General features: G+C 43.0%; 1 protein-coding gene across 2 annotated transcripts; it reads left to right on the plus strand.

Moving 5' to 3' along the window:
• The first annotated feature begins 19,953 nt into the window (after positions 1-19,953).
• mzt2b (mitotic spindle organizing protein 2B) lies at positions 19,954-53,156 on the plus strand. 2 transcript variants are annotated; one of them, XM_041201977.1, is made up of 5 exons: positions 19,954-20,055; positions 22,221-22,429; positions 24,743-24,891; positions 39,684-39,866; positions 51,991-53,156. In XM_041201977.1, exons 2-5 carry the CDS (start codon positions 22,248-22,250, stop codon positions 52,170-52,172), a joined length of 696 nt encoding a protein of 231 aa, XP_041057911.1. In that variant the 5' UTR covers positions 19,954-20,055; positions 22,221-22,247; the 3' UTR covers positions 52,173-53,156. The 2 variants fall into 2 exon arrangements, with proteins under 2 accessions (XP_041057911.1, XP_041057912.1); XM_041201978.1 differs by lacking the exon at positions 39,684-39,866.
• The last annotated feature ends 18,933 nt before the right edge of the window (positions 53,157-72,089 follow it).

The following is a 72,089-nucleotide window of genomic DNA, read 5'->3' on the forward strand; positions in this document are numbered from 1 at the left end:
TAAACACTTCAATCAAATCACCCATAATCTGTACTGTTATAATAAAACAGATCAACTTTTTGCAAGTAACTTTTTGCATATGTATTTCCTCATTCCATACAACATTACAGCTGTGATCCACTGGAAGGCCCACCTGGAAACATTGAACGATGTTTCTGGAGGACAACACCATAAGCCAGGGCAAGTCTTGTCGAACATCAAATGTTAAATTTCCTATTTTTAAAAAAAAGTTTGCCTTGACAAAATACAACATTTCACTCAGCCGAGTATAACTCATTACCTTTTCAAAAGTTTTGGCCCCTCTGGCGAACAACCAGCCAGTCTGCTGATTCCATAAGCAGATCCTTTTTCCTTACTTATCACAAAATTTCTCAATATCACACAAGCGCCACCTTGATTTTTTTTTAATTCATTCATGGGACATGGTGGTCATTGGCTAGGCCAGCATTTTTATTGCCCATCCCCAATTGCCCTGGAGAGGGTGGTGGTGAGCTGCCTTCTTGAACCACCGCAGTCCATGCAGTGTAGGTACACCCCCAGTGCCATTAGGTAGGGAGTTCCAGGATTTTGACCCAGCGACAGTGAACGATATATTTCCAGGTCAGGATGGTGAGTGGCTTGGAGGGGAACTTCCATGTGGTGGTGGTGTTCCCACGTATCTGCTGACCTTGTCCATCTAGTTAGTAGTAGTTGTAGGTTTGGAACGTGCTCCCTAAGGAGCCTTTGTGAGCTGCATTCAACCCAAAGATGGTGGCTCCATTACAAAAACCTCTCACTATTGTAGAAGAGCCACAGGTTCACACAAGGTCCTGAGTGCTCCAAAACTCTCTGGTCAATGGCCACAATCCAAGCATTATCCAAAAACACAAATTCAGGCTGAATGTGACTACTGACAACACCAAGCTCTATATCACCACCATTTCTCTCAACCCCTTCCTCACTTAAGAATCACTTTTACCATTTAATGATGGGACACAGGTCTAGGAATAATGAGTCTCTGATTCTAATCTTTGCACCATGGGCAGTTACCAAGGGTGGTCAGGAAATTCACCACAGGGACAGAAAAAGATTATATATCCAATGACTCTATTTTAATAGACCCTTTTCACTTTTAGTAACAATGCAATATTTAAAACCAATGTGCCACATAATTCATGCCATTATTTTTTAAATTTTAAATCTGAAAGGCAAAGCAATATCATAAAACCCAGATAATAGGAACAGTATCAGACATTCTTTAAGGCTGTTATGTCACCAAGAGATTAATCACCAGAAGTCTGCACCCAAACACATGTTCAGATTAATGTTGGGCATACTCCTGATGACACATGGAAAACAATGTCAACTAGCCAGCCATAAACCAGAATTAAAGGATATGGGGAGAGCAGAGAGAAAACAAAGTTATTAGGTTAACGGGCTTTTATCATCAACACATTAAATCTAGCTCTCTATCCACAGGTGCTACCTGACATGATGTGCATTTAGCACATAGCTTTTATTTTACATTTTCAGCACCTGCAGTACTTTTATTTTTGTTTTAAAATTTAGAATATTTAGAAGGTTGCAGCACAGAATGAAAAACAAGCTCTGTCAAGTCTGCACCAGCTCTTCACTTCAGCAATCCAAATTTATTTCAATTCTCTTCAGTCGGTGCAAGAATGAAGATGACAATATCTTATCCATTAAACAGTTTTGATAGACTGGCTTCACTACAATAATTTATTTTTTCCAAAAATGATTTGGGGAGAGTGCCTGGAGCATAAACATCCTCAACCCATATCCCACAGCAACAAAGTTAGCAATACTCATTCTTCCGCCAGCTCAAACCTGTAGAATCAAACCTCTGGAATACAGCATACCAATACACCCAAATTCTAACCTCTTCAGGAAATTAAATGACAAAATCTTTTCCGGTATAAATCTACCTCAGCAGGATATAATATCGCAGCTGGTTTGCTACAACCTATATGAAAATACTGCCGTTTAACTTCACATCATTTATTCCTTATATTTTTTTAAATTATGAGTTGAATTATGTAGTATTGGTTTTGAGAGTCTGCTTCACATAACTATTCTTCCGTGGGGATTAAAAAAAAATTTCCAATCTCGGGTCTCAGACCTTAAGAATTGTATGTACGCGCCCTCTGGTTTAAGCTTAGCCTGCTTAATTGCACATTACTTATGTGCCCAACATTTTAAAGACACAGATCGTGTATCCCCTCAACATTTTCTCCAAAATGTAAATTCAGATTCTTATGAATACTATCAGTCTGTCACAAAATCTGGTTAGTGCTCTTTGGAACCAAAAGTACCCTGCTCGAGATTTTTACCGTCTTTCAACTTTCTAACTACTCTCAAGGAGATTGGCTTGTGAAGTACAGACCCAGGCATGGCTCGACATTCTTCCCTCAACTTCCCCAAGTGGTTATTCTTCAGCTATTTGCCTGAATACAGTGTCAGTAGTGAACAAGCAGAGCCCAATGCTGAATTCATCAGACCGTCACATAAATGCATTGCAGATGGTGAAACTGGATAAGTAAACAGGAACAGGAATCCCTGTTGACTTTCTCCCCATCTCTATTTCAGCAACACTGCACCCAGTTGCATCAAAGAGTAGCATTTGGCTGAAATCAACTAACTCAAGCAGGGATCCCTAATCTATGTGCTACAAGTGTAAAGCAATGGTGAAATTCAAAAGTGACCCATTTTGACATGTTCCAGCACTTTGACATGTTCTGAAGATGTGATAAGGCACTATATACAGGTGCACATTCTTTGGTTCCCTGAAATTATTTATCAACTGAATCCATCTGATGAAGTAAACAGACAGAGTTTGCCTATAAGATAAATAACAGGAGTTCTCTACAACATTCCACTGGTCCTTACTTTCTTTTCCCCAATCATATTTACAGACCAGCTGGTCGATTTGCTATCAATCCCATAAACTCCAATTATCTTCGAAACCCAGAGGTGCAAAACCTTACTAAACACTTTCTCAAATTCCAAATAAAATATATCTACTGAGAATTATTTCAACACCTCCTCAAAGAGCTCCAGTAGAAGCATAAGGCATGACTTGAGGACAAGAGATCGTGTATTTAGGTTTGTGAAGGACAAGTTTACAGCTGAGACCAGGAAGGACAGGACAGTGCTGGTACTTCTATTAATTAGACTTCAGAGATTTTTTTTTTCATGCCTTTGGTGTCACTATCAATTAGTCAGCAACTCATTCAGTGCAGCTGGCTGCGAAGCTTCAAATGGAGCTTTTGTTCATTTAAAATCCCTGCTGCAAGCATCAGCTGACATGCTGGCTCAGGACCAACAGATCTGGCTACCTGAGAGAAGGCTACATACCCTTTGATTAAGATTAGTCCCAGTTTTCTTTGCCAAGGATCTTGGTTGAGCTGACTGGAGCACTAAAAGTGAGCAGATACTGCTTTTATTGCTCTGTAGCTGGGCACGGGTTGGGTGGGAAGAGTAAAGGAAGCTATGGTAATCCTAACCCAGACAAACTTCAACTCAAATAGCTTATGCAGATCAAGTAATCTTGTGAAATATTTAATGTTAGTCAGTGGGCAGGTCAGTTAGTGGAGGGAATGCTGAACAGTTGAGCAGTGAGGCCAATATTGGCAATGTGTCACCTGATACTATGTTTTATCCATATTTAATACAAATGCATCACTAAATGGATTTCAATATTTCTTGACACAGTGAATGATCACTAGTGGAACAGGTTCCCAGGAAGCTTGGCTGAATCTAGAACTCTGCACATGTCTAAGAAATAGTCAGATGGCAAGACACTACATTTGATATTCTGGATTGATGAGATCTAATGGGTTGAGAAGGTCTTATTCGTCCAAAGCTATTTTGTGATCTTATAAAAGGATAACTTTTTAATCCATGCAGACTACTTTAATATTGTCCCTGCACTCTTAAAAATAAATACAGAAAGCATACTGTAAAATGTTCCCAAGCAATTGCCCCACTACTAATACTGGACTATTTCAGCATTACATTCGATACCCTTAAATCTTCAGATGCAATCCAGGGCTTTATGCATCTTCAAAATATTAACCATATTTATTTCCTTAAATATTTCCTTATTTATTTCAACCAAATATTCAAGGGTGCATCACATGTGGTCTGGGCCACACACTTTACAAGTAGTAACAGCAGGAATCTAATGTCATTTTGACCTTTAAGTAGTAACAGAAAGTAGCTACAGCCAGTTGGATTTGCAATAAGCATTGACACCAGCTATCTATTTCAGGCTGGCTAATGTAAAGACCAACATTGGGCAGCCTGTAAACTCAGCAGCTACATTGTCCAGTGGGAATATTTGCACAGAATTTAGCTGGAGTTCAAGGTCATCCCTTCCACATCCTTTTAAAAAAAGTGTTTCTTGGGATATGGGGTTTGTTGGCAAGGCCAGCTTTAATTGCCCACTCCAAGGTGCTCTTGAGAAGGCAGTGGTGGTTTTTTTCTGGAGTTGCTGCAATCCATGTGCTGATTGCACTGAATTCTACACTGAAGTCCACTCCACTTGTCAATCATTAAATGTAGAGTACCTGATAGCAGTGTTAAACAAGCCTTTTACTAATTCCAACTTATGTCCCTTTGTCCTAATGTTGCAGTTAATTTGAAGAAATGCTCCTGTTCTTTTTTTTTTAATTAATCATTTATGATGGCTATAAAATCACCTTTTATTCATCTCTTTTCATTTTGTTCAAATTTTCCTTCATCAGATGTTATGGATCAGTTCTGAGGTTTTTCTCTAGAACATCTTCCTTGTGACTCCATGCTCAGAAATGAGCACAGTGCTAAAGGCAGGGTCTAAGCAGAGCAATATTGTTGAGCACAGGTCCCTCCAACTTGTTCTCTTCCTTTCTGACTATATAGTTCAGCACTCTGGTTTCTTGATGGTTATATTAACTGAACATCTTGATTATTAAGTAAATTAAAACTCCTAGATTTCCGTTAACTTAGGTACTTCAAAAACCTTCAGAGTGTATACATCATCCTTTTCTTTCCCACATACAGCAGTTTATATGATCTTACAATATATTCTGTGACCAACATTCATGTTTTGTCCAATTATTTCTGAAAATTCTAAGCTACAAAATTCAACTGGAACTTCTCGTTTCATACTTTCTGAAAATTCAGCTCATTTGCATTCAACTCGTTTCCAAATCATTAATGTAAGTTAGAAACAAAAAATGTTCACAACACGGAACTCTGGGGGCACCCCACATAAGTCCCAAACGAGCATCTGATCCTTCAACCCATGAACTAGTATCTTACGAATTCCAGATTGTATTCAAATCCTCAGTGCTACTTGCAAAGTTACAATGTACAACTCCTAACTGCAGCTAGGTCTGGGTGTCTGGGGTGTAGTCTCTGGGTGCCAGGCTAGGCGTCTTGTCTGTGGTTGCAGCACTAAGCTCTGCTTACCTATTTATGGATGCAACATCTGGGTGTCTGTGGATGCAGCGACAGAATCTCGGCGCCTCTGTGGATGCAGCATCTGGGGGATTGCTAGGCTGGGTGTCTATGGTTGCAATGTCTAGGTGATGACTGTATGTGGATGCAGCACCTGTCTCTGGGTATCCCGTCTGTGGTTGCAGCATCTGGGTGCCTAGTGCGGGCGCAGCGCCTGGGCTCCGGCTCCCAGCGGCTTACCTGTAGTAGGAGAGGAGTCCGTTACTCAGCACGAACCAGCGGCGCTGGTAACCCTTCAGGTAGTTGGTCCATTTGTGGAGCCAGCCTTTGTGAGTGTCAGTGCTAACGGGCGGCAGCGCCGGGCTGGAGGCCTCTATGGGCGGTTCACTCATCGTGTCGGAGGCCGGAGCTGGCACTTGCCCGTCTCGACACCACAGCGGACTATGGCAGGGCAGCAGCCCGCATGATGGGGAGGGTGGGGGGAGTCGAGAGCAGCCGCTTTCCTCATGGAGGAGGCGGGAGCTGGAGGCGGGGAGTTTGCAGGTCCTTCAGCTTAAAGAAAAATATCCTCGTTACCGACCACAAGCTTCAGCCTCACAAAGGACTGACTAGAACAGAAAAACTATGCATTATTTGACATTCAGTTGCCCATCCTCAATGTTAGCTTCCGCCGATCAGTAATCTACTATACGTTATAAATATCTATACATCTTTTAGGACAACTGAGCCGCGATTCTTAAAGCGTGATGTCATTATGCCAATTTAGTTTGTACAACAATTATTACACAAACGAAGCAAAGAGGCAGCTGTTGACAGGAAAAGGCGCGTTTCGATTAGGGATGGTAAACAGCAATTATTCTGCAGGTCGCGCACTTTAGTGGGTGCATGACTTTTATTCCCCACACAGAAGGAAGAAAATCGCAAACAAGGCCAAGTCCCTTTAAAGGTGTGCAAGCCTTGTCGTTCCCGCTGCTCGAAGCTCCACTGGCCCCATGTGTCTTTTTATTTGGTGAAAATTGGGCGCGACTCCCGCCTGTCTCCGCTACCTTGTCTGTTCCTTGGTGATCCTGCCGAATGAGCAAGCGGCGTCCCCAAGTAATTTTGAGGTGTTCCGCCAAAACTGTGGACTCTGCGGAGCTGGAGTGCATGGTGGATAATGGTGATGCCATTATTATTTACTTTTCGTGTGTTTCCTTTGGTGTTGCGGTTAATTATTTTATTAATAACACCACTTTGGTTTTCGATTGATAACACTAGGGCAATCCAGTGTTACCCAATCCATCTGGGTTATTTTTGAAAACAATACCAAAACCCACTAGACCCTTTCTTCACCAAGAGAGATGCCTTTTTAAAAAATGCCAACAAAGATGACACTGGGTTGCTGTAGTGTCACCAATGAAAAAGCAGCTCCACACGCGTCCCTGAAGGAGATTTAAGCATTAAATCTAATTCATGAAATAAATGTATTATTCTAAATTATCTTATTTATGTCACTTGGACTCTAGATGCTCACTGTTCACAGAAAGGATGAAGGGTACCATCAGACACCGATGTGTTCCCTCTGCAGGGCCACCCAAGCACAAACAAAAGGGCAGAAGAGAGGCAGGCAACCTGAGCAATCCCGCCCACACCATTCGTGACGCCTCAGATACTGAAGCAATTCATGTCCAAAGACCTGGACAATATTCAGGCTTGGGCTGATAAGTGGCAAGTACCATTTGCACTACTCAAGCACCAGGCAATGGCCATTTCCAAGAGAGAATCTAACCATCATGTTATGACATTCAATGACATTACTATTGTTGAATCTCTATCAACATCCAGGGGGTTTATCATTGACCAGAAACTGAACTGGACTAACCATATAAAATTGTGGCTACAAGAGCAGGTCAGAGGCTAGGAATCCTCAGGTGATTAACTCATCTCCTGACTCCCTAAAGCATGTCTGCCATCTACAAGGCACAAATCAGGAGTGTGACAGAATACTCTCCACTTGCCTGGATGAGTGCAGCTCCAGCAACACTCAAGAAACTTGATACCATCTAAGACAAAGCAGCCCACTTGATTGGCACCCCTCCCACAAATACTCACTCCCTCCACCACTAATGCGCAGTGACAGCAATTTGTATCTACAAAATGCACTGCAGGAACCCACCAAGGCTCCTTAGTACCTTCCAAACCCATGACCATGACCACCTAGAAGGACAAGGACAGCAGACAAATGGGAACACCACCACCTGCAAGTTCACCTCCAAACCACACACCATCTTGATTTGGAAATATATTGCTGTTCCTTCACTGTCACTGGGTCAAAATCCTGGAACTCCCTCCCCAACAGCACTGTGGGTGTACTTACACCACAGGGACTGCAGCAGTTCAAGAGGGTGGCTCACCTCCACCTTCTCAAGAGTAATTAGGGATGGGCAATAAATGCTGGCCTCGCCAGCAACGCCCACATCCCGTGAATGAACTTAAAAAAGATTAAAGCCATTGTCTTCAATCCCTTCTGCATTCCCTGGCCACTGACTCCATCCTCCCTGGTAACTGTTTGAGACTGACTCCATCCTCTCTGGTAACTGTTTGAGACTGACTCCATCCTCTCTGGTAACTGTTTGAGACCTTGACCTTGTGATCACATATTTATGTCATCACGAAGACCGCCTGTTTCTACCTCCATAACTCCTCCCCTACCTCAGTGCATCTGCTACTGAAATCCTCAGCCACGCCTTTGTTACCTCATGGCTTGACAATTCCAAGGCATTCCTGGTGAACCTCTCATTTTATGAGCTCTGTAAACTTGAGGCCATCTAAAACTCCACTGTCATGAATTCACTCACGCAAATCTAGTTCACCCATCACCCCTGTGCTCACTAACTTACAATGGCTCCCAGGTAAGCAACACCTTGATTTTAAAATTCTCATCCTTGTTTACAAATCCCTCCCTGACCTCACCCCTCCCTATCTCTATCATCTTCTCCAGCTCTACAACCCTGAGATACCTGTGCTCCTCCAATTCTGGCCTCTACAGCAAACCCAGCTTTCATTGTTCCACTATTGGTGGCCATGCCCTCAGCTGCGAAGACCCTAATCACTAGGACACCCTCCCTAAACTTCTCCACTTCTCCTCCTCCTTTAAGGCAGTCCTTAAAACCTACCTCTTTGTCCAAGATTTTGGTAATTTTGCTCATTGTCAAATTTTGCTTGATAATGCTTCGGTGAAGTGTCTTAGGATGTTTATTTTAGTTAAATAATACATTTAACGTAAGTTGTTGCTGTTTTTACAGAATTGGTTCTGGACTGAACCAGAGGCATTTCCCTATTCAACACCATAAATACTTCACCACCTCATTGTCATGTCCCTCTTCTCGCCATTCTGATATAGTGGAATGCTATTTTTTATGTGTGCACCCAATATTTTTGTCCTAGCTAATAATCTGTTTTAATTTAAATCCAAGTAATAATTCCAATTTTTTTCTTCCCTCAAATCCAATCTTCAAAATAATGATGAAGATCTGGCTTCTTACAATGATTGCTACATCACCTTGAAGCTTAATTATATGTTTGTCTCAAAGATTGTAGGTAAGCTAGTTACACATTTGCAGCTTGTCCAATAGCTTGCAGAATTCATTATTACCATTTTGTTGGCAAAGAAAAAATTCAACACCCTTTGAATTGAATTCTATTCATATCCACTGCTACATCGGTAGGATCTATCCTCTACAGCTCAAAATCATGAGGCGGCTGAACAGAGTAGTTAGGGAGAAGTGTTTTGCAAAAGAAGCAAGTGTGACATGAGAAAAAACTTTTTCACAAAACGAGTGGTTCGGGTCTGGAATGCGCTGCCTGGAAGTGTGGTGGAGGCAGGTTCAATCGAGGCATTCAAGAGGGCATTAGATGATTATTTGAATAGAAACAATGTGTGGGGTAGGGGAAAAAGGCAGGGCAATGTCGCTAGGTCATAATGCTCATTTGGAGAGCTGGTGCAGACATGATGGGCTGAATGGCTTCCTCCTGTGCTGTTAAGATTCTGTGATACAGTGATTTTCATCAATGTTAATAGCTATGTAACAATACTTTCAGTTTGGAGGCATTAGCTGTGGCTCAGTTTGAGCTCTAAGTCACAAGGTTCTGGGTTCAAGTCTCACTCCAGAAACTTGGGCACAAAATCTAGGCTGACACTTCAATGCAGTACTGAAGGAGTACTGCATGGTTGGCGGCATTGTCTTTCAGAAGCAATATTAAACCAAGGCCCTTTGTTTTGTAAGACATATATAAAAGATCCCATTGCAATATTTTGAAGATCGGGGAAGTTATCCCTAGTGTCCTTCACAGAATCACAGAATTTTAACTGCACAGGAGGAGGCCATTTAGCCCATCGTGTCTGCACCAGCTCTCCAAATGAGCATTATGAACTAGTGCCATTGCCCTGCCTTTTCCATTTGTTAACATTTATCCCTTAACTGCCATCTCAAAAACAGATTGTCTGATCATTATCACATTGCTGTATGTGGGATCTTGCTGTGTGCAAAGTGGCTGCCATGTCTGCTACATTACAACAGTGATTGCACTTCAAAAGTACTTTGTTGTGATTTGCAGCCATCAGGATGTCCTGAGGCACTATAAAAATGCAAATCTTTGTTTTACTTTTATACATTCCCTTCAGTTAGCCTGTGCTGAAAATGAGGAAAGTCAATTCCTGAGCAAGGACTTCTCTTTTCCTAGTCCAGTATGGCTTGGTATTGTGTGGAGGATAATCATCTGACTCACAGCTGGTAACGTTGTTTTAAGTGGGTTGTTCTGTGTTCTAAAATAATTAGACCAAACAGCAAAAAGGTGTGTGTCCTCCAAGCCACAGCAGCAATTAACAGGTCCAGGCAAAATGTAGTCACTGGAGGTGTTCACTCCGGTTACCTGTTATGCCCACGTGTCCCTGCAAAGGGACCATGCAATGTCCACTGGTATACTGGAAGCTTTCTATGCCCAGTGGACACTAGAGGGACTGCATTGCATGTTTGATACAGGCAACAAAATTATAATTTGCAACTTTTTTTATTTTAGTATTATTATAATTTGGAACTCATTGTTTTTGCCCTATTAAAATCTGGCAATTATGGCTTAAGTGGTTTAGATGGATGACTTAATCATCTTAATTGATAGGGAAAAAATGCATTGTGTAATATGGTTTTAGTGAGGTCAGCATCCCCTTAGGAATAACATGGTTATGCTGTTTTTCTTCGTCTTCCTGACTTTTTCACATGATCCATCACAACACTTCCATTCTGTCAACATTTGAACTTTGGCACTCATAAATTCAAAACTTAAAAAGAAAAAATCCATGCTTCTTAGATTAAGAAAATTGTTGCAATTACTATGTTCCAACTCGTGATGTCCTCCGATCACTGACCATCTTTGTGCTTTGTTAAAGCTGCTGCCTCCTTGCTTGTTGTACAACATAATGAATTAAATAAACTGTGTAGAATAACAAGATATAGAGATCAGCAATCAGTTGAAGCTTGTTCAAACTTGTATAAAGCTAAAATTTTATTATGTTATATTTTTAAATTCTTGTTTCTCTGCTGCACTCTGTTTACAACACTGCACTTTATTTTATTTTGTTAATTTTTTTTGAAAGCCTTGAAATATTTTAAAGCTTTAGGAATGTTATTTTCCCATTTACTGCCTTAAACTAATATTTTGTTGCTGCCTGAATTCAGCCAAATTAAATTAAACACTATTGTTTCCTATACCAATAGGCCAGCATTTTTTTTTTGCTCTGCTGGTGGACAGAACAGCTGCTCCACTGATCTTTGTCAATGCTGCCATTTCCAAGCAATCATGATCCACTATGTTACAAATGCTCTAAATGTATTTGCATGGATGCTGATTAAATCAAATCCTGCATTGCCTCACTGAGTGAAGCAACGCTCTATGCTGTGTGACATGCTAGTATTGATGAGCAGAGTGCCCATGAGTAGAAAACTGTATAGGGCAACTGGGAACTTTGTGATACCAGGAACATAGCTGATTCATGCTCCAGGTTTTGCTGCAAGAGCTGCCTACATTTACTGTGGAGTTGAAACATCAACGCAGTTCCCTTAGCCAAGAATGTGGAACTAAGCTGGCAGTAAACTGTGACACAAAGTTAGAAAAGAAGATACATAGAGTTAGACCCAACAAAGTCAAGTATGGGGGACACTGTAGGGGATGCAACGCCTATTTATGATTTACTCTTAAATTAATAAGTTAAACTTTGAACTTAGGTTTTTTAAGGATATAATACATGCGATAGTACCTACACACTTAAAAGGTCAATTTAAAATTGCACCTAATAATTTGGTTGGCAGTTCGAGTGTTTCACAGTTCTGAGCTCAGTATTTTAGGACTTTACAAACCTAAGTACTCATTACAAGCAGCCAGTTTTATATATTTCTTTCATTCCCTCTGTGTAGGTTATATTGTGTAAATACATGAAAATTAAAATACAAAGAATATTTAATTATTTTATCCTCTATCAATAACTTCAGGTTTCCTTACTTAACAAGCAGTTTTACTATTAGGTTAACGTTACAAACAGGAGGGGTGTCTGTTCAAACAGCACTAATTTTTCCCCTCACCACCTGTCTGTGAACATAAAGATATGTTGATGGCATTTTTCCCAACTTCTCAGTTTGTGTGTGATCCAATCCCAGTAATAACCCCACAGCAAAGTCGAGGTAGGATGAACTAAAAAAGTTGGTATATTACACACATACAAAAACCACAAAAAGGAGGGTCCACAACATCCCCCTCGGCACTCATTCAGTAAAAAGAGGGATAGAGAAAAGGTTTTACAGGACAGAGACAATAGAGAAAATAACTATTGGTTCATGTGAGTTCAAGAGTCCAGAATCTAAATCCAAAGTGTTAGAGAAATTCCCAAACCTGGTTGTGAAAATGAGACTGGGATGCTTTTGGTGGAGGCTGTTTATTGCAGATCTTATTTCTCCATTCTAACACCCCAACTGAAAATTGGTGTTGTAAAATTTACTTTTCTGATGGCGTTGGCTTCCGAAAATGAAATGGGCACCAGAGTTGAATGAATTTTTGTGGGCAATGGTGCAGAACTCCCAGCAGAGTCAGGGTGGATGGGATCAAGTATCCAACCGGGCCAGAGCTCCTTCTGGGTGGCCTGTTAGTCAGATGTTGAAGCAGTAGACTGACCTGCAGCTCAGGAAGACAAGTTCAACAAGCCAGAGTCTTAGGTCATGTGACTTTACCTCTCCTCAAGGTCTTCAACAAAGATGTTTATCCAGTGTCTGGAATTCAGCTTGGTCTTCAGGACTGCTAACATCCTCACCATTATGGATTAAACAGAATGTTTGAGAGGCGATTGTCTTAGTATACTCTCTGTCTCCGCTGGCAAGCATGGGTTATCAAATATAAATGGCCTTCGTGTAGCTCCCTTTGAAGTTGGGCTATGTAGTCCCCATGTGGTCTGTTAGTAGCTCCTCAGAAATAATGAGATCCAACATTTCCAATGTGCGACGTGGCTTCTTTTGTTCCAGTGACTCACAGACAATAACTCAGACAGAGGGTCAGCCATCTTAACAGTCATTGTTAGCCTAAAGGTCCAGTTTAAAATTAAGAAATAGCCATAAGGATATATTTTTATAAAAATATACAGTGTGAGGTTCTGTTCCATCACAGTTAACAAGTATAGTTCCTTTACTTCATTATCTTTCATTCTTATTCTATGTATTTACTAATTTATAACGTGAACCTTTAATTATAAACCTGTCTTTTTTTCTGTATCATCAGCTTGGGCTGATCATTGGCAAGAAACATTCACGCCACCCAAGTGGTAAGTAATGACCATCTCCAAAAGGAGAGAATCTTGCCATCTCCCCTTGACATTCAACGGCATTACCAGTGCTGATTCACCTACTATCAACAAATGGGGGTTACCATTGACCAGAAACTGGACTGGACCAACCGTATAAATACTGTGGCTACAAGAGCAGGGCAGAGACTGGGAATTCTGTAACTCATCTCACGACTCCCCAAAGTCTATCCATCTACCAGGCAAAGTCAGGAGTGTGATATATAATATATATAATATATAATACTCTCCACTTGCCTGGATGAGTGCAGCTCCAACAACACTCAAAAAGCTCAGTACCATCCAGAACAAAGCAGCCTGCTTGATTGGCACCCCATCCACCACCTTCAACATCCACTTCCTCCACTACTGACACACAGTGACAGCAATGTGTACCATCTACAAGATGTATTGCAACAACTCACCAAGCCTCCTTAGACAGCACCTCCAAAACCCATGACTTCTACCACCTAGAAGGACAAAGGCAGCAAATGCATGGGAACACCACCACCTGCATGTTCTCCTCCAAGCCACACACCATCCTGACTTGGAAATATATCACCATTCTTTCACAGTTGCTGGGTCAAAATCCTGTAACTCCCTTCCTAACAGCACTGTGAGTATTACATACACCACATCAACTGCAGCAGTTCACCACATCAACAGCAGTTCAAGAAGACGGCTAACAACTACCTTATCAAGGTCAATGAGGGATGGGCAATAAAAATGCTGGTCTCCCGTGCAATGTCCATGTCCCGTGAAAGAATTTTTAAAAATGTATTAATTAAAAGGAATGGCATGTGCTCAAATAATTTCCTTTGCAGGTTAACTGTTTTCCAACACTGAATGATTAAAGTTCTCTGAAACTTAGGAATCATTATCCAATGGCACATATTTAACAGGATCAACCCAAAACCCAGTGATACTTTAAACTTTGTACCTCATCGCTTAATAGGCTAAGGCTGAAAGTTAATATATCTGCAACAGTAAGAGAAATCCAACTGCAGGACGACATTAGTCGACTTCAGGACAGTCACATTAACCTTTTCCTGCACCGTTTCCTCTTTCCTGAGTTTTAGGGTTGCCAATTATATTAAACATATTCCTGGAATTTTCATCCCATGACTTGCCCTAGTGGGTGAATCAGCTCTAGCCGTTAAGTGACCAACTCATCCATCCTTGTGATGCACTGCCTTCCTATGCCAATTGGAAAGCAAAAAGATTCATTAACCAATTGGATGATGCTTTAACAGCAGCCAGACAGCCTTTTATTTACCCCATTTTCAATATTTTTATACCTGGTAAAGAGAAATGTTCAAAGAAAATGACATAGAAAAGCAATCTTTTTAATGTCCTGATGATTTTTCTCCAGGGTTGCACACTGCAGTGTCCTGGAGATTGATCTTCAATCCCTGGCCAACCCTGGAGTATTAACAACCCTACAGAGTTTACAATTTCTAAAGACAACATTAAATATGAGTTAAAAATAAAAAAACTGCGGATGCTGGAAATCCAAAACAAAAACAGAATTACCTGGAAAAGCTCAGCAGGTCTAGCAGCATCGGCGGAGAAGAAAAGAGTTGACGTTTCGGGTCCTCATGACCCTTCAGCGGAACTGGGTGAATCCAAGGAGAGGGGTGAAATATAAGCTGGTTTAAGATAGGGCGGCGTTGGGGGTGGGTTGGGTGGGGGGAGAGAAGTGGAGGGGGGTGGTGTGGTTGTAGGGACAAGCAAGCAGTGATAGGAGCATACAATCAAAAGATGTCACAGACAAAAGAACACAGAGGTGTTGAAGTTGGTGATATTATCTAAACGAATGTGCTAGTTAAGAATGGATGGTAGGGCACTTAAGGTATAGCTCTAGTGGGGGTGGGGGGCATAAAAGATTTAAAAATAATGGAAATAGGTGGGAAAAGAAAAATCTATATAAATTATTGGAAAAAACAAAAGGAAGGGGGAAGAAACAGAAAGGGGGTGGGGATGGAGGAGGGAGTTCAAGATCTAAAGTTGTTGAATTCAATATTCAGTCAGGAAGGCTGTAAAGTGCCTAGTCGGAAGATGAGGTGCTGTTCCTCCAGTTTGCTTTGGGCTACTCCAGTGAAGCCCAACGCAAACTGGAGGAACAGCACCTCATCTTCCGACTAGGCACTTTACAGCCTTCCGGACTGAATATTGAATTCAACAACTTTAGATCTTGAACTCCCTCCTCCATCTCCACCCCCTTTCTGTTTCTTCCCCCTTCCTTTTGTTTTTTCCAATAATTTATATAGATTTTTCTTTTCCCACCTATTTCCATTATTTTTAAATCTTTTATGCCCCCTCCCACCCCCACTAGAGTTATACCTTGAGTGCCCTACCATCCATTCTTAATTAGCACATTCGTTTAGATAATATCACCAACTTCAACACCTCTGTGTTCTTTTGTCTGTGACATCTTTTGATTATCTGCTCCTATCACTGCTTGCTTGTCCCTACAACCACACCACCCCCCTCCACTTCTCTCCCCACACCCAACCTCCCCTCCACCCCACCACCACCACCACCACCAACCCCCCCCCCCCCCCCCCCCCACCCACCCACCACCAACTTAAACCAGCTTATATTTCACCCCTCTCCTCCTCTCCCTGGATTTACCCAGTTCTGCTGAAGGGTCATGAGGACTCGAAACGTCAACTCATTAAATATGAGTTCATCAGCATCATATATCTTTTTAAATTTATTCCATCACACATCTCTATAAACTAGTTTTACATAGTATACTAAAATATTCTCTATCTCTTAGGCAGTCCCTTGATCGAGGATGACTTGCTTGAATGCAGTTCTATGGGTTCTGTGATAGCTGATAAGTCCAATGTGCAATCTGCAAATTCTGCCACTTGCCGGGCAGGTGGTGCTGAAAGGATTGGGTAGATGAGTTGTTTGCAGGTGTGTGTGCTCTCTCCAATGTCTCAACTTCACCTCTGCATGTTCCTGATAAAGTCCCTCGATTGTTGCCTTCCTGAGCGATTTCTCCATTTTGGTTGGTCAGAGGCCAGGGACTCCCATTATTTGGTGGGGATGTTTAGTCTCTTCAGGAATGTCTTGAGGAGGTCCCTGAAGCATTTCCACTGTCCTCTCGGGAGTCTCCTGCTGCGACCGAGCTCTGATTAGAGGTATTGCTTCGGGAGTCTGATGTTAGGCATACGAATGATATATCCTGCCCAGCAGACCTAGTTTTGCATGATTAGCACCTCAATGCTAGGCACGTTGACTTGGGGGAGGACACTGCTGTTGGGCTGCCTTCCTTGCCACTGGATTTGTAAGATCTTTTGAAGGCACTACTTGAGGTACTTCTCCAGTGCTTTGAGGTGCCTGCTGTAGGTTGTTGAAGTCTCCAAAGCATATAGGAGCCCAAGGATCACTGCTACCTGGTAAAGCATGAACGTGGTCTCAGGTTTCAGATGTTGGCATTCAAATATTCTATTCCTCAGTGGGCTGAATGCTGAGCTGGCACAGTTGAGGCGATGATGAATTTTGTCATCTATGACTGCCTTCATCAAGAGGAGGCTTCCAAGATGGAAAATGGCCCACAATGTCCAGGATCTCACCGCAAGAATCCTAGAGCAGAGGTTGCCTCCTCCCAGTGTCTGAACAGTTCCTTCCAGAGTTGCAATGCAGTTTTCACCCATCAAGAGGAACCATTGACATAATCTTCACTGTGCACACCAAGAAAAATACAAAGAACAGCACCAACCACTAGATGGCTTTTTTTGACCTCACAAAAGCCTTTGACTCTGTCGGCCATGAAGGCTTGAACTTCGTCACCTTCCTCTGCCTATTCCATGATGACTTGCAAGCCTTGATCCTCACTAACAGAAGCACCACAGACTCTATCTCAGACTGGGGAAAAATGAGGCTGTATCATCAGTCCAACCCTCCTCCACCTTCCTCAGTACAATACTGCACCTCCTCCAAAAACCCAGAGGTGTAGAGATAATTTACAGAACTGATAGGAAACTGTTCAATCTATCCTGCCTTCAATCTGAAACCCAAACCACCCCCACTTCACCCAGTATGCAGATGATGCTTGTGCGCATACACTCACTCAGAAACTGAGCTCTAGGTCATTGTCAACATCTTCTCCAAAGCATGAGAGGGCTTTCACTAAATACCCAGAAAACTAAGGTCCTCTTCCAATCAGCTCCCACAGCACAACACCTCCCCCCATCAAAATATTATACCTTGGAAAGTAAACAAGGTACAAAGCTTATTTATCCCACATGTTTCCATATATCAAAAAGTAATTTTGTAGGGTGTTGTTTATCATTCGGTAGGTCCTAATGAAGTCTTCATAGTCTTATGTATTTATTAACTACAAGAACTATGTACAAATATACAGTAAAGGATTCGAGCTAGGAACTGTTTCCATGCTTGCTTGTGTACACCACTCTGTCCAAGGCCAGGCTGACTCCTGGGTGTGGGTCATGTGTTCTCTTACATCACTGTGTGGGCGATCCTGTACTCAGTCCCACATTAACTCTATATGTGTCAAAACCTTATACCACAGTAATCAGCTGAGTGGAACCTGTTTTTATATATCTGTTTATTGTATATTATTATGTTTTTTCATATTGCGTATTTTTTTAGTTTTGGGGATCACCTGAATTTGCATTTCCAATTATATGCCTTGAATGATCCTAATGTTGTGGAGTGGCCAGGCTGGAAAATACATTCTTCTCATTGTTCGGTGTGGGAAAGAACATACCCGTATCTGAGGGAAAGGTGACTGAATTGAATTTTCAGCAAACATTAGCCCCATAATTAGCCCCAAACATCTCAAGATTCAACACTGCCAAGTGGTAGGTTCAACAGGTCGCATTATAAATTCAGGCATACTTTTTTTAAAAAAGGCGTTTTTTAAAAAGTGAGATAAATTAGAAATGGAAGAGTGGACTGTGTTGTGTATCTCTCTCACTATGTTGTATATCTCTCTCATGCTGTGTTGTATATTTCTCCCACATTGTATTCTATTTCTCTCTCACGCTGTGTTGTATATCTCTCTCACGCTGTGTTGTATATCTCTCTCACGCTTTGTATATCTCTCTCACGCTGTTGTATATCTCTCATGCTGTTGTCTCTCTCCCTCACGCTGTGTTGTATATCTCTCTCACGCTGTTGTATATCTCCCTCACGATGTGTTGCATACCTCTCTTACACTGTTGTATATCTCCCATGTTGTGTTGTATATCTCCCAAACATTGTGTTGTATTTCTCTCTCTCACGCTGTGTTGTACATCTCTCTCACACTGTGTTGTATATCTCTCTCTCAAGCTGTTACATGTCTCCCTCACACTGTGTTGTATATCTCTCACGCTGTGTTGTATATCTCTCACGCTGTGTTGTACTTCTGTCTCACGCTGTGTTGCACTTCTCTCTCACGATGTGTTGCATCTCTCTCTCATGCTGTGTTGTATTTCTCTCTCTCACGCTGTGTTGTACATCTCTCTCACACTGTGTTGTATATCTCTCTCTCAAGCTGTTACATGTCTCCCTCACACTGTGTTGTATATCTCTCACGCTGTGTTGTATATCTCTCACGCTGTGTTGTACTTCTGTCTCACGCTGTGTTGCACTTCTCTCTCACGATGTGTTGCATCTCTCTCTCATGCTGTGTTGTACTTCTCTCTCATGCTGTGTTGTATATCTCTCTCATGCTGTGTTGCATATCTCCCTCGCCCTGTGTTGTATATCTCCCTGTGTTGCATATCTCCCTCGCACTGTGCTGTATATCTCGCTCACTGTGTTGCATATCTCCCTCGCCCTGTGCTGTACATCTCTCTCACTGTGTTGCATATCTCCCTCGCCCTGTGCTGTACATCTCTCTCACTGTGTTGCATATCTCCCTCGCCCTGTGCTGTATATCTCCCTCTCCCTGTGTTGCATATCTCCCTCGCCCTGTGTTGTACATTTCCCTCACTGTGTTGTATATCTTCCTCACTGTGTTGCATATCTCCCTCATCCTGTGCTGTATATCTCCCTCACGTTGTGCTGTATATCTCCCTCACGCTATGCTGTATATCTCTCTAGCCCTATGCTATATATCTCCCTCACTGTGTTGCATATCTCCCTCGCCCTGTGCTGCATATCTCCCTCGCCCTGTGCTGCATATCTCCATCACTGTGCTGCATATCTCCATCACTGTGCTGCATATCTCCATCACTGTGCTGCATATCTCCATCACTGTGCTGCATATCTCCATCACTGTGCTGCATATCTCCATCACTGCGCTGCATATTTCCCTCACACTGTGCTGTATATCTCCCTCATTGTGTTGCATATCTCCTTCACCCTGTGCCGTATATCTCCCTCGCCCTGTGCTGTATACTTCCCTCACTGTGTTGTATATCTTCCTCACTGTGTTGCATATCTCCCTCGCCCTGTACTGTATAGTTCCCTCACTGCGTTGTATATCTTCCTCACTGTGTTGCATATCTCCCTCATGCTGTGCTGTATATCTCCCTGGCCCTGTGCTGTATATCTCCCTCACTGTGTTGTATATCTCCCTCGCGCTGTGCTGTATATCTATGTATCTGCCACGCTGTGCTGTATGTCTCTGTGAAGCGCCTTGCAGACATCCTGAGGCAGAGGCGCTGTTTTCTGTGTGTTCCCCCCGCTCAGGCTGAGCTCCGCCCTCGGCCCTTTCGTGCGAGGCCGCAGTTTCCAGCCGGCGGGACCGGAGGAGGCGCAGGTCCGGCGGTTGTTAGGGAGGGAAAAAGCAGGTAAATAACCGGGAGGAAAGCTCGGATTAACGGCTGCCAGAGGGCGGGGGGATCGGAGGGGACGGCAGCTCCTCGGGTTACCCGGGGTGGGTGGTGTCCGCTTTCTGGGACGATATTTCCAGTTGAAATCGAATGCCTTTAATTATAAATGAATTCTCCCTGTTTCCATTAATGAGAGAAGCTCGGCCTCGGAGATGTCCTATGTTAGCCCGTTTTTGAAATGCCGAATTTATCTTGTCCTAAGATATTTACCCAGCTCAGATGGAAAACGAATATCAAAATCCAAAAGCAAAATACTGCGAGTGCTGGAAATCTGAAATCTCCACAGACCCGCAGAGTATTCCTGCTACTTTCCCCTTTATCAATAATTCAGTTGGTTTTAAATTCCTCCCAATGGCTGCGGGTGGGACATATCAACATGTAATTTCGAGGAGGGCAGATTCTTGCACCGAAAAGAGACAAAATCTACACCCCCTGAACTGGATTCAATCAATGGGCAAGTGGTGGAAGAATATTATCTCACTGGAGAACTCATTTGGTGATACAGGGACAGAAATTGGCTGTTCAGCCCCCCGTGCCTGTTCTGCCATTCGACTAGACCATGGCTAATCTGTATCTCAACCTCATTTACCTGCTTATAAAAACAAAAACAGAATTACCTGGAAAAACTCAGCAGGTCTGGCAGCATCGGCGGAGAAGAAAAGAGTTGTCGTTTCGAGTCCTCATGACCCTTCGACAGAACTTGAGTTCGAGACCAAGAAAGAGTTGAAATATAAGCTGGTTTAAGGTGTGTGTGTGGGGGGCGGAGAGATAGAGAGAGAGAGGGGGGGGGGGTGCGGTGTGGTTGTAGGGACAAACAAGCAGTGATAGAAGCAGATCATCAAAAGATGTCAATGACATTTACCTGCTTATGGCTCAGGTACCAAAAGTCTGTTAATCTCAGTGAATTGATGCAGCATCCTCAGCCTTTTGGGGAAGGGAGTTTCAGATTTTTCACCGCCCTTCGTGTTGGAGAAAAAGTGCGTGTTTTTAAATTTACCTCTGAATGGCCTAATTCTAATATTAAGATCGTACCTCGTTTCTGAATTCTGCCACCAGAGGAAGCAAGGAGTTCAGATGTAAATCAGCAATGACTGTTTCTGCCTTGTGGAGTCCCTTTAGCGTCTTAAATACCTCAATTAGATCACATCATCTTCTGAATTCAAGGGAACGCAGGTCAACTTTATTAAACCTGTCTTCATAATTTAATGTTTTAAGCTCTGGTATTGTCCCCAGCCTATTCCATCAGAAAGAGATGTTAATAGATGATCTTTCCTATCAAATGTCATATTCAATGTGACTACGTATAAGCAAACTTGAGTTAATTTCACGCAACATTGTCATTATGCCGAAACTGAATACTAACACAGTAATAAACATAGAGAATGCTGAAAGTATTCAGGTCAGACAGCATCTTTCAAGAAAGAATGAAAATTAATGTTTCAGGTTGATTTTTTGTTAGAACTAGTAAAATGGTAACTCTGTTTCTCTCTACAGGTGCTGCCAAACCTGCTGCGTATTTCCAGAGTTTTCTGTTTTTACTTCAGGTTTCCAGCACCTGTGATATTTTACTAATGCTGTAATGGTGTAATGAATAATGCAAAGTTAAATCTTGATTTGCTTGATTTATGTAAGCTGTTCTTTAGTAAGCTTCCTAGTAAACTACATTGCTTTTATTAATGTGGTGAAGGGTGTGTGGTGCTTCCACTTATTAGGAAAAGCCAGGGCTATTGAGGTGGTTCTTCATGGCATCTCAGTAAGAGTGTGGAAATTCTGTGAGCATACCACTGGTGCCACCTCATGGCTGTTTATGGAGGATATTGATTGCAACCTAGAAAAAGACTGTATCCTCAAACTCTGGGAGAGGTAACAGGCTTTCCATGTGAAGAATAGGATAATTGGAGACATCAAATGACTGGAGAACTTCCCTAAGTATATAAACATTAAAATAATGGGAAATAAAATGGCAGCAGGCTATGCAATGTTTAAGTTTCTGATAATTTAGCATAATACGATTGACTCACTATGTAAATGGCTTCCCTGCTTTTTTGAGGCATGGGGTAAAGATGCAGAGCATCTTTCCATATGGTGCAAGAGGTAATGCATTGTTACTTCTTGGATTTCAGTTTGAGGGACAGTTCCGGTGATAACAGATGGCTGTCCCACAGCAGACTGGGAGCTCTGGCCTGGAAGCCCAGCAGACCCTCCTGGCCACAGTCAGTGGCAATGTACAGAAATATGCAGTCAAGAAGAAGAAGATCCTCAGCGCAGAAGAGATGGAGTTGTACGAGCTCACACAAGCTGCTGGTGTTGTCATGGACCAGGAAGTGTTCAAGTAAGTCTGAAAGTAACCACAAAGGTGAGAAACAGCCCTGGACACCTGAAATTAAAATGGATAATGTTGGAATGGTTTCTTTTCTGAAGTTGATCATTTCTGGCTTTTTAAATTTGAAATGTGACCTTTCCTCCAAGGCTGAATTGTTTTTCATAATTGTAGCAAATCATGCTAGTAGCATGTGTAAAGGTAAAATATACAGTTGGTGAAAGAAATCATTTTCAGAAGTAATGTTCATCTGGACAACAATGATGCTAAGATGGTGAAATTGCGGATTTTGATCTTTACTTCCAGAACAGGCTTGTAGTAAGAATGCAGTCAGCAAAATCGTTAAGTACCCATGTCTGCTACCTATGTTTTACATTGTCAGCCTTGGCTCACTAGTACCCCTCTCATCTATGAATCAGAAGATCTTGGGTTTAAGTTCCTCTCCATAGTTTTGGCACATAACCTATGCTGACACTTCATTGTATTACTGAGGAACTGTAAGCCCTTCACGCATGCTCCACCATTCAGTTAGATCATAGCTGATATACTTTGTTTACCTGCCTTGGTTCTGGAATCCATTAATACCGTAGCTTAACAAAAAACTTATCAACCACAGTTTGACATTTTCAATTGGTCCAGAGTCAGTTGCTTTTTTGGGGAGAGAATTTCAGATTTCCATTATCATTTGAGCAAAGAAATGTTTCCTGACCTCACCCTTGAACAACTTATCTCTAATATTAAGGTTGTGCCCCTGTATTCTAGACTCTTCTCAGAGGAAATAATTTACCTCCATCTACTTTATTCTATCAACTCTTAAGATAAAAGCAAAATACTGCGGATGCTGGAAATCTGAAACAAAAACAAAAATAGCTGGACAAACTCAGCAGGTCTGACAGCATCTACAGAGAGGAACACAGTTAACATTTCGAGTCTGTATGACTCATCAGAACTCTTCTGATGAAGGGTCATACGGACACGAAATGTTAACTGTATTCCTCTCCGCAGATGCTGTCAGACCTAGTGAGTTTTTACAGCTATTTTTGTTTTTGTATTCTATCAACTCGTTTAGTTATCTTAATTAAATTCAATTAGGTCAACCCTTACTCTTCGAAGGAATATAAACCCAATTTATTCAACAGTAAGAGTGCTGTATTGCTAGAGATGCCATCTTTTGGATGAGACAATAAACTGAGGTTGGATCTGCGCTGTCACGTGGATGTAAAAGACTCCAATGAGCTGTGTGCTGGCTAACAATCATCCCTCAAACTGCGTTATTAAAACAGATCATCTGATCATTATCATATTGCTGTTTTTGGGACTTGCTGCATGCAAATTGTCCATTTAGCACTTTGAAATTACCGAAGTCATGAAAGCAGCTATAAAGATGCAAGTCCTTTTTTCTTTCCATCAGCGCTATCTTTGTACCTTCCTTAGCTGTGATTTTGCATAAAGGAGACTCATCCAACTTCACTCACAGTTTCAAAACACCTGCTTGTGACATGCTCCATTTTCATTGTTCATTCAGCCCTTTAACTTCATTCAGTGTTTTGGAGTATCATTTAATTCTTTCCCCCTCTCCCCGCTCTTTTCTTGAAAATTACAATTGTCTTTGTTTGCATTTCAGATGAAGGTTTACACTTGAAATGTTAGCCTATCTTTTCACAGAGGCTAACTGGTCTGTATATTTTTGGCATTCTCTTTTTCACCATTTTATTTTTTGTTTTGGTCAAATGGGTATTTAGCATGCACTAAAACTGTCTACAAACTAAATTTTCAAGAAATTCACATAAGTAGAGTTTCTGCTTGCCTGCTATGGAGTGCATTATCTCTCCTTAAGGACACAGCTTACACACCTGAGCTCGTAATTTGTTGCGCTGGACAATGACTCCTAAGTGTAGGGGTCAGGTTACTTCAATCACATTTACTTCAGTTTTTCATATTCTGTCATTTTCTCCTGATTGAGCACGGAGATCCATATCTCTCCCATAGATTTTGCTTCAGGATTTATTTTTTCTTTCTTTCACAATTCGTCTTTCACCAATGATACCAGGTTGAGTTTCCTCAATCCGTCTTCACAGACCAATGGCCTTTGTCTTTTATATAAGCACAACAATCTTGATCACGTTTTGTGAGTAATGGATGTTACCCTGTATGTTTTTCATGATGTTCCAGTGTTCCATTCTAAACTGTAGTGTTCATCTTTGTGATACTCCTTCAGATGAGACATTTAGGTAAGCAGGGAATCATTGATTTTGTTACCATCATCTGTTGAGTGCTGGAAGGGTCTGGTTCCCCTGATGGCAGTTCCTGTTTCTCACCTGTCAGGATAATCGTGGATCTGTTGAAGATGAATGTGGCTCCATTGGCAGTATTCCAGATGTTGAAAGCTATGTGCGCAGGACACCGAATTGCAGAGATGTCCTCAACTGAGACACCGTCCACAACAACACAGAGCAACCTGGCAGACTCCAGAGGTGAGATACCAAAAGCTGACTAGTGGAAGTAATGCACCAAAGTAATTACTATTACTGTACAGCATACTTTGAGCTTCTCATCTCTCAAATCCTGTTATTCATCCACTGATTGTATGCTCCACAGAGGTGTTGTGTAACCATTTTTAAATATTGAACTTCTCAAACAGCAGCTTCTTCCCTCCCACAATGCAGAGTATATTTCAAAGCTCAACAGATTGAAAATATTTTTGGAGAAATGTTGTATTTAAAACTTGGCACCTAAAGAATATTTCTAGTAACTTTGCTGTAAATTTAAAGTTCAAATCTTGTAATAAGCTCAGTTTCTTTTTCATTCTTCACTACGTAGATCTGACTCAGGTAGCCAAGAGCTCCATTCCCATCACTAGGACAGGGTTTTCAGATTTAATTTTGGGTGTGAGAAGTACAGCATGTGACTTCACATGGTAAATTGCTGATCTCACCCATGGTGCGTGGGCAGGTTCCTTCCTGGAGGAAGGGAGGTAGGGAAGCACGAGTAGGGTTTTGTGTTGCTCCAAAACTGACTGACTGCAGGTTAAAATGGTTGAGATGAAACCATCAGCAGAAGCCTGCAAGCACACCACCTGCCTTCTGCTCAACTAGAGAATGGTTTGTGAAATAAAGAAGCAGTGAGGATAAAATAAATTGAAAGAAAGCCTGCTTCTCTTTAAGGACTTTAACATGTACGGTGCTTCTCTTCAGTCATTTCATAATGGTCTTTGAAAGCACAGTGTAATCCTGATGTTAAAACAGGACATCATCCCAGTTATTCATTTGAATATTTTTATGAATTCTGGGACCCTAGCAAAACCCAAAAAAGTTGAGCTTATCAAAATGTTGAAAAATGGAAGAGTATCAATGTACAGCATAAATTAGATATAGAGAAAACTTTCTTTAGCTCTGATTAGCATGTGTTATGACACAGCAGTTGGTAAAGGCTGTGCTGTTTAAATCCCAGAGAGAAACTTGAACAACTATCATAACTTATGTTTTCAATTGATATATTTAAGATGCAGCTCTTAATTCAGGAATAAAACCACCAAGCCTCAAGAGGTTTCTTTTAATATAAAACTAACTTAAACATTTATTAATTTAACAACTAATTAAACACATACACATGTCTACATATTAGTACCATGATAACTTTTAAACAAATCCCCAAATTAATCACTCGCAGATAAACTTCACCAAGGCAACAATAATCCATAGACTTTAAACAGACACCAGGCAAAGCACATTTGACCGTACACATTCAAAATGAGGCTCCTTTCAATTTGGCTCCTTTTCAATCACAGTTGTAGGGCTTACAGGCTGGTTAAATCTTTCATGCCTCTGCCTCACACACACAAATTCCTCTCAGTTTATACCTAGCTTTCCTTTTTGAATGTAAATTTTCCATTGTATTACTAGGTCTTTTAACTTTACCTCTCCTAACAACAATCCTTTCATTCCACCAATTTTATTGGTAATATAAACACGTTGCTTGGTACCTCCCAGCTAGGTGCAAGATTTTACTGCTTTTGCCTACAACCACACCACCCCCCTCCACTTCTCTCTCTCTCTCTTCTCTCTCCTCCCCCCCCCCCCAAACACCTTAAACCAGCTTATATTTCAACTCTTTCTTGGACTCGAACTCAAGTTCTGTCGAAGGGTCATGAGGGCTCGAAACGTCAACTCTTTTCTTCTCCGCCGATGCTGCCAGACCTGCTGAGTTTTTCCAGGTAATTCTGTTTTTGTTTTGGATTTCCAGCATCCGCAGTTTTTTTGTTTTTATCTCTGTGTTTAATTGACTGCCACTGCTCTTCAAGAAATGCCTACCTCTTTGAAGAAGTTCTGTTCTTCCCTGCGACAAGATTTCCATACCTCTCTTTTGCCTTGCTCACCTTCATTGCTTTCCATTTCCCTCCTGGTGTTTGACAAGGTGTTTACTAAAACCCGCTTTCACAGCCATATCTCCTTTCTCAGTGACTGTCTCCGTCTCTGACTTACCCCACGTGGATTTCAACTGAAATTCCACCCCTCATGTTTCGAACCCACCCAGGATTACAGGTATCTCCGGGACATAAAACGTTTCTCGGACTGCTGTTCCCGTCACATTCTGAAATCCACTCTCAGTGCCATGTGCCGCCATATGAACACACTCGACCTCTCCCTCCAGCAGCACCGCCGTACCCTTTTTCAAAGCTGCGCGTGCCCCCAGTTTCATTTTATTCTTCGGTTCATCCGACGTCTCAACAAGAAACTTTTTCTCTTTCTCTCAAGTGCTAAGGAACGCAAGCTCCAACAACTCATTGACAACAATACCCATCTAGGACCCTCCACCCCTGCCTGTCCCTCCGTCCCCACCCCATCTTCCAATCCCAACCCCAGCCGTGTATTCACTATACCCCCTGACCTTCCCCTCTCCGATGCTGAACATTCAGTGCTCAGCAAAGGACTTAGTTTCATACCCTTGCGCCCTCACCTCAATGAATTTCGGGCTCGGCATGATGCTGAACTCTTCTTCCGCCGTCTTCGTCTCCGGGCTCACTTTTTTGGGCAGGAGTCCTCTCCCCATTCAACGGATCCTTTCACCCACCTCCAATATTCTCCCTCCACCTGGACCCCTCCCTCTGGATTCTTACCTTCTCTTGATCTTTTCATTGAGAACTGTCGGCGCGATATTAGTCGTCTCAATTTCTCTGCTCCTCTCACCCATTCTAATCTCTCTCTCTCTGAACTTACTGCACTCCATTCTCTCAGGTCCAACCCTGACATTGTCATCAAACCCGCTGACAAGGGTGGTGCTGTTGTCGTCTGGCGCACTGACCTCTACCTCACGGAGGTTGAGCGTCAACTCGCAGACACTTCCTCCTACCTCTCCCTGAACATGACCCCACCACTGAACATCAAGCCATTGTTTCCAGGACTGTCACTGACCTCATCTCCTCTGGGGATCTTCCTCCCACAGCTTCCAACCTGATAGTCGCCCAACCTCGGACGGCCCGCTTCTACCTCCTACCCAAAATCCACAAACAGAACTGCCCCAGTAGACCGATCGTCTCAGCTTGCTCCACAGAACTTATTTCTCGTTATCTTGACTCCCTTCTCTCTCCTCTTGTCCAGTCCCTTCCCACCTACATCCGTGATACCTCTGACACCTTACGTCACATCAACAATTTCCAGTTCCCTGGCCCCAACCGTTTCCTCTTCACCATGGACGTTCAATCCCTCTACACCTCCATCCCCCACCAGGATGGTCTGAGGGCCCTTAGCTTCTTCCTCGAACAGAGGCCCGAACAATCCCCATCCACCACTACTCTCCTCCGTCTGGCTGAACTTGTTCTCACACTGAACAATTTCTCCTTCAACTCTTCTCACTTCCTCTAAATAAAAGGTGTAGCTATGGGTACCCGCATGGGCCCCAGCTATGCCTGTCTCTTTATGGGGTATGTGGAACATTCCTTGTTCCAGTCCTACTCCGGCCCCCTTCCACAACTCTTTCTCCGGTACATCGATGATTACTTCGGTGCTGCTTCATGCTCTCGGCGGGACTTGGAAAAATTTATTAATTTTACTTCCAATCTCCACCCCTCCATCATTTTCACGTGGTCCATCTCTGACACTTCCCTTCCCTTCCTTGACCTCTCTGTCTCAATCTCTGGTGATAGACTGTCCACCAATATCCATTACAAACCCACCGACTCCCACAGCTACCTCGACAACAGCTCCTCACACCCCGCCTCCTGTAAGGACTCCATCCCATTCTCTCAGTTCCTTGGCCTCCGTCGCATCTGTTCCAATGATGCTACCTTCAAAAACAGTTCCTCTGACATGTCCTCCTTCTTCCTTAGCCGAGGTTTTCCACCCACGGTCGTTGACAGGGCCCTCAACCGTGTCCGGCCCATCTCCCGTGCATCTGCCCTCACGCCTTCTCCCTCCCAGAAACATGATAGGGTCCCCCTTGTCCTCACTTATCACCCCACCAGCCTCCGCATTCAAAGGATCATCCTCCGCCATTTCCGCCAACTCCAGCATGATGCCACCACCAAACACATCTTCCCTTCACCCCCCCTTATCGGCATTCCATAGAGATCGCTCCCTCCAGGACACCCTGGTCCACTCCTCCATCACCCCCTACTCCTCAACCCCCTCCTATGGCACCACCCCATGCCCACGCAAAAGATGCAACACCTGCCCCTTCACTTCCTCTCTCCTCACTGTCCAAGGGCCCAAACACTCTTTTCAAGTGAAGCAGCATTTCACTTGCATCTCCCCCAACTTAGTCTACTGCATTTGTTGCTCCCAATGTGGTCTCCTCTACATTGGAGAGACCAAACGTAAACTGGGCGACCGCTTTGCAGAACACCTGCGGTCTGTCCGCAAGAATGACCCAAACCTCCCTGTCGCTTGCCATTTTAACACTCCACCCTGCTCTCTTGCCCACATGTCTGTCCTTGGCTTGCTGCATTGTTCCAGTGAAGCCCAACGCAAACTGGAGGAACAACACCTCATCTTCCGACTAGGCACTTTACAGCCTTCCAGACTGAATATTGAATTCAACAACTTTAGGTATTGAGCTCCCCCTCCCCTTTCTGTTTCCCCCTTCCTTTTGTTTTTTTCCAATAAATTATATAGATTTTTCTTTTCCCACCTATTTCCATTATTTTTAAATATTTTAAATCTTTTATGCTCTCCCCACCCCCACTAGAGCTATACCTTGAGTGCCCTACCATCCATTCTTAATTAGCACATTCGTTTAGATAATATCACCAACTTTAACACCTATGTGTTCTTTTGTCCTGTTGTTTATGACATCTTTTGATGATCTGCTTCTATCACTGTTTTTGCCTACAACCACACCACCCCCCTCCACTTCTCTCTCTCTCTCTCTCTTCTCTCCCCCCCCCCCAAACACCGTAAATCAGCTTATATTTCAACTGTTTCTTGGACTCAAACTCAAGTTCTGTCGAAGGGTCATGAGGACTCGAAACGTCAACTCTTTTCTTCTCCGCCAATGCTGCCAGACCTGCTGAGTTTTTCCAGGTAATTCTGTTTTTGTTTTGCAAGATTTTACCCATTCTTTTGAATGGTTTAGTCAAGAAATGCAAATTGCACTTTACCTTTTAACTTACTTATGTTTATCTAATTAACATCTCAAGCTACTATACATCAAAGCACCCAGACTAGCTGGTTTTAATCCAATTAAGACACACAAAGACACAGACCCTACTACAATTCCAATTTAAATAATTTCCAATAACATTATAGACATTAAGCTCTTCATGACACATGCCTTAACTTGACCCTTACAAGTGATCACCCTGCCCCAGTTACATATGTAACATTTCTGTTGCCTACACCAGCTCTATTGCCTTCACCAGTTATACTTCCAGTTTTGTGCCATTGGTCTCAAAGAAAAAAAATAAAGCAAATTATGGTTTTGTGTATAAGGTTGACTTTGTTTTATTTTCCTCCCTGCAAGATGTTGATTACTGTTGGAATAATATTCATAGGCATCAGCCACCCTCTGATAACTTGCTCAAGTATGCAGACTTAGGGAGTGAGTGCTGGCAGCCAAACCTGATGTGTCCTTGGCTAACGTTTACCGAATTTACAGACACTTTCCAGCAAGGGTGAATTAATGGCAATCAGAAGCAGGAATAATGTTTTTCCTTTATCTCACCCCCACCCATACCACTCTGCCTAAGGGTGATGAGGCTAATTGTAGCACTCTTACTACTTATCTTAATCAGCTAACTCAACACAGGCTGGGCTTTGAACCTGGGAACTTCTAGTGACTATGACTCAACTGCATTAACTAGCTTGCATTTATAAAGCAGTTTTAGTAGAGGAAAACATCCCAAGGTGCTTCATAAAGAAGTAAATTTAGGCTTGCAGCTTGTGAGGGAGTTAGGGGAGCTGGTCACATGCAGGGCTCAATAGACAGATTTTGATATTGCTCAGGAAAGGGTGGAGAAAGCATGGGGAGGGGTGTAGTGAAAGAATAGGGCTGAGACAGCCAAAATTTCTGCGCAAATGGTAGAAAAGTGGGGCGGGGGGGATTTTCAGAGTTAGATTGACGAGAACAAAAAACTTGTAATGGGACATAAGTGTGGAAGAGTTTGCTGGTATATAGAGGTGAAATTGTTATGATGGGAGATAGGGAACCAATGTAGGTAATTCTGCTGAGTTTTTCCAGGTAATTCTGTTTTTGTTTTGGATTTCCAGCATCCGCAGTTTTTTTGTTTTTATATTAGTTTTAGTGAGGATTGGATTGGACTGGTGGGCAAGCAGAAATTAGTGGGTGGTTAGACCCTGCTGAAGGTAATTTGAGCTAGTTGGAGTTTATGGGGGCTGTCGCTTGGAGGGAGTTTGAGTAGTGGAATTGAGGTTGGGTTAGCAGTGGGTCATGTCAATAGAAGTAGAAAGAAGTGACTTTGGTATCAGTTTGACTCGTTTGGTTCCACACTTTCCTTTTGAATTAGAGGATTGTGGTTGAGGGCCATTTCCTAGGCTGATGCACCAGTACAGCACTGATGGAGTGCTGCATTGCCTTGGATACAGATGAGATATTAAAGCACTTTCTGTGCATTCCAATTGTTTAGGTGAGTAATGGTCCTATGGAACAAAAACAGAATTACCTGGAAAAACTCAGCAGGTCTGGCAGCATCGGCGGAGAAGAAAAGAGTTGACGTTTCGAGTCCTCATGACCCTTCGACAGAACTTGCGTTCGAGTCCAAGAAAGAGTTGAAATATAAGCTGGTTTAAGGTGTGTGTGTGGGGGGCGGAGAGATAGAGAGACAAAGAGGTGGGGGGGGCGGGGGGGGGGTGTGGTTGTAGGGACAAACAAGCAGTGATAGAAGCAGATCATCAAAAGATGTCAACGACAATAGTACAATAGAACACATAGGTGTTAAAATTAAAGTTGGTGATATTATCTAAACGAATGTGCTAATTAAGAATGGATGGTAGGGCACTCAAGGTATAGCTCTAGTGGGGGTTTTTTTTTTTATTTATATAATGGAAATAGGTGGGAAAAGGAAAATCTTTATAATTTATTGGAAAAAAAAGGGAAGGGGGAAACAGAAAGGGGGTGGGGATGGGGGAGGGAGCTTACGACCTAAAGTTGTTGAATTCAATATTCAGTCCGGAAGGCTGTAAAGTCCCTAGTCGGAAGATGAGGTGTTGTTCCTCCAGTTTGCGTTGGGCTTCACTGGAACAATGCAGCAAGCCATGGACAGACATGTGGGCAAGAGAGCAGGGTGGAGTGTTGAAATGGCAAGCGACAGGGAGGTTTGGGTCATTCTTGCGGACAGACCGCAGGTGTTCTGCAAAGCGGTCGCCCAGTTTACGTTTGGTCTCTCCAATGTAGAGGAGACCACATTGGGAGCAACGAATGCAGTAGACTAAGTTGGGGGAAATGCAAGTGAAATGCTGCTTCACTTGAAAGGAGTGTTTGGGTCCTTGGACGGTGAGGAGAGAGGAAGTGAAGGGGCAGGTGTTGCATCTTTTGCGTGGGCATGGGGTGGTGCCATAGGAGGGGGTTGAGGAGTAGGGGGTGATGGAGGAGTGGACCAGGGTGTCCCGGAGGGAGCGATCCCTACGGAATGCCGATAAGGGGGGTGAAGGGAAGATGTGTTTGGTGGTGGCATCATGCTGGAGTTGGCGGAAATGGCGGAGGATGATCCTTTGAATGCGGAGGCTGGTGGGGTGATAAGTGAGGACAAGGGGGACCCTATCATGTTTCTGGGAGGGAGGAGAAGACGTGAGGGCGGATGCGCGGGAGATGGGCCGGACACGGTTGAGGGCCCTGTCAACGACCGTGGGTGGAAAACCTCGGTTAAGGAAGAAGGAGGACATGTCGGAGGAACTGTTTTTGAATGTAGCATCATCGGAACAGATGCGACGGAGGCGAAGGAACTGAGAGAATGGGATGGAGTCCTTACAGGAAGCGGGGTGTGAGGAGCTGTATTCGAGATAGCTGTGGGAGTCGGTGGGTTTGTAATGGATATTGGTGGACAGTCTATCACCAGAGATTGAGACAGAGAGGTCAAGGAAGGGAAGGGAAGTGTCAGAGATGGACCACGTGAAAATGATGGAGGGGTGGAGATTGGAAGCAAAATTAATAAATTTTTCCAAGTCCTGACGAGAGCATGAAGCGGCACCGAAGCGGCACCCTGACATTGTCATCAAACCCGCTGACAAGGGTGGTGCTGTTGTTGTTTGGCGCACTGACCTCTACCTCGCGGAGGCTGAGCGTCAACTCGCAGACACTTCCTCCTACCTCTCCCTGGACCATGACCCCACCACTGAACATCAAGCCATTGTTTCCAGGACTGTCACTGACCTCATCTCCTCTGGGGATCTCCCTCCCACAGCTTCCAACCTGATAGTCTCCCAACCTCGGACGGCCCGCTTCTATCTCCTACCCAAAATCCACAAACAGAACTGCCCCGGTAGACCGATCGTCTCAGCTTGTTCCTGCCCCACAGAACTCATTTCTCGTTATCTTGACTCCCTTCTCTCTCCCCTTGTCCAGTCCCTTCCCACCTACATCCGTGATTCCTCTGACACATTACGTCACATCAACAATTTCCAGTTCCCTGGCCCCAACCGCTTCCTCTTCACCATGGACGTCCAATCCCTCTACACCTCCATCCCCCACCAGGATGGTCTGAGGGCCCTTAGCTTCTTCCTCGAACAGAGGCCCGAACAATCCCCATCCACCACTACTCTCCTCCGTCTGGCTGAACTTGTTCTCACACTGAACAACTTCTCCTTCAACTCCTCTTACTTCCTCCAAATAAAAGGTGTAGCTATGGGTACCTGCATGGGCCCCAGCTATGCCTGTCTCTTTATGGGGTATGTGGAACATTCCTTGTTACAGTCCTACTCCGGCCCCCTTCCACAACTCTTTCTCCGGTACATCGATGATTATTTCGGTGCCGCTTCATGCTCTCGTCAGGACTTGGAAAAATTTATTAATTTTGCTTCCAATCTCCACCCCTCCATCATTTTCACGTGGTCCATCTCTGACACTTCCCTTCCCTTCCTTGACCTCTCTCTCAATCTCTGGTGATAGACTGTCCACCAATATCCATTACAAACCCACCGACTCCCACAGCTATCTCGACTACAGCTCCTCACACCCCGCTTCCTGTAAGGACTCCATCCCATTCTCTCAGTTCCTTCGCCTCCGTCGCATCTGTTCCGATGATGCTACATTCAAAAACAGTTCCTCCGACATGTCCTCCTTCTTCCTTAGCCGAGGTTTTCCACCCACGGTCGTTGACAGGGCCCTCAACCGTGTCCGGCCCATCTCCCGCGCATCCACCCTCACGCCTTCTCCTCCCTCCCAGAAACATGATAGGGTCCCCCTTGTCCTCACTTATCACCCCACCAGCCTCCGCATTCAAAGGATCATCCTCCGCCATTTCCGCCAACTCCAGCATGATGCCACCACCAAACACATCTTCCCTTCACCCCCCTTATCGGCATTCCGTAGGGATCGCTCCCTCCGGGACACCCTGGTCCACTCCTCCATCACCCCCTACTCCTCAACCCCCTCCTATGGCACCACCCCATGCCCACGCAAAAGATGCAACACCTGCCCCTTCACTTCCTCTCTCCTCACCGTCCAAGGACCCAAACACTCCTTTCAAGTGAAGCAGCATTTCACTTGCATTTCCCCCAACTTAGTCTACTGCATTCGTTGCTCCCAATGTGGTCTCCTCTACATTGGAGAGACCAAACGTAAACTGGGCGACCGCTTTGCAGAACACCTGCGGTCTGTCCGCAAGAATGACCCAAACCTCCCTGTCGCTTGCCATTTCAACACTCCACCCTGCTCTCTTGCCCACATGTCTGTCCTTGGCTTGCTGCATTGTTCCAGTGAAGCCCAACGCAAACTGGAGGAACAACACCTCATCTTCCGACTAGGGACTTTACAGCCTTCCGGACTGAACATTGAATTCAACAACTTTAGGTCGTAAGCTCCCTCCTCCATCCCCACCCCCTTTCTGTTTCCCCCTTCCCTTTTTTTTCCAATAAATTATAAAGATTTTCCTTTTCCCACCTATTTCCATTATATAAATAAAAAAAAAACCCCCACTAGAGCTATACCTTGAGTGCCCTACCATCCATTCTTAATTAGCACATTCGTTTAGATAATATCACCAACTTTAATTTTAACACCTATGTGTTCTATTGTACTATTGTCGTTGACATCTTTTGATGATCTGCTTCTATCACTGCTTGTTTGTCCCTACAACCACCCCCCCCCCCCCACCTCTTTGTCTCTCTATCTCTCCGCCCCCCACACACACACCTTAAACCAGCTTATATTTCAACTCTTTCTTGGACTCGAACGCAAGTTCTGTCGAAGGGTCATGAGGACTCGAAACGTCAACTCTTTTCTTCTCCGCCGATGCTGCCAGACCTGCTGAGTTTTTCCAGGTAATTCTGTTTTTGTTTTGGATTTCCAGCATCCGCAGTTTTTTTGTTTTTATCTCAATGGTCCTATGGAACTACTTTAAGAGCAGGGAGTTTCTCCCCCTCTCAATGTCACCACAAAAATATGAGCCTCTCATTCATCTTATTGTGGCATCTTGCAGCATATGAATTGGCAATAGCCACTGTACCTCAATAATAGATTGTAAAGCCCATTGGGATGTTTTATAGAGATGTATAGAAATGCGAGTTTCTTTTAAATCACAACATTTTTTTTGTATGGTCCTGCTATATCATATCCTACAGAGACCAAAAATTGGTAGATAATTATTGCCAAAAATTGTAGTTTAGATTTTGAAGAGTTAAGCTGCCACTGCTTATGTAAGTGGGGTCTTCACTCTTATGTCAATCACTTCAAAATATGCCCATCTCCTCTCGCACCCACTAAAGAAAACCTAGAATCCTCCAGCAGGTATGTGATACAAAGGGTTTTGCAATGTTGCAGTTGGATTTTCTAGCAGATCTAAGTTAGTCTCAAAACACCAATGATTGGTTTGCAAAAACTGTCCATATTATAGCACTTGCTTTGAGAAATCTAGGACTGTGCGGTATTTGGGTTATTAACATAAAATGGAAACTCTTACAAATAGAAGAAAATAGTAAAGTAGTAAGTTTGAAGAGAATATTTTGGAAGTAAGTTAATTCACTTCCTTTCTTCTTCCACTTTGTTTCTGATCAGATTATGGCCAGAAACTTTCCCAAGTACTGATTTCAGTGAATTTGATGCATTAAAAGCAAGGAAATTGATCCACCACAATTCAAAATCATTTGGTTAAATGTCTGTTAAATTCTAGCTGATTGGCTACTTCCTGCATTAAGAACAATTATTAGTTCAGTCTTGATATCAATTGGTTAAAAAGGCATTTAACAATATAATTACACCCAAGTGAACATACAGATTTGATTATAGCTTGTTATAATGTTGCTATTTGTTAACACTCAGTGACTGGTAGCATAAATGGTGGGAACACTTATGCAGTCATGCTTGGAAGAATTGCTCATTTTTGCTACATTGTGACTGTGGAAATGTCACAATTTATAGTGAAGACAAGAGGTCATCAACCTGAAATGTTAACTTGGTTTCTTTCACCACATATGCTGCCTGAGTTTCTTCAGCATTTTCTGTTTTTATTTCACAATTTATAGTTGTGGGCCTTAAACCAGTGTTAGAAATGTAGAAGATAGCTATTTATAAATATAATACTTTGCCTTTTGTCTGGCTGCATTTTTTCTCAGGGTTAGAAGCTCTATCTGGGTGGCTTGCTTAAGACTGACTCAGGACTCAATAATCTCCCTGAGAGCTTTTTACATCTGTTTGTCTATCTGTTCACACATGACTATTGTTGAAGATGCGAGTGGGTGTTGGGATCGTTTGAGTGAGGGTGGGGTGATGTCAAGCTGTCGCAAGGCGGGGAGAAAAGCATTTACTGTACTATCCTAAATTCAAAATGGCAGAATTGCAAAATTGTCATTCAATTTAAAATGTTTGAAAACAATGGGCAGTTGGAGTTATCCACTGCAATTGACCAGCAATGTATTAGATGATAGAATGACGAAAAGCGAGTTCATAACTGTAATTCCTTAGATGACGTGCTCTAATCTCAGCTGAGTAGATATCTAATGCTTCCCAGCGAGAGAGAGAATTGGACGGTTAGTCAATCATATCTGTCTGGGGGTCATTTTCAGAGGCCAAATGCCAGTTTCTTGTCACCTTGTGCTGCTGACCAGGGTACAGTACTTGACCCAGCAAGACCTAAAGAAATGGATTGAGAAGAGAGAAAGAAGACTTCAAGCCTAAGACTTCACTCCCTGCAACCACCCCAACCCCCTTCCTAAAAATAGATGACTATTTATTTTTGCCTTCTTTAATTAGATTGGTAACAGTGGCATTGGACAAAGTCAGTTCAGGTTTGAAATAATCTAACTGGGTCAAATCAAACTCCTGGAGACTTAAACACAGTCATTGTCTCATTATACAATGCAGTGACAGTCAAGCTGTCGTAAGGCGGGGAGAAAAGCATTTACTGCGCTATCCTAAATTCAAAATGGCAGAATTGCAAAATTGTCATTCAATTTAAAATGTTTGAAAACAATGGGCAGTTGGAGTTATCTACTGCAATTGACCAGCAATGTATTAGATGATAGAATGACGGTAAGTGACAGTCCTGCAGTGCCCTGGGGTTGTGGAAGATCTTGTTGGCACCAGTGGATACCGCGTGCTTTCTCTCCAGGCCACCCGGACACAGACAAGACAGCAGACGAGAGGCAAGCAGCCATGGCACCCTTCTCCCTCCCATATGGGATGCTCCCTCAATTGCTGCTTTAGCCAGGAGATTATTTTTCCACAGATAAAGTTTTTAACTTTGTCAGTCCTGCCAAAGGTGTACTCTTTCTTTAAAATGTTACTTTGTTTGTTGTCTCCTTGAAGGTTACTCTCTTACTATCTTGACATAATGTTCAAGCAGGTTTCCTCTGCCAGTATGTCATGTTTGCTTTATGCCATGCTAATTGCTATTTCCAATCGGAAACTGTATTTTAAAATCTAGGTTTCAATTTATATCTTGTGACACCTGCTAGAAAGCACATGTACGTAAAGGCCAAGTAATGATAGAATTTAGCTCACATAATGATGCTAGAGGTCAGTTAGCCCACCAACACTTGCCAGTTAGACTTGCATGAGTAGTCACTTGAGTTAGGTTCCTGAGAGCTGCCAGTGCCCCTTGAACTGTACCCTATTGCACCTACAATTGCAGAAATAAATTGGATTTTTCTGACCTTGTGGTATAACCTTTGGTCAAATTAGTATATCTAAGACTACACTTAAACCAAATATTCAAAAAACACAACTTTTATACCAACTCAGTATTGCACAGATCAGGCAGTGTGAACCATAATTTCTAATCATTTTATTGGAGCAGAATGCCACACAAGTGGCTTGTGATTTTTTAGCTCCACAAGTGTACTGCTGGAGTGAAGGACATCGACCAACCCAGGGTGCTGAATTGTGCACTGATTTGTTATACATCTTAATGAGCAAAGGGCCTTTAAATTTAAAAAAATACGGTTCTGAATGTAAAACTGACATTATGGGAATGATTGCCTCAATCAGATTGACCTGTAAAAACATTAATCGCTGTACAATCAAAATGTATTTTAGAGGATTTCTGAGAAAATTCAATTGACTGATGATAAATCTAATTTGTGGAATGAGGGGTTGTGACTTGAGCTGTACTATAATGGGGCCTTGGCCCTGCACATTTCTAAAGGATAGTTAAAATACTGTGTGCTTTCCCATCAACTGAGCACTTGCTAATAAGCTGCTCAAGTCCAGCTCTTCGTATCCAATCTTGTGGTATTCTGTGCAAATTGGGAGGCGGGGGAGGTGTAGCTTCTTGCTGCTTGTATTTGTCTTTCTTCCCTCCACATTTTCTTCCCCATCCCCACCCGTTCTCTTGCATTCTTTGAACAGCTTGAGGTAAGACACAAATCTCTGTTGGGGCAATAATGATGTTTTAATGGAATGTCATACAGTAACTGCACTGAAATATGCTTTCAGATCTTTTTTACTAGGGAACAGACACTATTGCAAATTACAATTTTTTTGAGGGAAACCAATTTGATGGGAATGTTTTAGTGTGTCATCTGGAGAACATCGGTATTAAATTTGTTCTCACTGTACCTTTGTAATATATTCTACAACATGGCATGCATTGTTTAAAATTTCATTTACACAGATTCATTTTAAGTATCTTTTTATCATGTGCTCTCAGGGAGCTAATTTAAAAACTAACTCCAACTATGAGGAGCATTTACTACTGTGCATATAAATGTCAGCCTTGTGTGAACTGCTGTTGCATTTGTAATTTAAAGAGGAAGTCTTCCATTGGGATCCCCTTTAAGAAAATCAAACCCCTTTGTGAATATTTTCTTGTAACACCCACAAGATTAATTACTTTTCTGAATGTTAATTATATTCCTTTACATCATTTGTCTAAGTAATAATTCCCAGTCAGTTTCCCTATAATGCATAAAACTAAAAATCTTGCTAAAAGTCAAAAAGACTAAATCTAATAAGAGGATTTATTAGAATTCCTCATAACTTTTTCTTAAAGTGGTTTTGACGATGACTCGCTCTTTCAAAGTTGTCAGCTATAGCAGGAGAGCTCAGTTAAAGCTGCACCGTTTGGTAGATGAGTTTGTTTCTTTGCAATGGGCTAAGTTTCTGTACCGCGTTCCAGCCTGTGTTCTTTAATGTGTTTTCATCTCTCTCTTCTCTGAACTAGAGCATTCGTTTATCTCTGCAAAGAACAGTAAAATCCCAGCACTCTCCTTTTCCTCTGCCCTTCGATCTCCGAGACTAGCCACTAAGATTGTGGTCTACAACCCTGCTGATGCTTGCTCACCTCTCTCTCAAGGTCCCCCTGGTTCCTTCCAGTTTTCTTGCTGCCTGTTCTCGCCCTTCTCAGGTTGCGTTTATTAGTTTATCTGCTGGGTTCTGTACAGTCAGTGATTGCACTAGGAACTAGATTACAAACAGAAGGCATTTATAGAGTGGAGCAGACTCTTGTACCCTTGGCTAGTAACTAGAATTAGATTGGCTAAAATAACAGGATAAGATGCTTCATTTGCCCAGGCTATTTCCTTTTGAAAAAACTCTTATGTGATTTAAGGATATCAAACTTGGCAAATGCCCAAGTCATTTGCCTTATAATTCTTCTAAATTACCGCCATATCACTATATTCCATCTACTTATGTTTTGAATACTTCTTGAATTATTTTGTGTAGGTATATATGTAAATATATAAAATAATTATATTTTTTTCAAATTCTCCAATTTCTCTCCAGTGTTCTGCCCTTAACCCTCTTCTGTAGCCAATGAGCAACCTTGGGGTATAGTTCCGTGGTCCTCAGGAACTTCTCCCAAGTGTGTATTCATGAATGAGCCGAGGCAGAGAGGTTTTGTGCGCTTGACTTTGTGCGTTTGACTTTGACATGTTCAGCTGTGATCAGCTAATCTAACACAGACCAGAGATTTCACCTCTTCTGGCCTGTATTGCTCAGTACCACCCTAAGTATTGCATTCACCCAGTAAGCCATTTTTTTGAAGAGAAAGTAATTTAATCAAGAAGCTTTTTTGTGGACTATTTTAATAACTTTGTGGGTAGAAACCATATTCTGGAACTAGTAGGAAAATATTGCCAATAATGGACCCAAAGTAAAACCTTTGAACGTTTTGTAAATTAAGATTATTCCAATTTGGATGAAGTTTAAATTTTTGTTTCATTTAGAATCTGGAATATGTCTCCTCTTGTCCGTGTCTATCTATCTATCTATATTGCATAGCTGTAAGTAAATGCAGTAAGTCTGAGGTTGCCAACATATTGGCCTGAGTTTTATGGTGGTATGGATAGTACAACTGTCAGCGCTCACCATCATTGCTACTCTGAAACTCTCAGCAATTGCTGGACTCAAGTGCGTAATTAATACTCAAATCCAGAAGTTACTGTCAGTGATTCTGTGCTTCTCCAGAGATTGTACTGTGAAGTGCCCCCAGATTGCAATCAGGTAGAAGTCACTAAATTGATGAGAATTTGCACCATTAGTCATGCTGTCAAAACCCTTGAAAAAATTACACCCTGTTGAATGAGGTGTAACTGAATTCCTAACTGCGAATTAAGTTCATAGTTACCCTTAAAAACCTTTCTGGCCCAGAAGAACTGATTTCGTATTTGTGGAATGTCAAATTTCTTCATTATGATAAAAGATCTAAATATCTTGAAAACAAGTTTGTTTACTATTTCAGCTTTCACCTCAATTCCAGTCATTTATTTTGCTCTCTGTAAAATTTAATTGAAAGTGAAAGATTTTATTTCCTGGTTTGCTGTTAGTGAGAATACTCCATTGTGATTGGCTGCTTGATGGCTCCATTGTTGGTGGGCACATGGAGATCTCAGTGACTTGATGCCAGATTCAAGTTAGCTGTCGCTTCATTGCTGCCATATCTGGGCCATGAGATGCTGCCAAAGTTTCAATAAACTCCACAAGGGTAATTCAGTTGAGGGGCTTGGATGTTTTTGTTACATGGCCATTTAAGTGTTTACAGCTATAAATATCATTAAAGGATCTAATGTGTATAATATAAAGTGGATACTGAAAGTCAAAATGGAGTGACATCTGTTTTCAGCAGCTATATTAGGGATGACACTGGCTAGTTTCAGGTAGACCTTTGCAATTTAGGTTTTTTGTGACCATGGATTATGTTTTGATACAGTTTTTGATTATTTTGTGCAGTAAATTCCAGAAAGCTTTGCTATCCTGATGCAGTGCACACTGTAATTCTGAGATGTTAGTGTCCATGTTGTCCACTCTTTTCCCCATCTCTTCTTCCACTTGTCCCCAGCATGTGAATTATAAAGTGTGGCAATATCCCACAATAACAGAACACAACCAGCACCATCAATACTTATTGTTTGTACATCCTGCTGTTAAAATGGAAGTGTGTTTTGTTACACAGCAGCAGTGGATGCTGCCTCCACATCGTTTTTTCCATTAGGCATTAGACTTTGTTGAAAGTTGCTTTTTTAAAAAAGAAGTTTTATGAAAACTGAAACCTCAACTCTCAGAACCTGTCATGTTGTATGAAACTGATCCAGTAACATTGTCTAATTCCATAGGACTCATTGAGGCAACTGCAGTCTCTGAAGGAATTTGATCTTTTGATTAGAGATTTAAGTGATCTATACTTTGTTTTCATATTAAGAGGTTTTGATTTCTTAATGATTTTTTTTGTTATGTTTGACGCTTGAATAAGTTGGTGCCAATTACCTGACTGAGTAAGTATTGTATAATTCTATCAATGACTGTTCAGCAATAAAACATTGTGGGGAGAATTTTCTCCCCGCTGGGGGTGGGGGGGTGGTTGTGCGGGAGCAGGTGTGCGCACAGCCGATCACTGCCATTTTACATGGGCAGGCGAATTAAGGCCTGCCCAGCCTGACGCAGGCCTGGAAGCGCTGAGTGCTCCCTGTGCAGGCGGGGAGAGGGTTGCCTGAGTCGGGGCCTGTGCTTTTGCACACACGCACGCACGCGAAAGAGCGTAGAAATCTCCGAGGCACAGAGCTTGTGTTAACAATTTTAAGAAAGGAGCAAAAAAAATAGGACATGTCCCCTCGTATGAAACTGTCATATGAGCTGAGATATGTCTATCAGTTTAATTTTAAAAATTTTCTAACCTTTGAAAACCCTTCATGAAACCTCATCTCGCCTGTGGATGAGGTTCCATGAAAAATGCGATGGCCACCTGTGCTCTTCACTTGCCTGCCAACCTTAAGGTTGGATGGGCAGCTCTGCTTATTGTTTTAATTAATAGTTAACTGGCCTAATAGGCCTTTGACAGTTCAGGCGCGCACCCAAGTCAGCTGCGTGCCTGCCAAACTGAAAATCTGAATGACGCACAGTGACAGTGAGACGCACGCCCGATGTTACTGCGCGTCATTTTACGCCTCGGTGAGCGGGCCCTGCCCCCACTCGCCTAGCCGAAGATTCTGCCCTATCTCTCAAGCCACTCCTAATGGGACCAGATACAGGACCAACCCAGTAGTGTTCATGTGGCAACTTAATCCCACAGTACTTCATTTTGTTAAAGTCTTTCATTGGCAGTTAACATCTACGCTTTCAATAAATCAGCTGATTGCTTTACAGTAACCCCTTTATTAATTTGCAGTAAGCCATAGTACATTTTGTTTAGTAAAGGTGAATATTTGAAGGCAGCAAGCCCTCAAAATGCAGCCTTCAATGTTACAGTTCTCTTGCAGTCATTCCTGCAATCCTGTCTATGTATAATTTAGTACTGTTGCTTGATTTTTGACATGTTCTATTAATCTGAAATATCTTGTGGAACAGGTGCAGCTGTGCTCCCTATCTCAAAATCCCAGAAGTTAATTCACTGTTTATTGGTAAGCCTGTATCTGAGCCAGCCAATAACATGGAAATTTTAATATCTTTAATTTCTTATTTAAAAAATAGCTTCCCTTGAAAAATCTAAAGACATCTGGTATTCTGTATGCAGTGGTGTTGCCCTAGCTAAGAATGATGCTGAAAGAGACTTGGGTTTCTTTGTTGTCTCAATGCTAAACATGTCAAACTGATTAATAGCCAATAGAATGTTGAATTCCATAACAAAAACAAGGGAATGAGTCAGAGGAAGCTCAAATAAAACTGAATTATGCCCAATTTTGGTCACAAAGACACAAGGGAGATATTTAAGCTCTGAAGGCACTGCAGATAAGAGCCACAAGGTCAATGTTGACAGTCTAAAGCTTGGGCTCCTCAAACTTATAGAGGTATATAAGGTAGTTAAGGGCATTTTAATTTAAATTGCAAGAGTGGGACAATGAGACACAGATACAAACGAACATAGTTAGCCTTGTGATTTTATTTTGTTATTGAGATGTGTGTGTGAGTGGTCACCAATAACCGGAAAAGGTCCAGACAAACAGTTGGGTTAAGGGAAGGGAGCTGCTGGATAATGTTAAAACTAAATTTTTTCTTTTAATAAGATTACCTGCTTTCGACTATTTTCGAAGGACTCCCTAAGTTATGCTCCAATAATCAGTGAAGTAGGATAATTAAGCAATAACATGCGAGTTCTGGTTCCTGGTGCGATCTGACTGTCTGAGAGGGGGTGGGTTAAGAGTAGTTGATCTAAGGGTTGGAATTTTCTAGGTATCCAGATGTATGGAAACACTCAGTGCTGCACAAATACCCATACCATAAGAGCTGACTCACACATCCTAATGTACATGAACCTTTTTTATAGAAATGCATTTGAAAAGTAATTCAGTTTTAGTAATTAATCTCATTTGAAAGGCGGAATAGATTCTTATACTAATGTGTACATTAAAAGCATTGCTTTCTGACTTAAGCCATTAAGATAGTGTGAATGTAGAAAATTTACTTGATATTGGCCCATAAGGAGCTTGAGGCAGTCAGTCACCCATTCATCTAACCACCTCTGTAGTTGTCCATGTTCTGCAGCTTCACCTAATCATCTGCTTGTTCACTGTCTTAAATGCAATGCTGGTTAAGTGACATTGATGTATCCAGCAATTGAGTGTTTGTCTCCGATTCTCATACAGGCACGTACTCAATGTGCCGGTGAACTTGTGGAAAAGGAATTATTTACTGGTGGCGGGTGTGGGGTGGGTAGGTTGAGGGGTGGGGAAATCAGGATTTTAACTGCATTATTAGGAGCTGTCACATTAATTTCTCCAATTTGAGTAATTGCTTGGAGCCAGGATCACAAGAGGACCTGGATCTATAAAATCTTTTATGTGCACATTGTCAGGTTTATTCTCCAGCATTGCAAATAAGGCCATAAAGAAGCTTCAGTTTTTCCATATGAGTGTCTTGGTCAAAGCAACCATTCATTGGATCTTTGGTGCTGGGAGCTCCTATCTCTATTACTGCTTTCTTTTCATTCTGATCCTTGCCAGCTGTGAAGTTGCAATCTGACAAGTAGCCACAATGATGGCTAAAGCTTTGGTTTAACTAGTTGTATTACAGTGTTAATTTGTTTTATCACTGATTCTGTGAGGAATGTTGGGGATGTTTGGGTTGTAAGTTTTCTCATAGACCAATGCTGATAATAGTTACAATCAGATGATAAACAGTACATTGCTCTAGGGTAGAAACCGGTGCTTTTCCGACCTCATTCATTCGTTCCTCAATATAGGAATCCATTGGAGAGCTGATGAAGTTTCTTCTGTTAAGAGGATACGAGTTTGAATTTCTTTCAAGACTGGATTCGTCCTAAGACTTTTGAAGTGAGAGTCCAGGATTCCATCAGTTAGTCATAGCCTAATGATCTTCACACCAGATTCAATATACAATAGAAATAATCCATTTTTGCTTTGAGAGCTTGCAATTTTCCTGATGAATTTTCTAGATTAGTTTCCCCTCTGACCAAATATGTATAGGGAGAACCTTATGTCCTAAATGTTGGTACAACGGAAAGTTGTTTAGAAAGAAGATCTGGTATTATCACAGTTTCTACAGGATAATTGTCTTTTTGTTCTGAACAGTAAGATTGTCCCTCTGCTGTATGCAGTCCAGGTAAATTTGTAGAAATACAGGGCTGATTATGAAAATGGCTTTTCCCAAGGATCACCCTTTACTCTGTAAAGATTCCTACTGAAGCCTGACATGAATGTTGCTGATCTAACCATTTGTTGCAGTGTACTGAAACCAGTCCATGAATAAAAACCAGTAGAAACTTGTAGTTGTTGCCACAGTGTTGGGTGTTTCTAGACTCAACTTATGCAAGTTAAAAAGTGCATAGTGTTTTTCTAATGTATGTTGATTTGAAGCATGGAATTTTCCAACCCTAAGATGTCTGCAGGTGTGAGGTATTGGTGATAAACTAATAAACTCCTGTGATACTTATTCTGGACTCTGTAGATATATTAGTTAAATTAGCAGAAAGGTTTTTAAGTGGTGTGCTGGGCTTTTCTATGGAGTGATGCATGTCTGCTTGGCTGCTTCCTTTACTTGGCTAGCATATAGGAATATTGTGTATCAAAGGCATGATTCCGCATCAGGTCACCAACTGAAAATAAGCCTTGTTCACTGAACATGTCTGGTGATTGTTCCCATCTCAGACTACCCATTCAGCAGCTTGATGGTGATATTGTTGGTTGCAGATATAGATATCTCCTGATGAGCCCAAAGGACCCTTAACCAATTGTCTTTGATAATGTTCGAAGCGATTGACCTTCACTTCTCTTTAAACCTAACTCGCAGTAATGCAATATTCCCCTTGAACCTTTGGAGGTAATTGTCCACTTTTGGGTTTAAAACAGAAATTTCCTTTGTATGAAATACCACCCCCCCCCCCCCCCCAAAATATTGACACATTCCTATCCTATTCTAACTTCAGCACAAAGAAAAATAGCCTTATTAAGGCAGAGAATATTTTTATTGATTTAGTAACAAAAAAAAACATATGCTTGTAAGTCAACAAATACTTGTCCTTATTTTGGCCCCAGAAGGACAAAAGTGATCTTGTGGTCAACAATTTGAAATCAATAACTTCAGCTGTCTGTTTTATTTTTTGTGCATTGTAATTAACTTCTGAAACTTTAAACATTGCAAACAAAACATTGTCAGATTTAGGTGGGATTTTCAAGTCTGTTTCCCAAAGAATTAAAAAAAAAGGGAAAGGCTGTTTGCTCATGTAGTTCCTTCAAACATGGGGAGCGTAGGAGCTGGAGTAGCCATTTGGCCCTTTGAGTCTGCTCCACCATTCAATAAGATCATGATTAATCTGATTGTGGTCTCAGTTCTGTTTTCCCCTCACAACTCTTGACTTCCTTGCCTAGCAAAAATCTGTCTAACTTTGCCTTGAATAAATTCAAAACCCAGCCTCCACTTCTTTCTGGGGAAGAGAATTTCACACACCAGTGACCCTTTGGGAGAAAATGTTTCTCTGCATCTGTGTCTTAAAAGGGAGACCTCTTATTTTTAAATTATGTCCCCTTGTTTTAGTCTCCCCCACAAGAGGAAACATCCTCTGGGTATGCACCATATCAAGTTCCCTCAGAATCCTAAACGTTTCAATAAGATCACCTCTCATTTTTCTAAACTCCAATGGGTATAGGCACAACTTGTTCAACCTCTCTTCATAAGACAACCCCTTCATCCCACAGCTAACATGTTGGTAATGGCCTCATCAAGTTACTGGCTGAAACATCCTCTACTTTATGAGCGGAGCCAGCAGCAGTTAATCTGCCTTTTAACATGGCGTTTTTTAGTTCCCATGCTGTTAGTTTCACATTAATCATTTTGACTTAACCCTGAACTTGTTTTTTTTGTCATTGTTTTGGTCCTTTTCACACACAAGTGACCATTCAAACTTTTCTAGGCGAGGAGAAGATCTCTTTCCTGAGAACCTGAAGCTATATATTAACTGCTGGCCGCTGACTATATGTTACAGAGTTTAAACCTGTGATAATGAAGGATGGTATACTAATATTGCACCAATCTGCTTTTTGGTTATCTTGAAATTGAACTTAAAGAACAACTCCAATTTCATATTTGCCTTTGTTTCAAGACCCAAGCTTAAGCCAAATGGCCACCGCACAGCTTGAGATTTCAAAATCTGAAAAGTATTGGCATTTACTCAGAGCCTAAAACATTCAAAACAATCCAATTCCTTGGGAACTAGAATATTAAATGCTAATACATTATTGTGTTCCTCAGATTATTATGATCCAGAACTCCTTAACTCAAATAAGATGACAAATTGCAATAATGGATCACTTTGGTATCATGAGGTTGGATAAATCTTTTCTCTTATGAGGTGGAAATCCAGATAAAATAATCATATATTTGATTTGCTTTGGGAATTGTTGCATACAGAAGCTTTCCCTCAGGCAATTTGGGAAGCAGAATCCATAATATGTTAGATTATAGATGTTGGGCTGAAGGAGCAGGCTCAAAGCGCTAAATATATCTTCCTTGTTCTCTTTTTTTTATGCTATTTGAGGCCTTGAGAGAATTGCATGATACACGAATATTATGCGTTTGAATATAGATAATTTCTGTTCTCAAATTTCTGGGCTTCTTCATTCCTGCTGGTTAGTTAATTGCTCAGTTAATCTGGCTCCAGTTGACCACTTTTTGGCAAAGAGCCATAAAAGTTAGGTGTTCCCACACCTGGAAATGCACTGCCCTTTTAGCATCAGAATTAATTCACTTTCTTTGGTCTGAGTGAGTGTAATTTTTCCAAAGCACTGAAGACACCTAACATGCTGCTCCTGATGAAATGTTAGGCTTAGCCTGCACCTTAGAGATTAGCTGCATGGTATTGCAATTGGTATTGCAAATGCAAGATCCCATCTTCTGGTCACCATTTATTTTTATTTTTTGATTTTCATTTTGCAAACATATGAGGTGAGGTGTACGTTCAGATTATCCTTCCTCGTTTCTTCCCATCCCTTTACCAGGTGTTCCTGCGAAATGTAAATCAAATTAAACTGCAGTTCTTTATTGCTTCATCTCAGATGTATTGCATTGCTAGCCCAGAGGGTTGGCTTAAGCGAAGTTTGAGCTTCACAGATGTCAGGTCAATCTTGGATTATAAATAATCAAACACTGAATGGAAAAGGCTGGTCCTATCAGTTTCTTCCCCTTTCTCTTTTTCTGCCCACTCCCCAAAGATGGAGTGCAAAATGCACCAAAATAATGGTAGGTGAATGTAATTGATGACTGTAATTGACATTCTGAATTGGAGACTGAATGAATTTTTGGGTTACCTACCCATAAGAAATTCTTAAATAGGGGTGTACAAGTTTTTTATTTTTGCATAGTTGCATACAATGGTACTTTTGAAGTTTAAGTTCATGTTCGATGTTTGTGTAAATACATGTATGTAAAGTTGCTGTTACTAACAGATTTTCAACTGAGTTAGGAAATAGCAGTACCACCAACAGTAAACCTTCAGGCCCACTAAATTAAAATATGCCAAATAAGAAATATAAGCCCAAATTGCCTGGGCTTCAGATGTCAGAGAATCTGAGCTTGAGGATAAAGTTTAGATACCCCTGTTGTATAACACTTATAATGAGCAATGGTAGCTTGCATTAATATTGTCCCTTTAACACAGAAAAACATTCCAAGGCCCCTCAAAGGAAGAAACAGATCCCATTTCTTTTATGGGGACCTGAAAGATGTCCAAAGGCTTGATTAATGAGACTGGATGAGGATGAGAGCGGCTGTTCAGAACTATTTTGCTCACTTGGAGGGTAAACACTGAAATGTACTGGTCGGATTGAACAGTCTAATTCAATAAATGTGCTTTTAGATGTTAAGAGGGATTCACAGAGAGGCAGACAGAGATCCTTGTAAGATCCTTTGTGGATGCTATGTTGCACTTCCCATGAAAGTACAACAGTGGGATAAGCACATTTAAGGAAACATGAGCTGATTGTGTTTTACTTCCTCTTTCTTGTAATAAAATCCCAGATCTCTTGGTGCAAAAGGCATGTGCGTTACCCTACACTGTTGCTGCAGCGACAGGTAGGAAACAGGTAGTTGTACATGGAAAATAAAATTGACCTGATATGCTTCTGGATTTTTGCACATGTTTGAAGCTGAGGCCTAAAGTGGAAATTTGGGTAAAAGATTCCTTATGTTAATCAAAGACTGTTGAGTTAATTATTGTCACCTATGTTACGGGATCTTGTACAGTGCGAGTTTCACTTTTATATTTCAATTGCTGCTTCTCGACCTGAAGATGCAGCCAGCACTTCCTGAAGCTGATAATTGCGTTAACACTGTTGGATCACAGACCTGTTTGGGCAACTGTATTTGTTCTTAAAAGAACAGTCACTCCTGTTGACACTAGGCAGTCACTGTGGAATCAAGTTCTAGTATGTTCCTGCTGGTGGTGCCTGTTGTTGGAATAGATGCGCTTGTTACCCGCTGACTTATGAATTCCTGCAATCTGACTTCCTGTCCTGGCTGTGAGTTACCATGCTGCTGGCACTGTGGCAGACCTGGCTTGCTTTGTGCTGTAGTTTAGCGCTGTGGGGAATGGCGGGGGAGCACAATTGGGCTGCCAGTAGTTGGCTTTCACGTTTCCTTTTTTATTTGCTATGCTAAATGCTGCTTTTCTAATCCACTTTTGTTTCCAGTTCTCTGAAATGCTTTAGATAATTGCTGGTGCTCCTCTGAGATCGAGAGGAAAAATGTCCATGATAGCCTTTGTGCAAGGGTGGGGGAATGTGATTAATACCTACAAAGAACAGGTGTTCAAAGCTCATAGCCCACATTCAGATATTAATTAACTTTGAACAATACAATGATGTCAAAAGTACTCGTGTCTTTTCAGCAGTAAAAATTTTCAAAGTTGAGTGAACAATATTAATGATTCTGATTGTGTGCAAATAATCTCCAAGCTAGCCATTAAATTTCTCCACAGAGCAGGGAGGCCTCTGTTTTATGCAGAAGCTTGATTCTGACTGTGAATCTTCTCTTTCTGCTCACCTTGAATAAGGCCGTTGATTGATGGAACCAGCACCAGCACTAATACAGAGAGCCATATTTGAAATGTGTGCTTTCAAATTCAAGGAACATTTTAATGATACAGCTTCCAAGCAAAAGAGCTTACTCTACACTCGTTTTGTCCCCTCTTTTTTTCTTTATTGGCATACAGAATTTATTTTGTGGAAATCCATATTTCTGTGAGAACAATTCCAGTTTATAAGAAGTAATAAATTTCCTGCATGTGGAAGGGATGATATGGGTAAAGAGTTAAGGCTCTGTGCTTTCTGTAAATTCATTCGCAGTTCTGGGGAAGATTAACTTTTTGCTCCTTCCTGCCCCAGAGTACTTTCTCATGCAACAACAGAGAACCTAAGCCGTGCACAGATCTGTGAGGCACAGACTCACCCCACCATCTCTTCATCTTAACAGTGCAGCTGTAGCAATCAGCAGATTCCTGGATCCACCTCTCTGGGAATTGGGGGAGGCCTCCCAGGAATCCTGTCCTGGAGCTGTTTTGCAAAGTAGCACTGGTTATCTGCATAACTCCACAGCTAAGTCCTTTGCATCATGAAAAGATTAAAAGGAAAAGGGATGCCACATTAATAAATCAAAAGTTACTTTAAACTAATTTGTCATTAACCATCGTGATTCTTGCCCCCAACAACACCAACCCCCACCACCTCAATGCAGCAATTCCTTTCAGTGGAGAGATCAGCCTTGACTGGGGCCTTGTCCACTGCTATCTAGCTTTGATTCACTAGCAAGGACTTAACTAAGGAAAGTGATTCTGCCTGTGCTTTTCCTCCCTTTGATGGATCACCTGACCTCTGCTTGAGAATTTAATTATTCCCTCCCTCAATGGCTTACACCCAAAAAAACACTGAAAACCTTTTCCAAAGAAGAATGTTCCCATTCTCTTTTTTTCTTTCTCCCCCTTTGTCTTCAAAGTTTCTCCCCTATCAGTCAGATGTTAATACTGGTCTGTGATTTCACAAGCAGTGATTACCCTCCAATATTTGTGGGCAGACTATCCAACTATAGGGCCATCACAGAAAAGACCCAGTTCCCACAATGTCTATTTCTGCATGTTCTGTGAACAGTGATTAGGAGCAGAATACCTGACTTCTTTTTTTCTGTCTCCCTTTCCTTTTTCCATTGCCTTTCCTTCTGCCGTGACACCAAGGTTAATGCTGGCACCTGAACAGTTATCAAGACTGATGTTTGGAAGCAAGGATTAAACTCTGCCAGTGTAACCACTTTTTATATTGCATGTTTTTCCTCCCTTTTGGCACCGTGACTTGCATTTAATCAAAACTGCTGTGGGTTGTTGTCCTCTAGACTGGAGAGGATCAAATAAACAGCATATTTATGGAGCAGCCTTTGCTGCATTTCATATCACAACAGGGCACTCCGGTATTCTGACCCATCTTAGAGGAAGACCAGCAACAGCCTCTAGAGTGTGTGATGTTTTTAGAATCCAAAATGTCTTGGTTGCAAAACTGACTGCTTTCTTTTCCCTGCCCACCCCCTTCTTTACTTCGCAGTGAGAAATAAATCCAACACCGCCATCAGTGGTGCCCAGACGCAGACGGAACGAAGCACGACCCGTGAAGGATCCAGCCAGCGGGTGCCGCGGCAGCCTAGCGCCACCAGAGTCCCCAAAGGTAGCAGCACTGGGAAAAGTACTGGAAGTGGCAGCAGCACACACACAACATCCAGCCAATAGTCTGAAGAATGTTTACCGTCTGACATAAAGATGACAGCATTTCTGGGCCAAGGGTGTTTAAAGCGGGGCTCCTGCCCTTGTTTTTTTTTTTGTCCTCCACGCATTATCTTTCAGCAAGTGAAACCAGGACTCTTGAGATCGTTTCAAATTGTTCATATTGATAAAAGTTTGTGGGAAAGTATAACTTGGTTCAGTGATTATATTGGATTGTCACCTTTCACGCTGCATGCCTGGTCTAGCAAGTCTAGATTTATTTTCTTTCAGACTTTTCACACTGCTGTAAGATAAAATCATTTAAGTGCTGATGTAAATTAAAACAAATGCTGGCCAATTTTGAGGCAGGTTAGTTTAATGGGATAACTCACATGAGAAGTGATGGATGACTCATATCCAGCTCCCCATATAGACAGAAAGGCAGGGCACAGATTTTCAACTTCACCCTGGACATTAGAACTTCTCTTGCTTGATTGCGAAATAACATTCAGAAAAGTATTGTCCACTATTTCATGGAATAGGAGTTGGCCATTTAGCCTCTCAAGCCTGTTCTGCCATTCAATTAGATTATAATTGCTCTGTATCTTAACTCCATCTGCCCACCTTCAATTTTAATGACGGAAAATTATGGGCAGCAAGTGCCAGAATTTGCGAAGCTCTTAGCACTGAAGAGCTAAAGCTGAGTCTTAATCTCTTATCTTCCAAAATATCACTTTGTTAGCTTGCAAATTCACAAGATTCATCTTGAACACGCACATTCCACAAATTGAACTTTAATAATGGAAATTGTTAATTGCGAGCCCAACCTACTCTGTCCTTTGCTGCCAATCCACAAAGGTTTAATTTTCATGACACTCTAAACTGATTAACAGATATCAAGCTACTTACCTGTAACATATAGCTGAAGCAGTATTTATGCTGTACTATGTATTTTGTATACATGTGTCTCCCAAACAGGATACATGCTCCAAATAAACTTGTAGTATCATCCATGTGTTGCTGCACAGCTTTATATTTTGGGCCAACGGGAATGGAAAAACAAACTGGGTAAAAAAAAATCTCAATTTTCTATCTATATGAAGGAAGTGAATTGAGAAGTTATTGAATTGTGGCAGAATGCCTTTATTTACTGAAAGTCCATGTTTTTAAATTTAAAATCACATTTTTTTCCTCCATCCCTTAAGAATTATGTATCCTTCAATAAGCTCTGATTGTAATGCACCTTTTGAGTTGATTATTCCATGTTGAATGGATAACCCTACAGACCAATCAGTCAGATCCCAATATTAATACAAAATCAAAACACTAGATTCCAAAGATTTGAAGTAAAAACAGAAAATGCTGGATCCCAACAGTGGCTTGTGGCGTCACATGATTAGTGCAGACCAACCAGAGCAAATTGTTTTTCAGCTACTCTGATAGTTTGAAAAGGGAGGGGACTTCAGTTTAACTTCGGAACAGAGAGGTTAAAACAGTGAGATTTCAGGACAGAGAGGTTAAAACAGCGAGACTCAAATAGGAGTAACGGGAAAATAAAAGCAAAGGTCCATATTCCATTTAGTTAAGATATGTCTGAGGAGCTCAATCCTGTGATTTGCACATCCTGTGCTATGTGGGAAATCGTAGATGCTCCTGGCAGTCTGGATGACCTTGTGTGCAGGAGGTGCCTCCGACTGGAGCAACTCAAGCTCCGGGTTTAGGAGCTTGAGCGGTAGCTGGGGACACTACAGTGCGTTCACGAGGCTGAGAGGTTTGTGGATTGCACATTCCAGGGTGTAGTCACCGCCCCCCACCCCAGCTTAAGGAAGTGCAAACAGAGGGAAATGGATGACCGCCAGACAAGAAGGGGACCAGGCAGGTTGTGAGGGAATCCCCCCGAGTGCAGTTTGCTTGCAAACTGTTTTTTGGCCTTGGAAAATGGTGAGAATGAAGGTTCCTCTGTGGAGGCCAACCAGAGCCAAGGCCGTGGCACTGTTGGTGGTCCAGCTGCTCAGGGGAGGAAGAAATGTGGAAGGACAATATTGGTAGGGGATTTGTTAGTTGGGGGGGGTGGGGGGTAGACGGGCACTTCTGCGGCCATAGAGATGACTCCAGGATGGTGTGTTGCCTTTTGGATGCCAGGATCAAGGATGTCACAGAACGGCTGCAGGGCATTCTGAAGGGGGAAGGTGAACATCCAGAGGTCATGGCCCATGTTGGGACCAATGACGTAGGAAGAAAGAGAAATGAGGTCCTGTAAGCAGACTTTAGGATGTTGGGTAGGAAATTGAAAAGCAGGACTTCAAAGGTAGTAATCTCGGGATTGCTCCCAGTGCCACGCAGTAGTGAGTATAGGAACAGAAGGATAGAGCAGATGAGAGCGTGGCTGGAGAGATGGTGCAGGAGGGCGGGCTTTAGATTCCTGGAGCATTGGGACCGTTTCTGGAGGAGGTGGGACCTGTATAAGTTGGATTACATCTGAACAGGAACGGGACCAACATCCTTGCGGGGAGGTTTGCTAATGCTGTTGGGGTGGGTATAAACTAGATCGGGTCGGGGGGGGGAGATAGGATTCTGAAAATAGCTCAGAGGGGACAGTAGCTGAGATGGAATTCAAAGTTAAAACACTAGTAAGTGAGTCTGGAGGGCCGAGGAAACATAGGCTAGATAAGAAAGAAGTGAGTTTAGCAAGGCTAAATGGAATATATTTTAATGCAAGGAGCCTGAGGAATAATACAAATGAGCAGAGTGCACAGATCGGCACGTGGGAGTATGATATCATAGCTATGACTGAAACTTGGCTAAAAGTAGGGCAGGATTGGCAGCTCAACATTCCTGGTTATAGGGTATTCAGATGAGAGGGGAATAGAAGAGGTGGGGTGGGGGGGTCACAATATTGATCAAGGAATCAATTATAGCAGTGAGGAGGGATGGTATCTTGGAAAGATCATCAAATGAGGCCATATGGGTAGAAATAAAAAAACACAAAAGGGGCAAACACACTGTTGGGTGTGTCCCATAGACCCCCAGACAGTCAGGGAGAGATAGAGGATCAAATATATAATCAAATTTCAGAGAAGTGTAAGAATAATGCAGTAATAGGGGATTATAACTACCCAAATATTAATTGCAAGGTAGGGAGGGAGCAAAATTCTTCAGTTGCATCCAGGAGAACTTTTTTAGCCCGTACGTAGAAAGCCCAACAAGGGACCTAATATTCGTAAATGAGCCCAGGCAGCTGGAAGGCGTATCATTTTGGAGATTTGGCCATAACTGAGAAAGATTTAGGATAGTTATGGAAATTGGTATGGTTGGGCCAGGAATAAAAGTTATAAACTGGGGAAAGGCTAATTTTACTAAGATGAGATATGACTTGGCTCAAGTGGATTAGGGGTAGCTACTTACAGATAAAACTGTGTCAGAGCAGTGGGAGGCATTCAAGGAGGAAATAGCGAGAGTACAGGGCAAGTGTGTTCCTGTAAAGTCAAATTGGAGGACCAAGCCCGGAGAACCCTGGATGTCAATGGACATAAAGGTTAGGATTAAGAAAAAAGAGAAGCTTACGGCAGATACCAGGGGCTCAATACAACAGAGTCCCTGGAGGAGTATAAAAAGTGCAGGGAGGGGCACTTAAAAAGGAAATTAGGAAAGCTAAGAGAGTGCATGAGAAAGCATTGTTGTGTAGAATAAAGGAAACCCCAAAAGGCTTTTTAAAAAATATATGAAGAGCAAGAGAATAACTAAGGAAATTGTAGGGCCAATTAGGGACCATAGAGGTAATGTATGTGGGGACCCGGAAGACATGGGTACAGTCCTAAGTGAATACTTCGCATTGTCTTGACAATGGAAAAGGACGACGCAGGTATAAACATCAGGGTGGAGGACTATGAAATATTAGAGGAAATTAAATAGAGCAGAGGTGCTAATGCGTTTAGCAGCCTTTAGGTTGGATAAACCTGCAGGCCCAGGTAAGGTGTATCCCAGGGTGTTGAGAGAGGCAAGGGAAGAGATATCAGAAGCCCTGGCAGTAATTTTCAAATCCTCCCTGGCCACAGGTGAGGTGCCAGAGGACTGGAGGACTACTAACGTTGTCCCATTATTAAAAATGGGAGGAAGGAATAGACCAGGAAATTACAGGCCAGTCAGTCTAACATTGGTGGTGGGGAAGTTAATAGAAAGAATTCTGAGGGACAGAATATACCTGCACTTGGGGAGACATGAATTAATCAGGGATAGTCAGCATAGATTTGTTAAGGGAAGGTCATGTTTGACAAATCTGATCGAATTTTTTGAGGAGGTAACCAAGAGTGGTGTTGAGAGTAATGCATTTGATGTAGTCTACATGGACTTTAGCAAGGCTTTTGATAAGATTCCTGATGGTAGTCTGGTCACGAAAGTAAGAGCCCATGGGATTCAAGGCAAAGTGGCACATTGGATCCAAAATTGGCTGAGAGGCAGGAAGCAGGAGATGATGGTAGAGGGATGTTTGTGTAACTGGAAGTCTGTTTCCAGTGGGGTTCCGCAGGGCTCGCTGCTGGGGCCCTTTTTGTTTGTGGTGTACATAAGTGATTTGGACTTAAATAGTGGGGGTATGATCAAGAAGTTCGCGGATGATACGAAAATTGGTAGGGTGGTAAATAGTGAGGAGGATAACCGTAAACTGCAGAAGGATAACAATGGACTGGTCAGATGGGCAGAGCAGTGGCAAATGGAATTCAACCTGGAAAAGTGAGCTAATGCACTTGGGGAGGACTAACAAGGCAAGGGATTACACTATGAAGGGTTGGACCCTAGAAAGTATGGAAGATCAGAGGGACCATAATGTACATATGCACAGATCCCTAGGGGCAGAAGGGCAGGTAGATAAGGTGGTTAAGAAGGCATATGGGATACTTGCTTTTATTAGCCGAGGCATAGAATACAAGAGCAGGGAGGTTATGCTGGAATCATATAAAACACTGGTTAGGCCACAACACAAACAGAATTACCTGGAAAAACTCAGCAGGTCTAGCTGCATCAACGGAGAAGAAAATAGTAGACGTTTCGAGTCCTCATGACCCTTCAACTCTTCTGTTGAAGGGTCATGAGGACTCGAAACGTCAACTATTTTCTTCTCCGCCGATGCTGCCAGACCTGCTGAGTTTTTCCAGGTAATTCTGTTTTTGCTTTGGATTTCCAGCATCCACAGTTTTTTGTTTTTATCACTGGTTAGGCCACAACTGGAGTACTGTGTGCAGTTCTGGTCACCACATTATAGGAAGGATGTGATTGCACTGGAGTGGGTGCAGAGGAGATTCACCAGGATGCTGCATGGGCTGGAGGGTCTGAGCTATGAAGAAATATTGGATAGGCCGGGGTTGTTTTCCTTGGAGCAGCAAAGGTTGAGCGGGGACCTGATAGAGGTGTATAAGATTATGAGGGGCATAGACAGGGTGGATAGGAAGGCATTTTTTCCATTAGTAGATGGGTCAATAACCATGGGGCATAGATTTAAGGTAAGAGGTAGAAGGCTAAGAGGGGAGTTGAGGAGAAGTGTTTTCACCCAGAGGGTGGTGGGAGTCTGGAACTCACTGCCTGAAAGGGTGGTTGAGTTAGAAACTCTCATAACATTTGAGAAGTATTTAGATATTCACTTGCATTGCCATAGCCTCCAGAGCTATGGGCCAAGTGCTGGAAAATGGGATTAGTGTTGTCAGATATTTGTTGACTGGCGCAGACACGAGGCTGAATAGCCTCCTTCTGTGCTGTAAACATCTATAATTCCTCAAGTTCTTCTGTGCTCCTTTCAGAATGCTTCAGCTCTGCTGCATTCTCATTTGAGACCCACCCCAAGTAAAGTGGCTTTGCTTCCTCACCCAATCCCACTCTTAGTCTTCCAGCTCCTCTCTTCCCCTGAGCCTATGTGACCAATGTTAACCCTGTTCAAGCCAGCCTCCTCCTTCCTGGAGGGAATAGTTGGAAAGTTGTTGGGTGACCATATCAATGTTAAATTAGCTGCACGGTTTACTTCTTTCTATATGCACACTGATAGTGAGCAGATTGGAGGTCTTGTTAGCAGTTGCTTATGAAAATACTTTTGAATGTATTTTGAATTACTGTGCCCTCTTCATATCTCAAAAGAGCTGGTTCCTGCTTTGGTTCAAATGTATGCATGAGCAGCTGGTGCCCAATTTGTAATCTGGGCTTTCGCCCCACTAAGTTCCTATGCCCCAGCCCCGAAGAGGAAAATCTACCCCAGGGTTGTTGGCTGACTTTGCTGTGGAATCATTACAATTGAGCTCAATTCTGTCCTTGGCCAAGGTATTTAAAAAAATGCATGTTTATTGGCAGGGAATTCTTTAAATTAATTTTTTGATTACATCTCAAGTGCCTTTGGAAGATTTTTTTAATGTCTATATGAATGCAAGTTATTGTTGAATCATTCGATGAGGATCAGGATCAAAACATGTGCCTGATTTTTCTCTTCTCCTTCACCTGAGATAGTGTAGATAATTGTCGACTCCAAACTGTTTCCTTGGCTGAGATCCATCAGCTCAGCACTGACCAGGAATCAAATCATACATAAATATTTGAAAGCTGAAATGCCAATTGTAAAAAGATGCATGACTAACAAATAGGAATTTCAGCCAAGCTTAGAAAAACAATCCTTTAGGGGAACCTTGCGTTTCCAGCAGTCTATGCCTCACAGAACAGAAATAATTTGATAGAAATTAAGAGAATGATGGAATTTTCTGAGCTTATTGAAAACCAATGATGGGTACATTTGTTAAATAAACTGATGGAATTAAACATCTTTCATACTCCCACTGCAATGATTAGCAGTAATTACTGAACTTGGTTCACTGAATTGGTACTTGCTGGAGTTTTACATGAGATCTTCTTTGAGAAAAGAAATGGCAGCAAATCCTTGTTTGATGTGGCTGAGGAGCTTACTGTGATGAATAGGGAGTTTTATCTGCTTTCAAAATGATTAGAACATCTTTTAATATCTATTTATAAGAGGTTGGCCATGTTAAATTTATCTTGGTGCAACTTCTACTCTAGTTGAATATACAAAATCGATCCAAGAAATTTAAAAATGAGCTGCAATGAGACAGGATAATTTCTTCATTAATATCTGGTTTGTACCTTGTTTAATGGTTTCATCTCTGAGGGGTCAACTAACTCACAAGGAGCCTAGCTAACCTTAATATGTTTTAACGGCAAAACCTCTGAGTTGTTCATTGCTTTCCGTTTAGCCGTTAGTCCATGGATAAGTACTTCAGGAAAGCTTGCTTTCTAGACCGCTGTGTTTAACAGTTATCCGTCAATCACCCTACAACATTGGCCTAACTATCAGACTGGTTCATTAGTAGCACATATCTTGAGTCAAAGCTCTGGGCAACATTTCAGGATTTAGCACCATATAGGTTTTCAGTACAGATGGATGCTTTTCAGCCAATCAAGTCCAAACCAGCTCTTTGATATTGTAATCAAAAATTAATTCTGCCATCCTTCCAGCTTGCCATAGCCCTGTACTTTTATTTGCCTCAAATATTTATCTATTCCCTTTAAAAATGCAATGATCTTCGCCTCAACTTCTCTCTGTGGCAACTACATGTTTCATGCTCCAACAAGCTCTATATAAAAAAACCTCTAGCCTCACTGTCTTTGGTGGCAATTTTAAATTGATAATCCCTTGTCACTGACTCTGCAGCCAGAGGAAATCGTCTTAAAGCCCTTCATAATATTATACCCCCTCCCAATTAAAATTAAGCATGAAAATAGCTGCTGCATCTTAATTCTCTCCTCATAACTATATTTATATGAAGAACGATAGCTTACCATCCATGTTATCATCCTGGTGAACTGACACTGCATGAACTTTCAGGCTTTAATGTTTTTTTATCTAATGGGGCTGCCAAAAGTCACACTGTAATGTAGTTATTGCCTTGTACAAAATTACCATTATGACTTTAATTTTGGACCTCATTTAAATGTCCCAAAATGCTAATAGGTTTGTTTATAGCTTTATCTAAATGCACTTGTGTGTTTAGGAATTACATATTTAAACCTCAGAACTCTATATTGGTCAACGCCCTTCAGGAACGTTCAGTGAGGTTACGCTTTCTTTGTGTTTTCCCTCCCAAAATGTATTAACTTGCATGCCTTCACGTTAAAGTACATCTGCCACCTGACCATTCAGCTAATCTGTGTGTCCCTTGAAGATATATAATCGTTGCTGTTTGTCAAACTTCCCATTTTTGTTAGCAGATTTCATATGGGGGTCATGATGACTAAATCCAAATCCTTTACAAATACTGAGAACCCCTTTTTCAATCAAAGCAATATACTTGAGCCCAACTATCTGTTTCCTGTCCATCAATCAATTTTCCATCCATAGTCCTACATTCATACACCTGGATTTTTGTTACAAGCTTCCTTTACGACACATTATTGAATAACTTCTGAAAATCTGTATAAACTTTCTTCCAGTTTCAGAATATGGACAGCACTGGCAAAGTCAAAATTTATTGCCCATTCCTAATTGTGCTTGAGAAGGTAGTGGTGAGCCATTTTCTTGAACCACTGCAGTCCATGTGATGAAGGTACTTTCACAACCTGTGAATGCTGTCAGGTAGGATGTTCCAGGATTTTGGCCCAATGACCATTAAGGAATAACAGTTATGTATGATGAAGCTGCGGTGCTGTGTGACTTGTAGGGGAACCTGGAGGTGGGGTGGTGTTGGTGTTCCCAGGCAGCTGCTGTCCTTGTTCTAGTGGTAGAGATCAGGGGTGAGAAACCTATGAAACATCTTAGAAAAGATGAAAACTCTTGGGATATTTTCCTACATTAAGATGCTACATGAATGCAAGTTGCTGTTTGGTGGCACTTGGCGTGTGATGCCAGTCCTACCCAGCCCATATAAAAGAGGGTTTGCATCATCCTAAACTCTCAGTGAAGGTACAAGGTGGGAGGGGGCACGCGCCCTCCCCGTCAGTACGACGTGCGCGCCCTTATGGCGGCCTGGGGCGCGCACGCACCCTGAGATGCGCTGCGTGCACGCCTCCTGTCACCGCAGTGATGTTCGGACCGGGATCTTGGATGCATCCGGTGGCCAACCGAAACGATACCGTTTTAACGCGACCGACCAGAAGACCCTGCAGGACTGTCACGGGCTCTACAACATCGGGCAGCACGGTAACTGCGGTGGGGAACAGCGTCCGTCCTTTGCGCACCTCCCTTGGCTCATCTCATCGACCGGCCCGCCCGTCCGCGCGCCCCGCCCCGCCTCGCCTCGCCTCGCACTAACTCCCTGCGCTCTGAGCTCTGCGACTCGTGAGAGCAGCACCGTCACTGACCGCTAGGAGGCAGAGGGAGCCGGGGCAGAGAGGCAGCAGCTCAGGATAGGGAACCAACAATGACCAGGGAATGGGGACAAGGGCAGGAGCTTGGAGCATAGGGTCAAGGGCACAAGGAGCTGGGAACAGAGCGGGCAGGTGAAAACAAAATGGCAAGAACCAGGACAGATGGGGAAAACTGACTGCAGCCCATTTCATAGATGTCTCAACCATCACTTAGCGATTAGCACACTGGTCTCTGAGTCAGCGAGTATAAGCCACACTCCAGGAACTTGAGCACAAATTCTAGGCTGACACATCAGTGTAGTCCTCTGTACCATAAGAACACAAGAAATGGAAGCAGGTGTAGGCCATTTGGCCCATCAAACCTGCTCTGCTATTTGATAAGATCATGGCTGATCTGATTGTGGCTTTAACTCTAATTTCCTGACCCCCCACCCCCAATAACCATTGACTCCCTCGAAGAGGGAAATCTGTCTAATCTCAGTCTTGAATGTATTCAGTGACCCAGCCTCCACTTCTCTCTGCAAAAGAGAATTCCAAAGACTAAGGACCCTCTGAGGGAAGAAATTATTCCTCATCTCCGCCTTAAATGGGAGATCCCTTATTTTTATCTGTACTCCCTTGTTCTAGATTCCCCAGTGAGGGGAAACATCCTCTCGGCATCTACCTGTTAAGCCGCCTCCGATGTTTCAATAAGATCTCGCCTCTCATTCTCCTGAACTCAAAGGCCCAACTTGCTCAATTTTTTCTCATAAGACAAATGCCTTCATCCCAGGAATCAGCCTGGTAAACCTTCTTTGAACTGCTTCCAGTGCAAGTATGCCACTCCTTAAGTAAGGAGACCAAAACAGTACACAATACTGTAGGTGCAATCTGACTAATGCACTGTTCAGATGTAGCAAGACTTCCCTAATTTTATACTTCAACCCCCTTGCAACAAACGCCAACATTCCATTTATCTAAAACAAAAACAGAATTACCTGGAAAAACTCAGCAGGTCTGGCAGCATTGGCGGAGAAGAAAAGAGTTGACGTTTCGAGTCCTCATGACCCTTCAACAGAACTTGAGTTCGAGTCCAAGAAAGAGTTGAAATATAAGCTGGTTTAAGGTGTGTGTGTGGGGGGCAGAGAGATAGAGAGAGAGAGAGGTGGTGGGGGGGGGTGTGGTTGTAGGGACAAACAAGCAGTGATAGAAGCAGATCATCAAAAGATGTCAACGACAATAGTACAATAGAACACATAGGTGTTAAAGTTAAAGTTGGTGATATTATCTAAACGAATGTACTAATTAAGAATGGATGGTAGGGCACTCAAGGTATAGCTCTAGTGGGGGTTTTTTTTTATATAATGGAAATAGTTGGGAAAAGGAAAATCTTTATAATTTATTGGAAAAAAAAGGAAGGGGGAAACAGAAAGGGGGTGGGGATGGGGGAGGGAGCTCACGACCTAAAGTTGTTGAATTCAATATTCAGTCCGGAAGGCTGTAAAGTCCCTAGTCGGAAGATGAGGTGTTGTTCCTCCAGTTTACGTTGGGCTTCACTGGAACAATGCAGCAAGCCAAGGACAGACATGTGGGCAAGAGAGCAGGGTGGAGTGTTAAAATGGCAAGCGACAGGGAGGTTTGGGTCATTCTTGCGGACAGACCGCAGGTGTTCTGCAAAGCGGTCGCCCAGTTTACGTTTGGTCTCTCCAATGTAGAGGAGAGACATTGGGAGCAACGAATGCAGTAGACTAAGTTGGGGGAAATGCAAGTGAAATGCTGCTTCACTTGAAAGAAGTGTTTGGGTCCTTGGACGGTGAGGAGAGAGGAAGTAAAGGAGCAGGTGTTGCATCTTTTGCGTGGGCATGGGGTGGTGCCATAGGAGGGGGTTGAGGAGTAGGGGGTGATGGAGGAGTGGACCAGGGTGTCCCAGAGGGAGCGATCCCTACGGAATGCCGATAAGGGGGGTGAAGGGAAGATGTGTTTGGTGGTGGCATCATGCTGGAGTTGGCGGAAATAGCGGAGGATGATCCTTTGAATGCGGAGGCTGGTGGGGTGATAAGTGAGGACAAGGGGGACCCTATCATGTTTCTGGGAGGGAGGAGAAGGCGTGAGGGCGGATGCGCGGGAGATGGGCCGGACACGGTTGAGGGCCCTGTCAACGACCGTGGGTGGAAAACCTCGGTTAAGGAAGAAGGAGGACATGTCAGAGGAACTGTTTTTGAATGCAGCATCATCGGAACAGATGCGACGGAGGCGAAGGAACTGAGAGAATGGGATGGAGTCCTTACAGGAAGCGGGGTGTGAGGAGCTGTAGTCGAGATAGCTGTGGGAGTCAGTGGGTTTGTAATGGATATTGGTGGACAGTCTATCACCAGAGATTGAGACAGAGAGGTCAAGGAAGGGAAGGGAAGTGTCAGAGATGGACCACGTGAAAATGATGGAGGGGTGGAGATTGAAAGCAAAATTAATAAATTTTTCCAAGTCCCGATGAGAGCATGAAGCGGCACCGAAGTAATCATCGATGTACCGGAGAAAGAGTTGTGGAAGGGGGCCGGAGTAGGACTGCAACAAGGAATGTTCCACATACCCCATAAAGAGACAGGCATAGCTGGGGCCCATGCGGGTACCCATAGCCACACCTTTTATTTGGAGGAAGTGAGAGGAGTTGAAGGAGAAATTGTTCAGCGTGAGAACAAGTTCAGCCAGACGGAGGAGAGTAGTGGTGGATGGGGATTGTTCGGGCCTCTGTTCGAGGAAGAAGCTAAGGGCCCTCAGACCATCCTGGTGGGGGATGGAGGTGTAGAGGGATTGGACGTCCATGGTGAAGAGTAAGCGGTTGGGGCCAGGGAACTGGAAATTGTTGATGTGACGTAAGGTGTCAGAGGAATCACGGATGTAGGTGGGAAGGGGCTGGACAAGGGGAGAGAGAAGGGAGTCAAGATAACGAGAAATGAGTTCTGTGGGGCAGGAGCAAGCTGAGACGATCGGTCTACCGGGGCAGTTCTGTTTGTGGATTTTGGGTAGGAGATAGAAGCGGGCCGTCCGATGTTGGGCGACTATCAGGTTGGAAGCTGTGGGAGGGAGATCCCCAGAGGAGATGAGATCAGTGACAGTCCTGGAAACAATGGCTTGATGTTCAGTGGTGGGGTCATGGTCCAGGGAGAGGTAGGAGTAAGTGTCTGCGAGTTGACGCTCAGCCTCCGCGAGGTAGAGGTCAGTGCGCCAGACAACAACAGCACCACCCTTGTCAGCGGGTTTGATGACAATGTCAGGGTTGGACCTGAGAGAATGGAGTGCAGTAAGTTCAGAGAGAGACAGGTTAGAATGGGTGAGAGGAGCAGAGAAATTGAGACGACTAATGTCGCGCCGACAGTTCTCAATGAAAAGATCGAGAGAAGGTAAGAATCCAGAGGGAGGGGTCCAGGTGGAGGGAGAATATTGGAGATGGGTTAGAGGATCCGTTGAACTGGGAGAGGACTCCCGCCCAAAGAAGTGAGCCCGGAGACGAAGACGGTGGAAGAAGAGTTCAGTATCATGCCGAGCCCGAAATTCATTGAGGTGAGGGCGTAAGGTTATGAAACTAAGTCCTTTGCTGAGCACTGAACGTTCAGCATCGGAGAGGGGAAGGTCAGGGGGTATAGTGAATACACGGCTGGGGTTGGGATTGGAAGAAAGGGTGGGGACGGAGGGACAGGCAGGGGTGGAGGGTCCTAGATGGGTGTTGGTGTCGATGAGTTGTTGGAGCTTGCGTTCCTTAGCACTTGAGAGAAAGAGAAAAAGTTTCTTGTTGAGACGTCGGATGAGCCGAAGGATAAAATGAAACTGGGGGCACGCGCAGCTTTGAAAAAGGGTACGGCGGTGCTGGAGGGAGAGGTCAAGTGTGTTCATATGGCGGCGCATGGCACTGAGTGTGGATTTCAGAATGTGACGGGAACAGCAGTCCGAGAAATGTTTTATGTCCCGGAGATACCTGTAATCCTGGGTGGGTTCGAAACATGAGGGGTGGAATTTCAGTTGAAATCCACGTGGGGTAAGTCGGAGACGGAGACAGTCACTGAGAAAGGAGATATGGCTGTGAAAGCGGGTTTTAGTAAACACCTTGTCAAACACTAGGAGGGAAATGGAAAGCAAGGAAGGTGAGCAAGACAACAGAGAGATACGGAAATCTTGTCGCAGAGAGGAATAGAACTTCTTCAAGGAGGTAGGCATTTCTTGAAGAGCAGTGGCAGTCAATTAAACACAGAGATAAAAACAAAAAAACTGCGGATGCTGGAAATCCAAAACAAAAACAGAATTACCTAGAAAAACTCAGCAGGTCTGGCAGCATCGGCGGAGAAGAAAAGAGTTGACGTTTCGAGTCTTCATGACCCTTCGACAGAACTTGAGTTCGAGTCCAAGAAAGAGTTGAAATATAAGCTGGTTTAAGGTGTGTGTGTGGGGGGCGGAGAGATAGAGAGAGAGAGAGAGAGAGAGAGGTGGTGGGGGGGGTGTGGTTGTAGGGACAAACAAGCAGTGATAGAAGCAGATCATCAAAAGATGTCAACGACACTAGTACAATAGAACACATAGGTGTTAAAGTTAAAGTTGGTGATATTATCTAAACAAATGTGCTAATTAAGAATGGATGGTAGGGCACTCAAGGTATAGCTCTAGTGGGGTTTTTTTTTTATATAATGGAAATAGTTGGGAAAAGGAAAATCTTTATAATTTATTGGAAAAAAAAGGAAGGGCGAAACAGAAAGGGGGTGGGGATGGGGGAGGGAGCTCACGACCTAAAGTTGTTGAATTCAATATTCAGTCCGGAAGGCTGTAAAGTCCCTAGTCGGAAGATGAGGTGTTGTTTCTCCAGTTTACGTTGGGCTTCACTGGAACAATGCAGCATCCCAAGGACAGACATGTGGGCAAGAGAGCAGGGTGGAGTGTTAAAATGGCAAGCGACAGGGAGGTTTGAGTCATTCTTGCAGACAGACCGCAGGTGTTCTGCAAAGCGGTCGCCCAGTTTACGTTTGGTCTCTCCAGTGTAGAGGAGACCACATTGTGAGCAACGAATGCAGTAGACTAAGTTGGGGGAAATGCAAGTGAAATGCTGCTTCACTTGAAAGAAGTGTTTGGGTCCTTGGACGGTGAGGAGAGAGGAAGTGAAGGGGCAGGTGTTGCATCTTTTGCGTGGGCATGGGGTGGTGCCATAGGAGGGGGTTGAGGAGTAGGGGGTGATGGAGGAGTGGACCAGGGTGTCCCGGAGGGAGCGATCCCTACGGAATGCCGATAAGGGGGGGTGAAGGGAAGATGTGTTTGGTGGTGGCACCATGCTGGAGTTGGCGGAAATGGCGGAGGATGATCCTTTGAATGCGGAGGCTGGTGGGGTGATAAGTGAGGACAAGGGGGACCCTATCATGTTTCTGGGAGGGAGGAGAAGGCATGAGGGTGGATGCGCGGGAGATGGGCCGGACGTGGTTGAGGGCCCTGTCAATGACAGTGGGTGGAAAACCTCGGTTAAGGAAGAAGGAGGACATGTCAGAGGAACTGTTTTTGAATGTAGCATCATCGGAACAGATGCGACGGAGGCGAAGGAACTGAGAGAATGGGATGGAGTCCTTACAGGAAGCGGGGTGTGAGGAGCTGTAGTCGAGATAGCTGTGGGAGTCGGTGGGTTTGTAATGGATATTGGTGGACAGTCTATCACCAGAGATTGAGACAGAGAGGTCAAGGAAGGGAAGGGAAGTGTCAGAGATGGACCACGTGAAAATGATGGAGGGGTGGAGATTGGAAACAAAATTAATAAATTTTTCCAAGTCCCGATGAGAGCATGAAGCGGCACCGAAGTAATCATCGATGTACCGGAGAAAGAGTTGTGGAAGGGGGCCGGAGTAGGACTGCAACAAGGAATGTTCCACATACCCCATAAAGAGACAGGCATAGCTGGGGCCCATGTGGGTACCCATAGCCACACCTTTTATTTGGAGGAAGTGAGAGGAGTTGAAGGAGAAATTGTTCAGCGTGAGAACAAGTTCAGCCAGACGGAGGAGAGTAGTGGTGGATGGGGATTGTTCGGGCCTCTGTTCGAGGAAGAAGCTAAGGGCCCTCAGACCATCCTGGTGGGGGATGGAGGTGTAGAGGGATTGGACAACCATGGTGAAGAGTAAGCGGTTGGGGCCAGGGAACTGGAAATTGTTGATGTGACGTAAGGTGTCAGAGGAATCACGGATGTAGGTGGGAAGGGGCTGGACAAGGGGAGAGAGAAGGGAGTCAAGATAACGAGAAATGAGTTCTGTGGGGCAGGAGCAAGCTGAGACGATCGGTCTACCGGGGCAGTTCTGTTTGTGGATTTTGGGTAGGAGATAGAAGCGGGCCGTCCGATGTTGGGCGACTATCAGGTTGGAAGCTGTGGGAGGGAGATCCCCAGAGGAGATGAGATCAGTGACAGTCCTGGAAACAATGGCTTGATGTTCAGTGGTGGGGTCATGGTCCAGGGAGAGGTAGGAGTAAGTGTCTGCGAGTTGACGCTCAGCCTCCGCGAGGTAGAGGTCAGTGCGCCAGACAACAACAGCACCACCCTTGTCAGCGGGTTTGATGACAATGTCAGGGTTGAACCTGAGAGAATGGAGTGCAGTAAGTTCAGAGAGAGACAAGTTAGAATGGGTGAGAGGAGCAGAGAAATTGAGACGACTAATGTCGCGCCGACAGTTCTCAATGAAAAGATCGAGAGAAGGTAAGAATCCAGAGGGAGGGGTCCAGGTGGAGGGAGAATATTGGAGATGGGTAAGAGGATCCGTTGAACTGGGAGAGGACTCCCACCCAAAGAAGTGAGCCCGGAGACGAAGACGGCGGAAGAAGAGTTCAGTATCATGCCGAGCCCGAAATTCATTGAGGTGAGGGCGTAAGGGTATGAAACTAAGTCCTTTGCTGAGCACTGAACGTTCAGCATCGGAGAGGGGAAGGTCAGGGGGTATAGTGAATACACGGCTGGGGTTGGGATTGGAAGAAAGGGTGGGGACGGAGGGACAGGCAGGGATGGAGGGTCCTAGATGGGTGTTGGTTTCGATGAGTTGTTGGAGCTTGCGTTCCTTAGCACTTGAGAGAAAGAGAAAAAGTTTCTTGTTGAGACGTCGGATGAGCCGAAGGATAAAATGAAACTGGGGGCATGCGCAGCTTTGAAAAAGGGTACGGCGGTGCTGCTGGAGGGAGAGGTCGAGTGTGTTCATATGGCGGCGCATGGCACTGAGTGTGGATTTCAGAATGTGACGGGAACAGCAGTCCAAGAAACGTTTTATGTCCCGGAGATACCTGTAATCCTGGGTGGGTTCGAAACATGAGGGGTGGAATTTCAGTTGAAATCCACGTGGGGTAAGTCGGAGACGGAGACAGTCACTGAGAAAGGAGATATGGCTGTGAAAGCGGGTTTTAGTAAACACCTTGTCAAACACTAGGAGGGAAATGGAAAGCAAGGAAGGTGAGCAAGACAACAGAGAGATACGGAAATCTTGTCGCAGAGAGGAACAGAACTTCTTCAAGGAGGTAGGCATTTCTTGAAGAGCAGTGGCAGTCAATTAAACACAGAAGATAAAAACAAAAAAACTGCGGATGCTGGAAATCCAAAACAAAAACAGAATTACCTAGAAAAACTCAGCAGGTCTGGCAGCATCGGCGGAGAAGAAAAGAGTTGACATTTCGAGTCCTCATGACCCTTCGACAGAACTTGAGTTCGAGTCCAAGAAAGAGTTGAAATATAAGCTGGTTTAAGGTGTGTGTGTGGGGGGCGGAGAGATAGAGAGATAGAGAGAGAGGTGGTGGGGGGGGTGTGGTTGTAGGGACAAACAAGCAGTGATAGAAGCAGATCATCAAAAGATGTCAACGACAATAGTACAATAGAACACATAGGTGTTAAAGTTAAAGTTGGTGATATTATCTAAACAAATGTGCTAATTAAGAATGGATGGTAGGGCACTCAAGGTATAGCTCTAGTGGGGAGTTTTTTTTTATATAATGGAAATTCCATTTATCTCCCTAATTAATTGCTGTACTTGCATGGTAACTTTTTATGCACAAGGATGCCAAGGATGCATGGATATTCATGTACAAGGATGCCAAGATCCCTCTGTACTGCAGCATTCTGCGATCTCTTCCCATTTAAATAATATGCTGCTTTTCTGTTCTTCCTGCCAAAGTGGACAACCTTACATCTCCCCACATATTACTCCATCTGCAAAATTTTTGCCCACTCACTTAATCTGTCTATATCTCTGTGCAGACTCTTTGTATTCTCCTCAGAACTTGCTAAACTACCTAACTTTGTAAGGTCAGCAAGTTTGGTCACAATAGTTGGTCCCTCCATCCAAGTCATTAATGTAGATTGTAACTAGTTGAAACCCTAGCACTGATCCCCGTGGCACTCCATTCGTAACAGTTTGACATCCTGAAAATGATCCATTTTACCACGACTCTGTTTCCTGTTAGTTTGCTAGTCCTCTAATCATGCTAATATATCAACCTGAACACCTTGCGTAATAACCTTTTATGGAGCAACTTATAGAATGCCTTTTGGAAATCAAAATACACTACATCTACTTGTTACATCCTCAACCCTAATAATCCTGATGGATTGTTACACACTAGTGCAATACTGAGGAATTGCTGCACACTAGTATAGTACTGAGATAAAAACAAATTGCTGGAAAAACTCAGCAGGCCTGGCAGCATCTGTGGAGAGAGAAACAGGGTTAATGTTTCAAATTCAATATGACTCTTATTCGGAACTCAGTAGTACTGAGGGATTGCTGCACACTAATGTGGCCCTGAGAAATTGCGACCCACCAGTGCATTGCTGAGGGAGTGCTGCACCGTTGGGAGGTGTCATTTTTCAGATGAGACATGGAACCGAAGCTCCACCTGCCCTCTCAGTTGGATGTACAAAGCCCCAGGGCACTATTCACAGAGAGCCTAGGGAGAGTTCTCCCTAGTGTCCCAGCTGATATTTATCCCTCAGTCACCATTATTAAAATAAATTACCTGATCATTATCACATTACTGTGTGTGGGACCTTCCTGCATGCAAATAGCTGCTATGTTTCTTACATTAACATTTCAAAAGCACTGAATAACTTGTAAAGCATTTTGGGATGTGCTGAGATCTAGAAAGGCATTATGTAAATGCAAGCCTTTCTTTTTGAGATATATTGAAATTAATAGGAACATTGTATATCCCTCAAGGATCAATGTTGTGTAACTCTGTAAGCACATGAAGATAAAAGATTGGTCAGCCCTACTTTAGGGTGCCAGTCAATAAACTTGTGCTTGTCTTAGGACTGTAACAAATCCATTTGGAATTGAATATTAAGACAGGGAGTGGAAACTTTGCTGTGAAGGAACAGTTCAGATCTGGACCAGATACCTAGATATAGAGCAGTGGGCCCATGTTAAGGAAACAAAGATTTACCAAAGGCCCTGGCGTGGGCAGGTGTTGCTGTACTTTTACTTGACAGGATGTGGTTTTATTTCTTCCTGGTGTTCATTTATCTGATATACGTTTGATTGTCTATTCTTGGGTTACGTGCATAAGTTCTTTATGGCAAAGATATGCTCGAACAATGCTGTTCAATACAAATTGCTGACTATGCATTGGTGGCTTTGTTGTCACTGTTTTAACAACATGCACTAATTTTAGATGAACGCATGTCCTTTACATGATGGACTGTTACTTCACAAACATCTGCTGCCATTCAATAGATGTGGTCTCTCTCTCTCTCTTTTTTCTCTCTCTCTCTCTCTCTCTCCAAAGTTACATAGCGCATCTTCATGCAGCTATCAGCTTTGTGCCCAGCAGTTGCAGAGGGAACATTGCTTAAAGTTATTGCTGAGAATGCTGACACACATAATGAGACCCCCCACCCGTACAGAATCATCCGTGTTCTCATTTCAGACCCAACTCCCATACAGACCTACCTCTGCTCTCCATCCAGAACACAGTTGAATGTTGTTTGCTCTTCCCCATGATGTGCTCTGTTGGAGCTGTTCATTATTAGTTGGCCTTTTTTTTGCTAATTAGGGATCTAGTAGTATAAATACATGAATCATTAAATTTATGCCTTGGGTTAGTTAGCAAGGCCATAAAAAAGCAAACCAAGCAATAGGCTTTATTCCTAGAGAGATTGAATTGAAAACTAGCATAGTTATGTTATCTGCATCAAACCTTGGTTCGAACACACTTAAAGTATTGAATGCAATTCTGGTCACTATTATAGAAAGGATATGGGCCTGAATTTTGTGCTCATCGCGTGCTTGATCGGCGGGCCTGGGAGCAGTTGGGAAACTGTCTCCTGACTGCAATTTCACTTAATTAATGGCCAGCCAGCGTGAAACATCCCCTGAGAAAGGCTCAGCACTGCCGGTGGGGGTGGGAAGATAGCGGGCGGGCGCCACTGCCACTGCGGGTGCTGGTGAGCACTTCCACTGAGCTCCCTGAATGCAGATACCTCAAGGAAATGCAGATCTCCAAGTAATAAAAGAACGCCCAAAAATGCTGCAAAAAATATCTATGCAGCACAATCAAGCACCTGAAAGCATACCTCATAAAAATGCTGTTCCCAGGTATTTCTTTTTATTTTAAATCCTATGGAGAAAT

This window comes from Carcharodon carcharias, chromosome 13 (assembly GCF_017639515.1).
Source record: "Carcharodon carcharias isolate sCarCar2 chromosome 13, sCarCar2.pri, whole genome shotgun sequence".
Lineage (NCBI taxonomy): Eukaryota > Metazoa > Chordata > Chondrichthyes > Lamniformes > Lamnidae > Carcharodon > Carcharodon carcharias.

Bases quoted from the DNA above. Each gene is read 5' to 3' on its own strand.
- mzt2b (XM_041201977.1), top strand. From the start codon at position 22,248: ATGGCTGTCCCACAGCAGACTGGGAGCTCTGGCCTGGAAGCCCAGCAG. The intron at 22,430-24,742 runs GTAAGTCTGAAA...CTCACCTGTCAG, and splicing joins ATGGACCAGGAAGTGTTCAA to GATAATCGTGGATCTGTTGA. The intron at 39,867-51,990 runs GTTGCGTTTATT...TTTACTTCGCAG, and splicing joins CCTGTTCTCGCCCTTCTCAG to TGAGAAATAAATCCAACACC.